The sequence below is a fragment of the Gadus morhua genome, chromosome 21 (assembly GCF_902167405.1).
Source record: "Gadus morhua chromosome 21, gadMor3.0, whole genome shotgun sequence".
NCBI lineage: Eukaryota > Metazoa > Chordata > Actinopteri > Gadiformes > Gadidae > Gadus > Gadus morhua.
The window spans coordinates 16,966,302-17,031,982 of NC_044068.1; the positions used below are offsets into that span (position 1 = coordinate 16,966,302).

General features: G+C 44.6%; 2 protein-coding genes and 1 pseudogene across 4 annotated transcripts; 2 read left to right on the plus strand and 1 right to left on the minus strand.

Annotated features, from left to right (window-relative positions):
- The first annotated feature begins 1,015 nt into the window (after window positions 1-1,015).
- Window positions 1,016-2,606, plus strand: LOC115534039 (probable G-protein coupled receptor 132 pseudogene; annotated as a pseudogene).
- Window positions 2,607-8,675: 6,069 nt separating this feature from the next.
- Window positions 8,676-46,928, minus strand: cdc42bpb (CDC42 binding protein kinase beta (DMPK-like)). 3 transcript variants are annotated; one of them, XM_030344621.1, is made up of 38 exons: window positions 46,124-46,928; window positions 41,617-41,708; window positions 39,831-39,914; window positions 39,351-39,446; window positions 38,953-39,101; window positions 36,749-36,842; window positions 36,318-36,518; window positions 32,358-32,606; window positions 31,659-31,899; window positions 31,256-31,369; window positions 30,437-30,570; window positions 29,754-29,996; window positions 29,361-29,471; window positions 28,737-28,990; window positions 28,033-28,138; window positions 27,698-27,822; window positions 27,138-27,243; window positions 25,046-25,194; window positions 24,629-24,726; window positions 24,282-24,361; window positions 23,843-23,920; window positions 23,478-23,540; window positions 23,155-23,260; window positions 22,417-22,553; window positions 22,078-22,217; window positions 21,807-21,888; window positions 21,419-21,635; window positions 20,883-20,945; window positions 20,089-20,330; window positions 19,245-19,599; window positions 18,057-18,154; window positions 17,879-17,963; window positions 17,541-17,658; window positions 17,089-17,206; window positions 14,826-14,990; window positions 14,310-14,412; window positions 13,934-13,998; window positions 8,676-9,726 (listed from the first exon to the last, which is right to left on the minus strand). In XM_030344621.1, exons 1-38 carry the CDS (start codon window positions 46,296-46,298, stop codon window positions 9,586-9,588), a joined length of 5,277 nt encoding a protein of 1,758 aa, XP_030200481.1. In that variant the 5' UTR covers window positions 46,299-46,928; the 3' UTR covers window positions 8,676-9,585. The 3 variants fall into 3 exon arrangements, with proteins under 3 accessions (XP_030200481.1, XP_030200479.1, XP_030200480.1); XM_030344619.1 differs by lacking the exon at window positions 14,826-14,990 and adding an exon at window positions 26,736-26,798 and having other exon boundaries at window positions 46,124-46,926; XM_030344620.1 differs by lacking the exon at window positions 14,826-14,990 and having other exon boundaries at window positions 46,124-46,926.
- Window positions 46,929-59,793: 12,865 nt separating this feature from the next.
- LOC115534395 (exocyst complex component 3-like protein) lies at window positions 59,794-65,259 on the plus strand (the record flags this gene model as incomplete). Its single annotated transcript, XM_030345368.1, is given in 7 exon segments — window positions 59,794-60,146; window positions 60,987-61,137; window positions 61,560-62,433; window positions 63,612-63,726; window positions 64,295-64,411; window positions 64,846-64,940; window positions 65,167-65,259. Coding segments are annotated over 7 exon segments (1,502 nt in total), but the record flags the coding sequence as incomplete, so codon positions are not given.
- Between the last annotated feature and the right edge of the window lie 422 nt (window positions 65,260-65,681).

A 65,681-nucleotide genomic window follows, 5' to 3' on the forward strand; every position in this document is an offset into this window, starting at 1 on the left:
AAGCTAAATAAGGCTTGGTTAAATAAATAAAATATATTGAGGTGAGGGCCACCACACCCACTGTCAATGATCAACCAACCGTGAATCCAGAAGCAAGAATATAGACATCTTTCAACAACATGACAGAATTGCTGCTGGTTTGATTAACACCCAATGTTAGTGTATTATTTGTGTTAATGATTCATATCTATCTATCTATCTATCTATCTATCTATCTATCTATCTATCTATCTATCTATCTATCTATATATATATATATATATATATATATATATATATATATATATATATATATATTCCAGTCTCTACATATTATGTACACACACACCAGACCAGGTCTAACCCCAAGTCCACCAAGCTGTTTTTGGTGGGTGTTGCACATTTTTGACATGCCCCAACTTGATTGAATACATGAGGGATGAGTCAAAGAATCATTGGTTGCCATCCAGGTCCTACCTGGGGCAGAATTGACTGGTGTTGTCGTTTCAGTATACAAGTCAGAAATACTTTAGACATAATATATTGTAAAAACACATCTGCTTAGCCTTAATACGCTTGCATAATGTTTAAGATACATTTTAACTGCAAGTTTCTCATAAGGGCAATAGATGAATTAGATGGTTTGTGTTTTCGAAACTCAATTTCAGACAGTATGCAACCTCCCACAACAGGGCTCCTGTAATGGGGTCATTAATGAGTGCCTCTCCCTTTGCGTTTTGTTCTCAGTCTATTAGGGACCTGAGGTCTGATATATTTACCAGCAGTCTATCACTACTCTGGCTGCACTCTATCAAGTTGTTTTTCTAGAAACATAGCGGCGGAGCACTTAGAATTTGATGTAGTTACTCCCAATTGTTTTTGGAAGCTTTGATTGTGCTTAGTTAATCGCGTCGGACAAAATCGTCTCATGAAAGATTATATTTAAAAGCTACATCATAATAATAAAAAAGCCACAATTGGTGGGCGTTTCATAATGTGAGTGCATGTGTTGTCATTCTGGGCGGCCCTAGTGGGAATCCAACCCAGTGTCTCTTAAACTACGCGGCTGGGACAAACAATCGAGGCTTGGCAGCGTGCAGTGGGTCGGCTCCCCCGGACGCACTGAAGGGTGTGAGATCTTCACCGCGGTCCACGCCTCCTTGTGTGTCCATGCAGACATGCAGGCGGAGGCGACCACCGCCGGGAACGCGACCACCGCCGGGAACGCGACGGCCTGCGATCCGCCGTACGACCAGGCCCGTGTCCCCATGGTAGTCCTCTACAGCGTCGTCTTCGTCGTGGGCTTCCCCGCCAACCTCCTCACCTTGTGGTTCACCTGGAGGCAGGTGCGGCGCAAGAACGTGCTGGGGGTCTACCTGTGCAGCCTGTCTGTGTGCGACCTGATCTACCTGTCGACGCTGCCCCTGTGGGCGCTCTACTTCGACGGCTGCCACAAGTGGGTCTGGGGCTCCCGCACCTGCCATGTCACCGGCTTTGTCTTCTACACCAACATGTACATCAGCATCCTGCTACTGTGCTGCGTCTCGTGCGACCGCTATGTGGCCGTGCGCTACGCCCTGGAGTCGCGTGGCCTGCGGCGCCCACGCGTTGCCGCGGGCATCACGGCGGCCATCGTGGCGATGGTGATGGCGGCGCACGTGCCCGTCTTCTTGATGCGCGAGGGCGACACGGATCACAAGCTGGATATGAGGTGCTTCGAGCCGGATCACACCCCCAGCCAATACGTCACGGCCTTCAACTACGCGCGCTTCTTCCTGGGATTCGTGGTGCCGCTGGCGCTGCTGACCGCCTCAAACTACGGCGTCCTGCGCGCGGTGCGCGCCAGCCACTCGCTTCAGCTCGGCCAGAAGAGGCGTGTGCGCTGGCTGGCGGTCGCCGTGGTGACGCTGTTCCTGGTGGGCTTCGCGCCGTACCACCTGGTCCTGCTGGTGCGCGCCGTCTTCTCCCACTACCTTGAGCACCATGAGCTTAATTATGCTTTCTCCAGGTGGATCTACGCGCCGTACTACGTGTCTCTGGGCTTCTCCACCCTCAACAGCGCCTGCAACCCCCTCCTCTACGTGCTGTCCAGCGGGGACGCGCGCGAGGAGCTGTCCCTTGCGCTGCGGGGTCAGAGCGAGGTCACAATGGGGACAGCCTGGGGGTGTAATGGAGAGGTGACAACACGTTCGATACTATATAGAAGTGGTTCGAGGACTCAGTGCGACGTCGGCTCGGGAACGAGGGGGGAGAGCGTTCAGTTGGCCTATATGTGAGACTACTTCTCTGAAACATCCAAATTATTCCTGGAGGCCTCCTAGAGCCGGACGCCACAAGCTACCGACGTGAGGGGCTTTTACAGGTAATATGTTTGACAGCTAGTGTGCAACAACATGTTCTGGTGAACCCCATAGGGAACGAACACTAGCGGCTCTCTGTTGACCAGGATAGTCTCCACTTGTAGGCTCTCAGTGTGTTGTCATGAGGAGACTCGGGGAGAGGAGAGAGAACCTTTTCGAAGGAGCAGTGAAATACTCATCGCTATTGAGAATAGCCTACCTGGTGTGTTGCCTTGTAATAAACAATTCCAAACTTTTTTTTAAATAAAATAAGCTTTGATTTGAGAAGGTTAGTGTATTTTTTTGTTCTCCCACCTCATCATGTCAGATCCATCTGCGGTATAGGCCTATAGTCTGCTGGGCAAAAGGCCTTAAGTACACACCGTTTAGCTAAAAAACGTTGTGAACCCACATTTGTATGCATTTCTGGCGTGGAGTCATCAACACGACTTAACACGAAAACATATGCCCGTTGGGAATGTCTTTTTTTATTAGGTGAACTGTGAAACAAATAGCCTATAGGCCTAATTATATCGTTTGGTATGGATTTGTCTATAAGGAAATAGGGCGATATGTTTATGTAACCTACATACGCTTTTGCGGTCAATCTTTCTATGTTATAGGCCTACCGTAAACTGTTCATTATCATTATTCAGATGGCGATTAAATATGGCTGTATTGTTCACTTCAACTAGGCGGATATGAGAGAAGATACAAAATAATTCCAAATAACACGTAGGCCTACTTATTTGTTGGATGTCAGTGGCGGCTCGTGATTATTTGTGGGTGGGACGTAGTCATGGACGGAGGGTCTGGAGGAACTCCCCCAGAACATTTTGAATGAGGTAGATGTGATGTGACTACCTAAAATCATTTAGATTGAGAGCCTATGTATCTATACTAACATACATTAATTTAATATTTTCCATGCACAAATGCATTTTGAACATTTCTGCCCTCGTCAAACAACAAACCCACATGTGTGCAAAGATCGTTCAATCACTGGACAAAAAGGTCTGGGGCGGGGTAAAGGGTAAAATATAAAAAATAAGTAGGCTAAACAATCATTGATATCTGATTGATCTGCGGACCGGTCGAACTCCTCTCATCCTGATTCTGAATGTTAGATGCATCTGCATTTTTATGTGTGTTTTCCAGGATACTTTTTACCGTGGTAAAGTTGGTTTTATATTGGACGTTGGATATTCGACACATTCGAAAGATCTATTTAGCACTGGCTATGATGTACGAATTTGTGTCTAACCAACTTAGATGTGTTATTACAAGGCCTGTCTATGTTAAAAAAATGTTTTACAAAAAAAAGATCTTTTGATTTTATATCATTTTTAATGTTGATAAATGCTTTAAAACGATTATGTACTATTACTGTTTACTTACCCTTTTCAAAACACAGAGGGTGAACTCAGCTAACTGCCCTACACATAACACAAAGCTTATTCTCTAAAAAAAACCACCCTTTCATCTTATATAATTTTTTAATGTTAAATGCTATAAATCTATTATGCGGCTTGACCTTTTGACCTACATGTCAAAACACGTGTGATGAACCCATCTAACTGCCCCACACATAACACAAAGCTTATTTTTTCCAAAAACCCACCTTTTGATTTTATACTATTTTTTTAATGTTAAAAAAGGCCATACATCTATTATGCGGCTTGACCTTTTGACCTACCCATATCAAAACACGTGTGATGAACCCATCTAACTGCCCCACACATAACACAAAGCTTCTTTTTTCCAAAAACCCACCTTTTGATTTTATACTATTTTTTTAATGTTAAAAAAGGCCATACATCTATTATGCGGCTTGACCTTTTGACCTACCCATATCAAAACACGTGTGATGAACCCATCTAACTATAAATCTATTATGCGGCTTGACCTTTTGACCTACCCATATCAAAACACATCTGGTGAACTCAGCTAACTGCCCCACACAGAACACAAAGCTTTGTGTTATGTGTTGGGCAGTTAGATGGGTTCATCACACGTGTAAGACGCTCTCAGGCGCAAACGTAGCCCCCGCTACGCCACAGGCCCCCACTACGCCAGTTGATCCAGTAACTTTACTTCGATTACTAAATTCAAGCATTATACTTTGATAAAAGCAACTCTTTCTATTAGGCTATCGTCATTACCGTAACATTCCAACAGACTATAGCCAAAGTTAGCTGACGTTACAGAGTATTTCGGAATCATTTCACTACAATTTGGCTGCAATAGGCTTCGCCTCTTGTTGTCGCCGTTGTGTAGGCCAAATTACCTCTATCCAGCCCTGCTCCGACTCAAGGTCTTCCCTGCAGTTAACCGTTATTTTTTTATTTCTGTATGCATCACGTATGACGGATGTATTATCTGCTCTAACGGAGCCGTCTTGGAAATAAAACAAACCAAACATTGTCATTGTTTGACCCGGAGATATTAGGTGCTCACTGCTCAATTTCAAATAGAACACTAACCGTCCGCGCCAAGTGTATTTGACTAAATCACCAATTGGCGACCTAAATACTACATTCTCATTGGACGTCGATTTGCAGCCACACACTGATTGGATGGCCGTTATAAACTTGCTATTTTCAAATTTTGGTTATAGCCTTGGATTTTCTTTAATAGTTAGTCGTTGGAGCTAGTAAAAGTAGCCATTTCAGTATTATTTATCTGTAATTTTTTGATTAATTCAACACTTTGGTTGTGATGATGGATGAAATAACCCATTCCATCAACTTACAAGTGGAATTAATGGAAATATACATAAATAAACTTCTAATGAAGTGAAATTAAAGTATACTAAAAATGAAGCATGTTAATAGTGTATTTCTAAGGCCCCGTCCACACGAAGCCGATTTCATGGCGAAACCGCAAAGGTATTGTACGGTTCGGCCTTCCGTCCACACGAAGCCGGCGAATCCGCTGACCGAAACCGCAAACTTCTGAAACCACCCTCGGAGGTGGTTTCAAATCTATCCGGCTTCGTTTTGGTGTCGTGTGGACGCCTGAAACCGACTGAAACCGCAAACCATGACGTCATCGCCCCACCCCTCGACCTCCTAGCCAATGGCTCTTAAGCCCGCGGAGTCTCAGAAATCACAACAAAAAAGATGATGGAGGACTACAAGCTTGTAATCGTTCTGCAGCATATCATCTCCCTTGTTGGGTTGCTAAGCCATTATTTATTGAGAATCTAGTTCGCCATCGTAGAAGAGCTGTTTGTTTGTGTTGTTAGTGGTTCGGGGGGCAGCCTTTATGCGCATGCTCGCCTCTTCTTCTTCTGGATTTGTGTACCAGAAGCAGCGCCCCTTATGGGCCTGGAATGTTTACTACAGCGTTTCTACAGATCTATCCGGTTTCGCTTGGCTTCGTCTTTACGGAGATACTTCGAAACCGGATAGATCGAAACCGTGACGGTTTCGCCCGTTTCGGCTTCGTGTGGACGGGGCCTAAGTGTACTTTTCAGAATCAAACTGAATGACAACTATAAGTTTTTGCAATTTAGTATACTTTTTCTAAGTACACTGAAATACAACTTAAAATTAACTTGCATTAAAGTGAAATGTAATGAAGTATACTTAAATACACTACTAATAAAGGGAAATTTAAGTATACTTTAATAAAGCATTTTAATAGTGTATTACAAAGGACTTGAAACGAAGTGTACTTTTCAGAAGTACACTAAAGTACCACTTTAAGTATGTGCAACTTAGTATACTTTTTCTAAGTACACTGAAATACAGCTTAAAATGTATTTGCATCAAAGTGCACTTCATGGAAGTACACTTAAATACACTTCTAATGAAGTGAAATTAAATTACACTTTAAAAAAGCATTTTAATAGTGTATTACAAAGGACTTGAAACAAAGTGTACTTTTAAGAAGTACACTAAAATACCACTTTAAGTATTTGAAACTTAGTATACTTTTGCTAAGTATACTGAAATACAGCTTAAAATTAACTTAAATTAAAGTGAACTTTACGGAAGTATACTTCAATACACTTCTAATGAAGTGAAATTAAATTACACTTTAAAAAAGTATTTTAATAGTGAATTCCAAAATACTTGAAAATGAGTGTACTTTTCAGAAGTACACTAAGGTACAAATTACAATACACTTACAATAAAGTACACTTTTTATAAGTACACTAAATTACCACTATAAGTATTTGCAATTTAGTACACTTTTTCTAAGTACACTTAGGTACAATTTAAATACATTTAAAATAAAGTATACTTTTTAAAAGTACAAAGCAATACCACTTTAAGTATTGCAGAATTAGTATACTTATTTTTAAGTACGTTAAAGTTGAATTTAATGACATCTATTGCGAAGTACACTTTTTAAAAGTATATGTTAAGTATACTTTAAATTAAGCACAAAAAGTAAAAGTATACTTATACTAACTTTTGTATAATTGAATTATACTTGTAATACACTAAAGTATACTACTTTTTCACCTGGGTATATGTATATATATATATATATATATATATATATGTGTATATATGTATATATATACATATACATATATATATACATATACATATATATATACACATATATATACATATACATATATATACATATACATATATATATATACATATATATACATATACATATACACATATACATATACATATACATATATATATATATACATATATATATATATATATATATATATACATATATATATATATATATACATATATATATATATATACATATATATATATATATATATATACATATATATATATATATATACATACATATATATATATATATATATACATATATATATATATATATATAGGCCTAGGCCTACATCATACATAGTTTATTTTTATGAAAGGCAATTTAAAAAAAAAGCAGTTTATGCCAACGGTGGGACATATTGGATTGGATATGTACAACATACATTTTAGTGAGAAGGTCCAATCAGAGCAAGAGATGATCTCCGACATTTTCAAATCAAACTGAACTGCGTCCTGTCTGAAGCGTTTCTCGTGATAATATAAACTCCGGCTTGTAACCAGGCGACAGCGTCCCCTTGTGGTTAAATCACACAGACTCTTGAAATACATTTAGTTTTTCTCAGTCGCTTTGGTACATTTCTCAGATCAGAATTGAAATTTGCAAAACAGTAAGTGCATTTCTCAAAACAATTCGTACAAATAGCAAAACACCATGGATTTCTTGCAAAAGCCAGTCCCCTGCTCAAAATCCATACCAATACACTAAATATCTGTGTTGATGAACATGTCAGTGCCATCAAAATGACAAGTCCTTGTGTCATTGTGTACGGATAAGACAGTCAAATTGCTTAGTCATGTTGTCAATATAACAGTGTATTGTGGAGGGATGTTCTGATGTAAACTATGGCTAAAGTTTTGAAGACAATTATTGTAAATTGTAAGTTACACCTTAGTGTAGGTGGGAGATTGATTGCAGGAGACTGGACAAGATTCACATTTACGATTTGACTGACTGTTCTGTAATTTGTTGACGGACCATGTCATTGCTAGAAATGTGAATATAGGACAATCTCCTTAGGGTAAACTGTACATGCATTGGTGTAGGAATAACAGTGCAGTCTTCCTACACCTCCTGACGTTCCTGTCTGTTGGGCCACAAATTCTCATTCTCACGCAGCCTCTCTTCCTCTTCCTTCTTCTCTCTGGCTGTTGACCCCGTCCAATTCCTTGTCCTTCCATTGTCAGACAATGTAACATTATGTTGTGCTCCAGCTATATATATATATATATATATATATATATACTTGCCAGTTTATGGTTCATGAGATGCACCTTTGAGCTATTTCAGTAAACTGGTAGATCGTTGGTTGATATAACACTTCCCGCATTTCACCTCTTTAGAGAAAGTCAAGATTCACCTGGTAGCAATTGACAAATTCAGGACAGATTTAGAAAAATAGTCCAATGGAAATGTATAGAAATATGCTGGACATATGACAACTTGTTCAACCATTTTGCATGTAAAGACTTATGCAATGAAGTAATACCTAACGGTTGTGGAGCTGAGACTAGGCTATACAATAGACACCCCTTGCAAAACATTTTGATCAACATGACATAAGCCATTGATAATGTAGGAAAGAGCAGAGAATCATACATAATCATTTGCATGAATGTACCAAAGCATTTGCAACTTGTTCAAAGAAATGAGAAACTGCTTTTTTTGACCTTTTTTTGAAGATTGAACAGGTAGTTGAGAATTTCAATTCTGATCTGAGAAATGTACCAAAGCGACTGAGAAAAACGGTAAAGTTCAAATTCAGGTGGGCTATATAGAAAGGCCTTAATAAACGGAACACAATCTTTACTTTAGTTTATTGGTTTTAATTCTTACTTCTATAACTGTTAAAGACGTTCATTTGAGGTCCAACAGAGTAATAATAATGCAACGTATTCATTTCAGAGGACGAAACCAAACCAAACAAGGGACATTAGGCCCCGCCCACTCACAACGGTCAAACTCGTTTAATAAAGTTAAACTTGAACATAAAACCCAGCTTTGCTTTATTTATGTAGTCATGGACAGAAGCACAGATATTTTATTTTCCGGTCATACTTGATGTGTTGCTTATTCAATAATTACAAAGATTTAAACGGTGATTCTGTAGTGTTTCAGACGCGTCTATTCAGGCTGGGGGAGGGGCTACAACAGTGTGCAAATACAAGAGTAGAATACAGTGGGAGGAGCGCCCCCTTCTGGTACAGAACGATAACGACTTGAACCACCTCATCCACACAATTTTTTTTCAAAGTTAAAGCGCAGACTCTTATTGTGGAATACAGAGTTTATAAAAGCAGCTCTAGTTAGGAAAAGCTAGCAGCGGGGTTAGCGCCTAGCGGCTCCTGGCGTATGGGGTTTTCATGGCTGACTGCGCCGCAGGGGAACACGGCTGTAGTGTTGATCAGAAAGCTTCACCTGGCAGAGGTTAGGTACACCACCGTTCCTATTGAAACGGAGCCTTAAAAACTCAAAAACAGCTAAATTAAAAAAATAGTAAACCCCACCCCCTTTCTGCAGGAGACTCCTCTCTGTAGATCTCGAAGAGGCATGGTCAGTGATGAGGAAAGGGGTGTGGTCACCAAAGAAGAGGGGCGTGGGCAGTGATGCAGGAAGGGGCAAATACAGGGCATGGCAGGTGAAGGAGTACGGGCAGTGGTCGGGGATGAGGGGCGTGGTTTTGGCCGTAAGTTTAGGGAGGGGGATGCAGTCAGGCGTCGAGGGCGGGGTCGAGGGCGGCCTCAAGGCCGTCCAGGGTCAGCTGACTGCGGTGGGAGGAGTTAGGGCTGGAGGGGCTGCTGGGGTTGGAGCTGTTAGACGGAGTGGAGTGTTTGGTGGAGTCGGAGTCCGGCTGGGCGAGAGACACAGGAGAGAGAGAGAGCGAGAGATTGAATTAAGGTTAAAGAATATCGGACAAATGTTTGAATAAGATTCATTTCAGTCGCATTTCATGTGTAGAGGAATTTAGATGTTAATGTACATGTTATTATATATACGTACAGTACATACATATATACGTACGTAAATATATAAATACATGTTAATATATATACATACACAATACACATACATATGTAAATGTATAAATATATATATATACACATATATTTGTATATAGATATTAGGGCTGTAACGATACGCGTATCAAACCGAAAATCGCGATACTCAAAGCCACGAACCTGTCTCGCGGTGTGAGAAGGCAGAAGCGCGATATGCCCTTTCTAACTCTTCGGTGAAATTGTCCGATTGAAATTTGCTAATAATTTGTCTAAATAATAGTCTGCTGACAGCGCCCCCTCCTATCGATGCCGTAAATATGTGACGAGGTGCCCTCTCTGTGATCACAGCTCTCCGTGGCTACGGAGGATTGCATTTCTCCACAGCCGTCGAAGTCCTCATATGCGATATGAACGACATTTATCCATTTGAATAAACCAACCAAACAGTTAAAGGGGCCCTATTATGCCTACCAGCAAAAAGCATCCTCCAACTGCAATCTTTGGTTATTTCTTTATTAATTTAGCTATACTTTAATAGTATTCTTTCGGTTCAAATCTGTTCAGTGTTCCAAATGATTTGTTATTAAATGTTACATTAAGATAATTGGTATACAAGTCTTTAAAAACACTTGTATAAAAGTGTTTTTTAAATTTAAAAGAATCGTGGGATGTATCGAACCGTGGGTCAAAAATCGTGATACAAACCGAATCGTGAATTTGTGTATCGTTACAGCCCTAATAGATATACACACACACACACACACATGTATATTTATACAACGGGGGGCCTGAATCCAGCAATCTGATTGGTTCCTAACTGTTGTATAATGAGCGCATACATAACTGCTATGACGCCCAATCATTTTGTGAAAGTATCACTCCACGCCTTGAAGTGGAAAGTGTCAAAGAATACAACCGTATTTTTACTAGTGTGTGTGTGTGTGGAGTCATTTTGCCATAATTTTAACAGTTGTATAAAAGCAATAGCACAGTTCACTGAAGCCTAAAATCGGCGAGTGAACTGCTCAATAGGATAAATTGCCGGCGAACCGCTCTAGCCGAGCCTTCTCTCGGAGGGACGCTAAAGTGTGTTGCATAGCGACCGTCGTGCATTTTGAAGGCAGCCAGGTAGGACTACTTTTTTGTATTCTTTAATAAAACGGCTACTTTGACTTTATTGGTTTCTTTTTAAATGTAGTGTGTCTATGACTTTCGTTTTGCCATAATGGTAACCGTTGTATAAAAGCAATAGATCACTTCAGTCAGTGGTATGTTCTCATTATACCACTGTGAAGGGGGTCGCCGGCCCTCCGCTGCGCATCGGGGCCGGACAACGCCCCTTAACAGTGGTATAATTAGCACATACCACAGCCTGTCGTGATCTATTGCTTAAATAAATGTACATATACACACACACACACACACACACACACACACACACACACACACACACACACACACACACACACATACATATCAGTCACTCCAGGGTTTCGCGGGCCTTTTTTGAGATTGTTGCGGCCTAAAATGCTTGATTGCGTGAGCTTTTCCAAAAAGTTGCGATGAAAGTTGCAGTGTTTTTAATGTTTTTGTTGCGATTACTGCTGCTAGAGCTAGAAGAAGTGAAAGTTGCGATAAAAGTTTTCCCAGAGTAATTTGTTAAATATTACGTCATTACTTAAAAAAAACATGATTTAAAAGAACAACAACACTGAAAAAATGGTCCTATGAATAATTGATTCTTGATTCTTTCCGCGATGGCAATTGACTTGGATGCAACAGCCTATGTCATAGTGATCTGCCTCGTCGTCTGACGTCCTGCTCTGTAGTCCTGTTCTGCAATTATGTTTCGCGGTGGAAAAATGATCATCAATTGGAGATTTCCGCTTATGTTCCACTACAATATTGCATGCAGTGCAAAATAATTCCCCCCCGCTTTCATGTAGAATACCAGAATACTGCTTTTACAATTTACAATTAGGGCATTTAGCAGAAGCTTTTATCCAAAGCGACTTACATCATTTAATACACACATTGACACACCGACGGCAGAGTCAACCATGCAAGGCGACAGCCAGCTCGTCAGGAGCAGTTACGGTAAAGTGCCTTGCTCAGGGACACATCAACACTCAGCTAGAAGGAGCTGGGGATTGAACTAACAACCTTTCGGTTACAAGACAACTGCTCTCCCTCCTGAGCTAAGCCGACCCCTTTTTCGCAATCTTTCGCAGTTATTTTGGTCTGCAAGTGTGAAACGTTTGACGCGCACATGCTGCATGAATGCTTGAATCGCTTGAAGTAGTAAACACGGAAGTAATGCTGCTATCCATTTGGATGGTACGCTGGTACAAACGACGAGCTTCAGCGAGAACGTGACGTATTTCCCTTGCTCCAGCCTTCCAGTTTGCCATTTGTGTTTCTGTCGAGCCACGAGGGGGAGTAGTAGCAGGCTAGTCATCATTAGCAACATAGCCTCTTTAGCAAACCAGCTTCAAAACAAAACTTTACATTGAATTGCACGCAAAGCAAGACCGTGCAATGCATATATTGGTGACCGGATTTAAGCAGCAATGAAATCAAGTGTGTAAGAGGTTTTAAAAACGACATTAAAACCACCAACGTGGTACAAATAGAAAGAAAATACATCTCATCCCCCATTAACTATGGGCGCAGCCATCTTCTTTGCGAGTTGTACAGCTCTGCTCGCACTACTTTGAAAGCGACGAGATACTACGACCAAAAGGGGGCGTGCCTCAGTGAAATGCCGCAGAAAGCTGGGAGATTTGCGACTTTACCACTTCGTAAATCCAAATGGATAGCAGCATAAGGCGGAAGGTAGTTGGTTGACTTCAGTTCAAGACGACGCTACTGATTGGTCAAAAGTGTGTGCATGTTTGTGTGTCACTGCACGAGAGTTCAATGTTGTCATTAGCTGTTACTTCTTTCTGACCAATCGCAGTTCAAGGCCCACCTGGGCTGTACCACTTTGGGAGGGGACGCTCAGTTACTCCCCTCTAGACAAAATCGACTTGGTTGCGACGTTGAGTGAGTGAGAGGTTGCGGGCGCACAGCTCAGCAACGGCGCTGCAAGGAACTTTTATAAGCCCAATATTGTTATCCCGCAGTAATCAGCCCGACAGCCCCGAAACGTTAACGGCCCGCTAGAAATTCTCCCGACTCTCCCGATTACCACTCTGCCACCGTGTGTGTGTGTGTGTAACCTGAAGCCTGGTAATGTGTATAGGCCTACGTACGGTACGAATATTCATACTGGTTTAAATAATAAATTATAGTGTTTCCCATCTTTGCTGAGCAAGAGTTTTGTTCCAAAGTTCAGTGACTGAAACAAATAAAAGCCTGGGCTAATGAAGTTTTACGCTAGACCTACCACTGTCATGCACCTACCCGATGTCAAGTGGACCGGGTTAAATTCACTGCGGGTATTAACGGCGTTAACGCAAACACTGCGGGTATTAACGGCGTTAACGCAAACTAATTTTAACGGTGTTAATTTTTTTATCACACGATTAACGCAATTTCTTTTTTTATTATTCTTTGGCTCAAAACAAAGAAGCAGTAGCCTGACTGCTATGTTCAAGGCAGTATGTTTGTTTGTTCATCGTTTAATTGCACCATAGGCTGAGTCCTAGTTTACCTTTGCACTTTGTAATTTTTTTTGTATCGTCCTGTTTTGATCAGTATATGCCAATGTTGTTATCAATAAAAAAACATTTGCACAAGGCAAGCCGATGCACTTCTCAATGTTGATAAGGGCATTAAAATTAGAAAAAAATAATGGGACAAAGAAATCAAGGGATATTTAGCATAGTATTAATCACATTAATACCATAACTATGGTATTAATGTGATTAAATATTTTAATCGCTTGACCACACACACACACACACACACACACACACACACACACACACACACACACACACACACACACACACACACACACACACACACACACACACACACACACACACACACACACACACACCAATGTGAATGAATGTAGAGCCAGAGGTTTATAAGATAGATCCTGGTGTTTACCTCTCGGTCCAGGTCTTGGTCCGGCTCTCCAAGGCTTCTGGACCCAGAGCCTCCAAACTCTGCCCCTGAGAGCACAGTTACAAACAACGTATTCACCAATAGTTTCTCACCTGAACCCACCCCAGTTATTCAGATGAATCCCATCCCACGCGCTGCCCTTCGCCCCACAGTAGTTAGTGTCTCATCTCTGAGGATCGGTTCATGCAGTTCAAGCATTGAATGACATTCAACGGGCAAACGGCACGATTGGTCTTTGCGTTTCAGGTTGACCAATCACTACCAATATCCGTGTACATAAACCAGCCCTCAAGGCGAACAGGGAGAGATCTGCCGTTGATGTGTAGAAGAGTCAGAGTAGCCGTTTGTGTGCATTTACCTGAAGCGGTGCGGCTGATGTGTGATTTGCTCCTCTGTTGCCGGGAGATGCTGGAGAGGGGGCGAGGCTTCTCCTTAACAACCTCATCCTGAGAGGGAATGCCCTACACACACACACACACACATTTATGAAGGGCATTTGAGATGTTTGCATAGTAACTATGGAAACAAGAGCATCTTATTGTTGCTAAGATGGTGGAAGCCAGTTACGGTGTGACACGGAGAGGAAGGGTTGGAGTCAAGACAGGTATTGGAGGAGGAGACAGGAAGGGGCAGGGTCGAGACAGGTAGTGACTGGCTTGACTTAGATAGGGCAAGTTCAGAGACAGGAAGTGGTAGGGAGGAGACAGGAAGGGGTAGGGAGGAGACAGGAAGGGGTAGGGAGGAGACAGGAAGTGGTAGGGAGGAGACAGGAAGGGGTAGGGAGGAGACAGGAAGGGGTAGGGAGGAGACAGGAAGGGGTAGGGAGGAGACGGGAAGGAACATGCTTAAAGAGAGGAAAGGGGGTGTGGCCTACCCATCCTAGAGAAGAGGAGGAGGAGGAGAGAGAGGAGGAGCAGAAGTCTGGGTTGAGGAGGGCACTGGACGGAGAGCTCAGGTGGTAAACGTGCTCAAAGTTGGTGGGTGGGGAGATGAGGGTGTGGCGGGAGGGGGAGGGGGAGGGGCTGATGACATCACTGCTCTGATGTCACATGACACAGGTGAGGAGGAGGAGAGAGGAAAAACAGAAGGTGAAGAGTTCTGTCAGAGTTTGTTTTGATTTGACACCAAAAGAAAAAAGGGAAAAAAACCAGAATGAATGCCCTGGGGCCTGTACCACGAAGCTCGCTTAGAGGGTTAGCGAGGTATGTTGAGCTCAAAGCCTGGGTTGGTTGTACCACGAAAGTCGATCTCTTTTAGCGTTGCTGTATCAGCATGGTGACTTATGCCGCGTTTCCACTGCAGGGTGCGGAACGGATCGGATCGCAAAGGTGCGGTAGGGAGGGGGCGGTATAGCCCAGCTCAGTTCCGAGGTCGCGTTTCCACTGCCAACAGTACCTTTGGTGGTAGGCCGGATGTCGATCGCCGCGGCAGCTACGTAAACATCGTAAACAACGTCTTCCACCCCAAGAATGCAGACGAACGTCTCCACCTCCTTGTTCGCCCAAGCAAGCTTTTCACGCGACATGTTAATTGTAAAGAATAATACCTCGAGGCTACTGTTTGTTTGTTTTTATCCCCGCGTCACCCGGAAGTGACGATTCTGTTGACCAATCAACGGAGGGGGGGTGTAGCTAGAATTTCACGGGACCCTTTCAGGCGTCTGGTCTTGCTTTGGGTACCGCAACGGAGGAGTCCCGAGAATGGGGCCGGAACGGGTACGGCAAAGTCCGGGTCACGCCCACTTTTTGCGGTGGAAACGCGACCCGACCCGCACCTTTGCGATCCGATCCTTTCCACACCCTGCAGTGGAAACGCGCCATTATGCTCGCAACCAAACCTGGTCGGGAGCAGTTTTTCGGCTTAGTCTAGCCGGGGATCGGCTACTTAAAATCGGCGTGCGCAGCTTCCTATCCCCTCCTCTGACAATGGCGTCACCATTTGTGGGTGTTCCCGTGGACCTCGGCGCACTTCTCGTACAGGCGTCTCTCCGGTGACAGAGGGTTTTACGGGACAGAACCGATCCCTTGGCATTGTCTGACGATATTCAGATTTCAGACTTTATTGTCATTGTGCAAACAACGAAATTGGGGTTCTTCATGAGAGATACAGATTCTCATCAGAGGGTGTTCGTTATTTGATCGTCCTTTTGGACCTTATGTAGACAATGCCTACTGTTGCGCATTATGTCTCCGTGACAGAGTGCTAGAGTGGAGGTAGCACGTCAGTCTTGAATTTCTGCTGAATTTCTGCGGGGGTTCGACTCCCAAGTGACGCAAATTTATGTGAAGCTTAAAAAGTCCCAATTCTCATGCATATGGAATACTTATTCACTAAGGCCCCGTTCACACGAGGCCGAAACGGGCGAAACCGTTATGGTTTCGAAGTATCTCCGTAAAGACGAAGCCAAGCGAAACCGGGTAGATCTGTAGAAACGCTGTAGTACACATTCCAGGCCCATACGGGGCGCTGCTTCTGGTACAGAAATCCAGAAGAAATGAAATAAGAAGAAGAGGCGAGCATGCGCATAAAGGCTGCCCTTATGCGCATGCTCGCATGGGATTTCTGAGACTCCGCGGGCTTCAGAGCCATTGGCTAGCTAGGAGGTCGAGGGGTGGGCCGATGACGTCACGAGGTTGGTTTCAGAAGTTTGCGGTTTCGGTCAGCGGATTCACCGGCTTCGTGTGTACGGAAGGCCGAACTGTACAAGACCTTTGCGGTTTCGCCATGATTATATTCATCATATTTTTGTGCTTATTTCGATTTAATCTAAAGTGAGCTTCGTGGTACCATTTAACTCTGAATGCGAGTTGCGGCTCTGTCGAGCCAGGTTTTCCCAAGAAAGCCTGGGTATGTTCAGCGAGGTTCGTGGTATACCCCCCTGGTGACTAATTATCACAATAGAAGGAGGAGTAGGTAGGAGAAGTAACTGAGGGAGAGAGGATGTGAAGAGTTACCAGATGGAGGGAAGATAGAGGAGTTAAAAGGGGGAGAGTAGGAGGGGGGTAAGGGGTTACCAGGGGGAGTGGAGGAGTTACTAGTGGGAAGGAGGAGGGGTGAGGAGTTACCAGGGGAGAGGAGGAGGAGGAGTATAAACAGGAGGAGGTGTTAGAGTGGTCTAAGGAGGAGTAAGGCAGTACCAGGGGGAGGTCCATGAGGACCTGCATGCCGTCCCCTGGCCCCATGTGGGCCACGTGGTTGAAGTTGGTGGGGTTGGAGATCATCCTGGACCGCAGCTCTGGGTCCCGCAGCATCTCCCTGGAACAGAGGACAGCACCGTGTTGATGACAGGCAGGGTGGGATAGCGCTTCTTAAGGGCTCTTTGTGGTTCCACGTGCAAGCAACGCAAGGGGGTTATGGAACCCTTACGTCCTTGCGGACCCTCCTTGCGTCCAGCAAGTGCGCCTCCCAAAAATCGTAACCTTCCGTCGAGGCGACGCCACAGCAAGGGCTGGGATTGGTCCGCTAGCTAAAACCCGACGCAGAACCAATACCGGTTCACGACAGCGTCGAAGCGTCGGCGTGGTCATTGCGTTGCGGGAACGTGGGACTGTAAAAAGGCCTTTAGACCACGGCCGTCCAGCCTCATCACCTCCTCTGCTGAAGTCGCTCCTCCTCAGGGACCTTGAAGAGGAACTTGCGTTTGCTGCGGGTTCGAACCATCAGCTTCTTACTGTTGTCCGACGTCTCTGGGATGGCCAGCTCTCCTTCTGCAGGAGTGGGACATTCATTCACATGTCAATCATAATTGTTTTTTACATTCAATGGCCAATTATGCTTTTTTTTCATTCCTTTTTATGGTTTGCTTGTCTAGTGATGTCTAGCTGAGGTGGTCTAGTTAAGGCGGTCTAGTTAAGGCGGTCCGGTTAAGGCGGTCCGGTTAAGGCGGTCCGGTTAAGGCGGTCCGGTTAAGGCGGTATTGACAGATACCTGAGCTGCTGTTGTTAAAGTAGATGAGCCGTGGCTGTTCAGAACCCAGCAGGTTCAATGTCCCCTCGATGTTCAGAGGCCGGATCTAGAGGGAGAGAGAGAAAGAGAGACATGGATAATGAACAACACGCATAATATGACATGCACGTCCGTGTTCAGCCTCGCGGCCGGGCTGTACCTTTCTGAGGGAGATGGTCTGCACCCATTCAGCAGTGTGGATATCGAACACGTCCACCCCATACTCACTGTACACACTCAGGTAGAGCGAGTTAGAGCCTGCAGAGAGAGGGAGAGACAGGATTTATATATAATAGCAGGTAGTATATAAAAATACATAATAGTACATAATAGTAGGAGTAGTATATAGCAGTAGTAGTAGTATATAGCAGTAGTATATAGCAGTAGTAGATAGCATCAGTAGTATATAGCAGTAGTATTATATAGCAGTAGTATAAGGTAGTAGTATATAGCAGTAGTATTATATAGCAGTAGTATATAGTAGTAGTGTTATATAGCAGTATTATATAGCAGTAGTATATAGTAGTAGTATATAGCAGTAGTAGTGTTATATAGCAGTAGTATACAGTAGTAGTATATAGCAGTAGTGTTATATAGCAGTAGTATATAGCAGTAGTGTTATATAGCAGTAGTATATAGCAGTAGTGTTATATAGCAGTAGTATATAGCAGTAGTGTTATATAGCAGTAGTATACAGCAGTAGTATATAGCAGTAGTGTTATATAAAAGTAGTATACAGCAGTAGTATATAGCAGTAGTAGTGTTATATAGCAGTAGTATATAGCAGTAGTGTTATATAGCAGTAGTATTATATAGCAGTAGTATACAGCAGTAGTATATAACAGTAGTGTTATATAGCAGTAGTATATAGCAGTAGTAGTGTTATATAGCAGTAGTATATAGCAGTAGTAGTGTTATATAGCAGTAGTATATAGCAGTAGTAGTGTTATATAGCAGTAGTATACAGCAGTAGTGTTATATAGCAGTAGTATACAGCAGTAGTATATAGCAGTAGTAGTATTATATAGCAGTAGTATACAGCAGTAGTATATAGCAGTAGTGTTATATAGCAGTAGTAGTGTTATATAGCAGTAGTATATAGCAGTAGTAGTAGTGTTATATAGCAGTAGTATACAGCAGTAGTGTTATATAGCAGTAGTAGTGTTATATAGCAGTAGTATATAGCAGTAGTAGTAGTGTTATATAGCAGTAGTATATAGCAGTAGTAGTGTTATATAGCAGTAGTATATAGCAGTAGTAGTGTTATATAGCAGTAGTATACAGCAGTAGTGTTATATAGCAGTAGTATTATATAGCAGTAGTATACAGCAGTAGTATATAGCCTTACTGCAGGCCAGGGGGGTGGCGGGCCACATGAGCTCCAGGCTGCGGGAGCGCCGGCCCTGGGGGTCCACGTAGATGCCCAGCTGGCTGAAGCACAGCAGCAGCTCGCTGGAGCCCACCTCCAGGGCGTGCAGTGCGTCCAGCGGCTGGTGGGCCAGGAAGGCCAGCGAGGGGTCCGAGGGGCTGACCAGGCTGACCGGGGACGACTCCCCCTGCAGGGCCAGCAGGGCGAAGCCCGAGGGGTAGCCCATGCACAGGCGCTCCCGCACCATGCCCAGCCACTGGGCCAGGCCCGGCGCCTGCACCTCCCACAGCTTGCGGAAGTGGGGCTTGACCCGCGTGATCTCGTAGCACATCACCTGGGACAGGACACACAGCACTCTGTTGGTCACCCTGCGAGGAGCTGGAGCCTGGGAGTCTTACAGCCTGACCACTGGCTGTGGTAGCCTGAACACACAGTCTCAGGTCGTAAGAGGTGGGTATGGTACACACAACGTATTGGGCCTCAATACCAGAGCCTATTTAATCACCACACAATCTGCTGTATAAAAGAGGTACTGAACGGAAAACCGTCTGCATGAAAGTGGCATCAACCACGCGAGATGTCGTTTAGAGGAGCCATCAAACACACAACCTTGCGTCACACAGTAGGAAATCACACACATTCTTCTGTCAAAAGGAGGTATCCAACCCACAACCTTCTGTCTAAAGGAGGTATCCAACCCACAACCGTCTGCCTAAAGGAGGTATCCAACCCACAACCGTCTGTCAGGGCATCGACCACATACCCGGCCAACATAAAGGCCTTCTTTCAGTAGAGAAGGGCTTGGGTGAGTGGGGGGGCTGACCTGGCGTTTGACGGCGGCCAGAAGGCAGGCGGGCCCCCCGGGCCGGAGCACCCCCGTGCAGAGGGCCTGGCAGCCCTTGGTCTCGGTCAGCTTGATGTCGAAGGAGCCCTCCACGCCGTCCAGCACGGCCCAGGGCTGGAGGTGCACCTGGCGGGTCCGCCCGCACAGCAGAGCCACCATCTTCTCCTTGGGGATCAGGTCGATCTGGTACACCTTCTTGGAGTCCGAGGCGCGCACGATCACTGGAGGGGCACGGTGGAGTCAGACAATCCTCAATCAACCAATCATATCGGTCCGTTCAAATATCAACCAATTATATACATCTATATGGTATAGTATCAACCAATCATATCGGTCCATTCAAATATCAACCAATCATATATATCTATATGGTATAGTATGAACCAATCATATCGGTCCATTAAAATATCAACCAATCATATACATCTATATGGTATAGTATCAACCAATCATATCGGTCCGGTCAAATATCAACCAATCATATATATCTATATGGTACAGTATCAACCAATCATATCGGTCCATTATATATATCAGCCAATCATATAAATCCATTATAAATATCAACCAATCATATCAATCCATTATAAATATCAACCAACATATCGATCCTTTATAAATATCAGCCAATCATATTGATCCGATATAAATATCAGCCAATTAAGCTAATAAAGGTTTCATTAAAGGGTGCACAGTGTACTGATTTTCTTCAAACTTTTTGAAAGGTCATTCACGGTGATCTTATCTTCAGTCTGTCTGTGTATTGGTCTCACCATCTCTGGTGATCTCCACCACATACAGGCCATCCTCCGTTCCCAAGGCGATACGCTCCCGGTCTGTAAAAGAGAGCGAGAGAGACCAAGATGAGAGAGTGACAAAGAGACACAGTGAGAGAGCAGAAGGCAAGAAATCAATTCATGTACGTAATAATGAATGCTGTTCATTCAAGCTAAGGAATCGGTTGCGTTTTCAATGTCTTTCAATTTAGCTCGGTTCTTTTCTAATGTCATGGCTGGATTTAGTACGCCTGTCACAACATCCTCCTTCACAAACATAGTTACCGTAGTGGCGTGTAAAATTGGCATTGGATATATTATCAAATAAGTGTAGCTACAAATCTGGCCAATCATAGAAGACTTGAATCTGAGTCATATGTCAGCAGACAGTTTTGACTATATTAATTAAAAGCCTTTACCTTAAGTTAGGGCTCTATATTAAACATGATATATTAGGTTAAGGGCTACCTATGATGGCGGCTGACAGCGTGGTCTGTATTAAGTTAAGGGCTCTACATTAAGTTAAGGGTTACCTATGATGGCGGCGGACAGCGTGGTCTTGATGGCGGGCAGCGAGGAGTCGTAGGCCTCCTGCAGGAAGTGGACCTGGCGGTTCTTCAGACGGTTCTTGGACAGGATGTTCTGCAGACTCTCCAGAACCCCCACCCACCTCCTCTTCTCGACCTCGCTGTCGGCCAGCACCAGCAGAGACCCCGACCGGCCCGCCCCACTCTGCTGGGACCAGCACACCTGGAAGCACACGGAGATACTACTATTACAATGATGCTACACAGGGACCATACTGCAGTACTACGATGAAACATACAATAGCAATAACAACATGACAGCATGGAGCATACTGAGAAAAAAAGGGGTAAGAAAGTAACAATTTGATATAAAGGATCATATTAATGATCATACCATGAAGATGCAGGGAACGTCCTTCCTCGTGGCGTGGATAACGTCTGACGCCAGCACAGAATTCACAGAGAACTCCTCATCTCTAATAAACAGACACAGAAACAGAGTTAGTAAGCAAACACAAACAATCCTGAAAGCCAAACCGACGGACATACTTTGTCTGTCGGCACTCAGACACCGATTGAAGAGACATGTGACGACAGACAGGCAGGCATGCAGCCAGCCAGCCGGCCAGGCAGCGAGTGAGTCAGCCAGGCAATCAGTCAGGTACCTGAGGTCCAGCACCAGAGAGGCAGCCACCCCAGGCTGGGTAGTTTTGCCCTCAGGGATTTCGTAGAGGAACAGCTTGCAGTCACACACCACCGCATACACCTTCTGCCAACCCCTCCTCACGCCTGTAGGCTTAGGGATCTGCGCGCATGCACACAGACACACAACCAGACACACGTTATACCATCACATTTTTTTTGTATCCAAGGCAACTTTGTAAATTCAGATATATGACATGAAGGAGCAGGTCGGGTTAATGGGGCATCTTGACTGACGGGACTGTTAACCGACGTCCGTGGGAGACATTGTAGAGTGAGAGTAAACCAGCGTGGCGGCTCACCCTGACGTAGCCTTTGTAGGCGGTGCCGATGCCTCTCTGGACATCAATACCCAGAGGCCTCTTGGCCTGCTCCGCCGGGATTGGACACACCAGGGGGGCGTGATCTTTACAGCTCACATGACAGATAAAGGAGCACACTGCGAAGGGAAGAGGGGAGGGGGGGGGGGGAGTGAGGAGAGCAAGATAGAGAAAAGGGAGTGTAAGTTGTATGCAGAGGGGAGGTGTATGTGACCACTCGTTCAGAATAGGGCTGCTAGATTATGGGAAGAATCATGATCACAATTATTTTGGTCAATATTTAAATCACATTTATTCAAACGATTATTTGTGAGTTTGAAAACATGATGTATTTATTAAGCATGTCCTCCCCAATAACACTTTGTAACTGAGAACTTTGAAATTTCGACTTAAATTTTCGACTTCCAAATACACAAATGGCCAAAAAGAAAAATGTTCAAATCTAAAATAATGTACGGATATATATCCAACTGTTCTGCACATTCTATTAAAAAAATTATAAAAAAACTGAGTACAGAGTGTGAATTGTGCAGTAGCGTGTATTGTACAGATTGTGTGTACTATATAGAGTGTCACTCACAGAGTATGTGTATTGAATGGAGTGTATACTGTATAGTGTGTGTGCTTTATATAGTTTCTTACAGAGTGGGTGTATTGTAGTGAGGGTGTTACTCCATGTGTCTTGTGTAATGTGTGTGTATTGTATAGAGTGTGCGTTACCTTCGCAGGCGTATCCCTGTCGAATGAAGCCCACCATCAGAGAGGTGCAGTGGGTGCATTGGGTAGGGCTGGAGAACGTCTTGATACTCAGCTGGTGGGCTTTGGGCTGCACACGCACACACACACACACAGTTTATATGTGTAGCTCTAGATTACACATGCAAATAATAAACTCATCTTAACCTAGTTATCGTTCAATTTATTAACCACAATATAAACAGTGTAGTTTGAATAAGCAATCTTATTTTGTTCCCTGCAACATAACACGGTTAAGTCAACACAATCAGATTTGTGTTGGCGGGTGTGTGAGGGAGTGTGTGTACCTTTGGCGTGTTGATAAGGGAGGGTTGGTAGACGGGTGAGGGGGTGGTGGGAGTGACTAGCTCCTATAACGGCCGACAGACAGGGAGTTAGATAACATGGTCAATCATGTAGCATATACACCGCCACTATTTGGAACAATCACATCCTACATTTCAGTTTTACGCCCACGTATGTGGTCGCTTATCATTACAGATTCCTATTATGTATTTTAATTGGTTTAACTTTCCTGTACTCCTGCTACGAAACCCACATTTTCCAATCTGGGATTAATAAAGTATGATCTTTCGAGAAAGAAAGTCGTAACGTTCCCTCACTAAAACCCTTTAGGTGTGTGTGAGTGAGCGAGAGAGCGTCCGTGACTCACCTGGTGCTCGGTGGTGGGGGAGGGGGTGGTGGGGGCGCTCTCGGGTTTCAGGGGGGTGGAGTCTATCTCTGAGCTGGTCTGATATACATACACAAACAACAGTATGTCAGGAGGACACCGTGGCAGCAGGTCACCGCTAGATGGCAGCCACACAAAACGACCACACCGACGGAGTCACTCAACATTGTAAAGTGTCTTTCTTTTACTAGTTCCAAGGAGCACCTTCATTATGACAAAGTTCACATTTATTTTACGTCTACAATACAATACATTTTTTTAAAATACATTTTTCTGAAAGTGTTTTCTGTTCTACTACTGTGCTGTACTTGCTACTGTAGCACCAGAATCCCACGTCAACAAGTCCTATCCTATGTTCACATGCACGCCGTAGTTCAAATGAGGCTGAAAGTGTGAAGGAGATGGAGAGAGATTCACTCACCCTGAAGGTGAGGTCGTGGGCGAGCGGGGACGTGTTGAAGTACTCAAATATAGAGTCGTGGAAGTCTGGAAGCTTCATACCTAGAGAGAGACAGCACGAGGGGGAGAGAGAGAGAGACAGAGAGAGATAACAAGTGGGAGGGTGAGAGCGAGAAAAAAGTTAATGTTATAGTTGCAGAATCCTTTTTTTCTGATTATAATGGTAGAACTAGGGTAACAATGAAATACATATTGTTATACTGCTATGACAACAGTTTGGTATTGGCGACTGGCCTTGGGCCAGTAGCTACATTGGATTGGTAATTAGAGGAGCTGAAGGAAAAGGAGGAGAAGGAAGAGAATGTGTACCTTTATCGGAGCGTGAGCGGCTCTCCTCCAGCTCCGTCTTCATGTTTTCCAGCTGCTCCACCATGTCCCTGCTCTTCTCCTCCCTTTCCCTCAGTTTACTGGACAGACAGAGACAAAGGGACGGACAGAGACCGACGGTGAGACGCAGAGATAGACAGTGAGGCCCATAGATCTCCTTGTCCTTAACGAATTTACCCACAAGCAAAACAAAGTGTAGCACAATGTGCACACTGATAATATAGGAAGATGCCGCTGGGGTTAAATCGATGTGTGGGGCAACAGATGCAAGTTTGTGTTGCGTATTTTCAGCCACAGAAAACAGGGTCACCGTGCAGCTCCAGTGCCCAGCCTGTTGACCCTGCACTGAACGCTGCACAGACTCGTCTCCACCGTCGCTGCTGTGGACCCCAGACTGACCTTTCATAGGAGATATTGGAGGCCTTGACTTTGCGGAGCTCGTCCTGGACCAGCTGCTTTGCCCGGATCTCAGCCTCCAGAGCCGACTGCAACTCCAGCCGGGCTGACATGTCCAGCTTCTGGCTGCGACGCACCTTCCACAGCGGGTCCTATACAAAACCAGACCGGAAGCAGTGAGAACCAGCCGGGACCAGTGGGAGCCAGTCAGGATTGGGTAGAAGCAGACCAGGAGTAAGAACCAGCCATAACCAGTTAGAACCGGTAAGAAACAGGTCAACACACAAGAGTTTTCCCAAACTGTGGCAGAGGACCCCACTTGCAAACGTTCACAAGGACATTGATATCGCATGCCGATGTTGATAGTGTTAGAACGATGCGTGTGGAATCAGAGGTACAACAATGCAAGAAGGTCAGAACCTCTTCAATACAGTGTCTCACACACGGCAGGTGGTACAGAAGCCCGAGTGATGGATGGTAGCCATGGTGATGTTAGAACACTCTGACCACAGGAGGAGGAGGCCGGAGGAAACAGGAAACAGCAAGCAGAAATACCTCTGCTTCCTATTTTATTGTTTAGGTCAGGCAATTGGAACAGCCAAGGATCTTTCAGCCAATCAGAACAGCCACCAGCATACCCTGTGATCGTTGATAAGAAGAGGCGAGGCACAATGGTCCCTTTAATTCGTTGTCTTCCTTAGTGGCCTTTGCTGCTGACTGATGCTCAGTATGTATTAAAGAATGACTGATGCTCAGTACGTACTGAAGACTGACTGACGCTCAATACGTATTAAGACTGACTGACGCTCGGTACGTATTAAAGACTGACTGATGCTCTGCATGCATTGAAGACTGACTGATGCTCAGCACGTATTAAAAACTGACGCTCAGTACGTATTAAAGACTGACTGATGCTCAGTATGTATTAAAGACTGACTGATGCTCAGTATGTATTAAAGACTGACTGATGCTCTGTACGTATTAAAGACTGACTGATGCTCAGTACGTATTGAAGACTGACTGATGCTCAGTACGTATTGAAGACTGACTGATGCTCAGTACGTATTGAAGACTGACTGATGCTCAGTACGTATTGAAGACTGACTGATGCTCAGTACGTATTGAAGACTGACTGATGCTCAGTATGCATTAAAGCGGGGTAGAATAGTATAGGGGTTAGGGAGTTTGACTCCCAAACGTTGGGGTCTACCTGTAGGCCCCCTAGAGCAAGATGCCCCATAACCCGACCTTCTCCTTAACAAGTCTGCCTTCACATACAATTTGGATAAAAGCGTCTGCAGAATGAGTTGAAAAACTTTTAAATTTTACTGATTCCATCTTAATCTATTTTACCAAAGAATAAGCTAAACTAACACTAATATATCTTGCAACGTAACTATGAAAACGAAAAATGAACTAACCTAAACCTAGACTTAACTATCCAAACCCTACATTGACTAAACCTATACTCAAAAGAAATTAGCAATCACTGGCCAACATAACTTAACTTTAAGTAGCTCAGTATCACACTGGGATATGACACAATGGCCGGTTGTCTGATCAGAATGATCAGACAATGATCACAACCACTTTGTGAATGACAGACAGCTCAGCCTATGAGCATGCAAGCAGAATCCAGTTCAGAGCAGTAACCTATATGGATTGCTTGGAGACCCGTGCCTGGCTCACTCACCCTTTTGTCCCCACCAATAGGAGGCAAGGGCCTCTTAGGGGGCGTGGCCACTCCAGATAGTTGCTGAGGAGGCATTTCAATTTCACAAAGCATGCAACACGTGTCAACACGCTACCTGAAATACTACCCGTCGAACCGAAAAGGTAGCCACATATTATACGACTGAGAGGAGTGTGTGTGTGTACATTAGTGTGTGTGTGTGTGTGTGTACATTGGTGTGTGTGTGTGTGTGTGTGTACATTGGTGTGTGTGTGTGTGTGTACATTGGTGTGTGTGTGTGTGTGTGTGTGTGTGTGTGTGTGTGTGTGTGTGTGTGTGTGTGTGTGTGTGTGTGTGTGTGTGTGTGTGTGTGTGTGTGTGTGTGTGTGTGTGTGTGTGTGTGTGTGTGTGTGTGTGTGTTACCAGGGTCCTGGATCCCAGGTTGGAGCTCCGTAGAGACTCCAGCTCCTCCGTCATCTTGGAGGCCAGCGCCTGGAGGTAGCCCCGGGCGTCCTTCTCATCGCTCACCCTGAACACAGGTTAACACGTTTAATAACACTAACCTAGCACACAGGTTAACACGTTTAATAACACTAACCTAGCACACAGGTTAACACGTTTAATAACACTAACCTAGCACACAGGTTAACATGGTTCATAACACTAACCTAGCACACAACAACATGTGTGAATATAGTATTCTTATCTCTCGCCCTGAGTACACAGGGCTACATGTATAATTAACACTAACCTAAATCAAAGCTATATACTGAATACAGAATGATAGAATGAATATAAAGGCATTGGTTGGTAATGCTTTGGTAGCCTGGTTTAGTAAGCTAGTGTGGTAAACTGTCGTATATTTTAACTGGTTTGGTCAACTTGTTTGGTAAACTGGTGTGGTGAACTGGTTTGTATTTAAACTGGTTTGGTACACTGAAGGTTAACTGGTGTGGTGCACTGGTCTGGTCAACTGGTCTCACCATTGGATTATCTCTGCTATCTGGGCCTCCCAGTGCGCCACACTGTCCTTCTTAGACGCCACCTCCTGGAGCTCATCCTCCAACTGGCGGTTCTGATCGGTCAGCTTATCCACGAAGCTGGCCAGCTGGTAGAGAGAGACCGAGAGACAGAGAGACGGAGAGAAAGAGAAAGAGTGATCCAAAGACAGAGAGAGGGAGGCAGAGAGGAGAAATATGGAAGAGAGCGAGAAACAGAGATAGGAAGGGAGATGGTATAATACTTCTGCTGTGTTTACTGCGGCGAAAACATTGCCGGCGTCAGCTTCAACATGATTGACAGGTCCTCCTTGTCGTACCTTGTCGGCCTCTGAGGTCAGCTTGAGGTTCTCCTCTGTCAGAATGCTGCGCTCCCTCTCGTACTTCTCCTTCACCGCCCCCAGCGCCTCCTCACTCTCTACTTGTCTACACACACACAAACAGAAACACAGTACATGTTGTCATTTTTAACCCATCATAGCTTAGCCTCACCTAGCTCATCCTAGCCTAGCATAGCCAGATCTAGCCATACCAAATCTTGCCTTGCAAGTACCCTAGACTAGCCAGACCAGTTTAGCAAGACCCAGCCTACCCTAGCCATACCTAGCCTAGCATATATAGATCAAGCCAAATCTAACCTAGTTTAGCCTAGCAAGTACCCTAGACTAGCCAGACCAGCTAAGCCAGACCTAGCCTAGCGTTTCCAGATCTACCCATAACTAATCTAGCTTAGCCTCGCAAGTACCCTAGACTAGCCAGACCAGCTAAGCCAGACCTAGCCATACCTAGCGTAGCATATCCAGATCTACCCATATCTAACCTAGCTCAGCCTAGCAAGTACCCTAGACGAGGAAGACCAGCTAAGCCAGACCTAGCCTACCGTAGCCATACCTAGCCTAGCATATCCAGATCTAGCCATACTGAACCTAGCTTAGCCTCGCAAGTACACTAGACTAGCCAGACCAGCTCAGCCAGACCCTAGCCAGACCCTAGCCTGCCCTCCCCAGACCGCAGCCAGACGTACCGGTCCCTCTTGGTCTTCTCCAGCTTGTCCTTGAGGACCATCAGCTCCTTGTGCATGGTCAGCTGCTGCCCCTCAGAGTCCTGCAGCTCCTTGCGGAGGCTCTTGAGCTCGGAGGTATGGGACGCCTCCCGCCTCAGCTGCTCCTCCTCGTAGAACAGGGCCTTCTTGTCCAGCTCAGACTTGACCCGGGTCAGCTCCTGCTGGGACTCGGGGCTGCCGGCGGTGCTCCGCCCTGTGCTACGGCCCTGCTTCACCTGAGGGGGGGGGGGGGGGGGGGGGGAACCACAGAGGTGTTAGCCACCGACCGGTGTTATTCCCTGGGTGGAATCTCCCCATGCGGACATTAAAAGACTGCATCGTATTTTATTGTATTGTCGTCATTGGGGCGCCCTGGGTCTATGCCGTTGCGTTTATTGTCGCGCATACTGAGAATAGTCTCGCAGAAGTGGCCAAATGTCATATGTGGACATTAGCTACATCTTCATAACGTGAAGGGGAAGGGACCAATTAACATTTATGTGAATGGCAGACAAAGAAGAAGATGTCCCTCCGTCACCCCGACGTGTGATCTCATCTTGAGAAGCAGTGGTTTGGCCTTCAGAAGGCAGACTAGACGCCACCCACCTTGAGCATCTCCAGCTCCGACTCCAGCTGCTTGGAGTACACCTCGCTGTGCTCCCTCAGCTTCTTCTCTTTAGACGCCTCCGCCCGCGCCTCCTCCAACTGGGACTCCAGCTGGGAACCACACAGAGAGCGTTAACACTGTCATACGCTGGAACCTAAAGCCTTACATACTGAATTATATTGAAACACAGAAAGTTGTATTTTACATTCTTATCAAGCCCAAACAATAACATTTTAACAAGTTCTGATAAACTATGACTTTTTAAACCAGCTCAGATTTAGACTTAACCAGTTCAGATCCACTTTAACATTACGAACCAACTCAGATCCACTAGGAGCCTGTAAACCAGTTCATAGTAAACCCCCTCAGGGACACCCTCTCCCCACACACACCTCCTTGCGGGCCTTCTCCGTCTTGCGGATCTCCTGCCGCATGGCGTCCATCTTCTGGCTGACGGCATCCATCTCCTCCTCCTTGTCGCGGAGCTGGCGCGAGAGCTTCTGCTTGGACGAGCGCAGCTCGGCCATGCGCTCCGACAGCTCAGAGAACTGCTGCAGGGCCAGCTTCCTCTGGGAGTGGGCCTCCTTCAGCTCCTTGGTCTGGGACCGCAGGCGCTCCAGGGCGTCAAGGAGCTGCTGCTCAGGGGAGGAGCAGGAGGAGGAGGAGGAGGAGAAGAGAAGGTTCACAAGAATGAGGAGAGAAGAGGGGGAAGGAGGAGGAGGAGGAGGAGGAGGAAGAGGAGAAGAGAAGGTTCACAAGAATGAGGAGAGAAGAGGGAGAAGGAGGAGGAGGAGGAGGAAGAGGAGAAGAGAAGGTTCACAAGAATGGAGGAGAGAAGAGGGAGAAGGAGGAGGAACGGGGAGGAGCAGGAGGAAGAGAGAGAAGGAAGAAGAAGAGGGAGGAGCAAGAGAGAGAGGAGAGATGGAGGAGGAGGAAAGAAAACAAGAGTTTGACAGGGAGAGAGACAAAGTGATGAGAAGGAAAGCAGGAGTGACATGCAGGGCTTGAATCCCTAACCGTTGGACATACCCCCCCGATAGTTTTTGTGACAGGGATCGAACCGCTGACCAGGTACCTTATGGATCTCATCTTTCTCCTGTCTCAGGGCTTTGACCTGCTTTTCCAGGGCTTTGAGTTTGGAGGCGGAGCTTTCGTAGTCCTGACGCAGAGTCACGGCGTCCTCCAGCTGCTGCTCCAGCCTATCAGAGTCTAGGATACAGTGAGAGCAGGAAGCGGGTTACAATCATCGACCATCATGTATAGATCATTGATCATCATCATACTGCATCATTATCAGGAGACAAACTATTATGACATTCAGGGTACATACGCTTTCTTTTTTGGCAGTTTTTGGCATTCATAACGCATGATTTTCTCCATTATAAAGCAAACTAGGCTTCTCCGAGACAGATTTGATTGTTTGGCCTTGTGTTCACAAAATAACCATTTCTAATCTCCCCGCCGATATAAATGGATGGGATCGTGACTGAAGGAGGCGTTTCCATGGTTACGAGCCGGAACTCTAACAGAGTGAGAGGTGCTTGCAGCATCTGCCCCCGGAAACACTGATTGGTCAAAAGGTTACCGGAGGACGTGGGAGGAAGTGACACGCCCCATTGACAGACTTCAGATGTGTTCAGAGGCGTGATGGAGAGACCACCGTGAATGGCCAAACATTCTCTATTATTTTTTATTGTCCTCAAATGGTATTTTACCGTCACGAAATTAAGATATCGAAAAAAATATATATTGTACTACATTTCTAACGATGGGAAAAATAATATTAATATTATTATATATTAAAATTCTCAACATTCGAAACCTCAGAGAAATTGAAGCTGGTATAAGTCAGTGTCCTGACCCTCAGTATGACAGTTAGGTACGTTCTACGCACCCGTCAGCTTCTTCTTCAGCCTCTCAATCTCCTCGTTGAGCTTCTTCATCTCCTTGTCTCGGCTCAGAGTCCCCCCGCTGCCCCCACCAGGGGCCTGCAGGGCCAGTGTGGACTCTACACACACACACACACCATTTAGTAGATATAATATGGGTGGATATTATGTCTACCATAGAAAACACAATGTGCTAACTGGAATGCACATGAATATGCATGTGCGTGCATGTCAGTCTGTAGGTTTCTCAGTGTTTGTGTATCGTGCATGCGTGTTGGTGTGTTTCTGCATATGTGCGTTTTTGCATATATGTGTGTTTTCACATGTATGTTTGTGCAGCTGTGTGTTTGTGCACCATCGTGGCTGAGCTCGCCTTCCCTCTATGAGTGTGTGTCTTTCGTTGCTCACCTTGTAGTTTGCGGTTCAGCTCCAGTTTCTCCTGCTCCAGTCGACGGATCCTCTTCTCAAAGACCTCCACGTCCTGCCCCGCCTCCCCCCCCTCCTCCCCCACCCTCACCCCTCCGGCCTCCCTCCCTCCGAGGCCGGCGCTGCCCCCGTCGGAGAAGCAGCTCTCTGTGGTGTAGGTGAAGCCTACGAAGGGCAAGTGCTGACCGGTGAAGCCCGTGTGAGACGTAGGGGGGGCGATTTCCTGGGAACACACACACACACACACACACACACACACACACACACACACACACACACACACACACACACACACACACACACACACACACACAGTAAATACAAGCAAGTAAGAATAACGTAACAACCTTTTGTCCCAGCGTGACTAGCATCTACTTGGTCCAGTGTGTTTCCCCTGCCTCCTCCCTCCCCTGCCTAGTCTCTCCCCGGCCTAGTCTCTCCCCGGTCTAGTCTCTCCCCGGTCTAGTCTCTCCCCGGTCTAGTCTCTCCCCGGTCTAGTCTCTCCCCGGTCTAGTCTCTCCCCGGTCTAGTGTCCCCCCGGTCTAGTGTCCCCCCGGTCTAGTGTCCCCCTGGTGTAGTGTCCCCCTGGTCTAGTCTCTCCTCTTCCTACTGTCCCCCTGGTCTAGTCTCCCCCTGGTCTAGTGTCTCCTGGGTCTACTGTCTCCTTGGACGTGGACTTACAGGGTTCTTGAGCACGTCGTCGTCCACGTCGAAGTTGGACGTGTCGGAGGGGGAGGAGACATCGGGGATGTAGGGTGCCTCCATGGAGCGGATGTGCTCCCAGTCGATGCCCTTGAAGAACGGGTGGTTCTTGAAGTCGGAGATGCCGTTGAGGCCCAGGCGGCGGTCCCGGGAGCAGAGGAGCTTCTGGATGAGGTCCTTGGCGTCTTCCGAGACGTCCGACACACTGGAGGGGAACTGGAAACGCTCCTGAAAACACAGACGGAGACGTTAGGATTCTGAGGAAACGTACAAACATGTGCAGACACAGAAACACATATACACAGAGACAGGAACACGTATATTGACAGATATTTATTAGTGCTGTCAAGCGATTAAAATATTTAATTGCGATTAATGTCATAGTTAACTTGCGATTAATCGCGAGCAATCGCGATTAATCGCAAATGTTTTTTCTATGCTAAATATCCCTTGATTTCATTTGCCTTGTGCAAATGTTTTTTTATTGATAACAACATTGGCATATACTGATCAAAACAGGACGATACAAAAAAAAAGCCTATAGTGCAATTAAACGATGAACATACAAACATACTGCCTTGAACATTGCAGTCAGGCTACTGACTACTAAAGATTATTATATATTTTTTTAATTAACGCCGTTAAAATCTGTTTGCGTTATTGCCGTTAATAACGCGTTTAACTGACAGCACTAATATGTATACAGGCAGGCACAAACGCTGTTAAGTAGAAGACAGTGAGGGGAAATTGGGGCAGTCAGAGCAGAGATCGGATGAGGACACCCCAAGGCGGACGGCCTCCTAACCCTTATACTTCAACCTTCATGCCCATGTAGCATGCTGTGTGTAGCACACCCATGTAGCTGATATGAGACACAGCCGGTCCTCTACCTCATACTACCATGTTAACCATGTAGCTTGCTGAATGTGGCACACCGATGAGGCACGCTGCATGGACAGAACATCCTCTTCCCCTCACAACCTTCACGACGGTGTAGCATGCTGAATGGAGAAAGACTAAATATATGCTAGCACGTCGGTGTAGCGGGCTGTATGTAGGACGCTCATGTTGCCTGCTATATGTAGGGATGGCCCGAATGCCATTTTTCAAGCTTCGAATACTCGTTGGTTTTTCCGAGCGAATATTCGAATACTCGTTCCAGAAAAAAAAATCAAAAACATTAATAATCCCTATATACTCCCTGGAACCGATTTTGACAGTATCTGCATATTTTGTTGAAGATTTAATAGCTTTTGAACGTTAATTAGTAGGCCTAAGTAGGTTGAAGTTCCTTAGTTTTTCCCCGTGAAAGCGAACAGCTGTTGCTCCGTTCCAAATCAGCTGTTCTGCCATCTCAGCCCTTACGGGAGCTTTTCAATTCATCCTGGAACGTGCATCTTTTCAGGGAATTTGTACAATAAATCCATAACAAATACAGAATATTGATTGTCTTATGTGTCCATATTATATCCATTATATTGACCGGGTATTCCCAAGACGCTCACGCTCTGCAGTAAGCCAGTCACAGTTGATTGGCGCGGCGCTGTACAGCGAACGTAAACAAACAACTAAGCTAAGGTTTTAAGTATTACTTTTCCTCCAGAGATCCCGCTAATGTTGTGTTATAAAGTAAAGGGAAACAAGATATCTATTCTTCCTCCACCTCTCTCGCTTCTCTGCTTGGTGTAGCTGACGCTTATAGTTTGCCTCCCTTGCTCTGGTAACGTCACGTACGTGAAAGAAAAAAAAAACGAAGCTCCGAATACTGATTTAAGCTTTGAATACTAATTTTCCGAACGAGTATTAGAATATTTGAATAATTCGGGCCAGCCCTAGCTGTATGTACCACAAAAAATAATAATAAAAGCACACTGAACAGATTCATGTAGTACCAGCCTGTAAGGATGCTGTGCTGGTTTACCTTTTTAACAAAAAAAAAAGCAATTCTAAATTTAAAATAATTGTACAACCAATCATACAGTAAACTCTTCTCTGGTCTTCTCATGCACCTCCTAGTTTACATCGTAACTTGGTGATTGTAACAACATGGTGATCGTCACGTCTAACCTCTGAAGCAACTGAAGCGCATTACTAAGGTGTTACCAGTGAGAACAATATTTGCGCGTTTCGGGCTGTAATCAAATTAAGTATAGTGGCAGTCTGAAATGAATTAATGTTCACTATGGACTTAATAAGGGCTTTAGCTACAAACTAACACATATCTGGTGCAGCCCAGTCCAGATGCAAGTGATATCACAAAATATCATTTAAACACAATATGTACAAATTTGGTAGAGAAATAAGGCATGCACAAGGTAGGTACTAAGGTGGTAATCTAAATAAGGCTATTTTGAATGTTTCATCATAATTATCTAGAAAACGATATTATGTAGCCTGCCAATGTAGCATGCTATTTGTAGCTTGGCGATGTAGTTTGACGATACAGCATGCTAAGCTATGCTATATGCAGCAGGCTCTATGTAGAACGCTATATGTAGCAAGTAGCATGCACATGCTATATAAATAAAGATGACGTGACAGGAAGAAAGAAAAAAATGGGCCTTGTACCACCGGGGGAGCTTTTTTCATAGATTGAAAGAGTTTTTAAATAGCAGCTCAACTAGGACGAGCTCCGTGGAGAGGCAGACTGTCCTGGAAACCTACACTCTACGAGAGCTAGCTCGAGTAAGGTATGTTATGGTGTATGAGTGGAGACAGTAAGGTGTGTTATGGTGCATTAGTGAGACAGTGAGGTGTGTTATGGTGTATGACTGAGACAGTAAGGTGTGTTATGGTGTATTAGTGAGACAGTAAGGTGTATTAGTGATACAGTGTGGTGTGTTAAGGTGTATGAGTGGAGACAGTAAAGTGTTTTATGGTGTATTAGTGAGACAGTAAGGTGTATGAGTGGAGGCAGTAAGGTGTGTTATGGTGTATGAGTGGAGACAGTAAGGTGTGTTATGGTGTATGACTGAGACAGTAAGGTGTGTTATGGTGTATGAGTGGAGACAGTAAGGTGTGTTATGGTGTATGACTGAGACAGTAAGGTGTGTTATGGTGTATGAGTGGAGACAGTAAGGTGTGTTATGGTGTATGACTGAGACAGTAAGGTGTGTTAAGGTGTATGAGTGGAGACAGTAAGGTGTTTTATGGTGTATTAGTGAGACAGTAAGGTGTATTAGTGAGACAGTAAGGTGTGTTATGCTGTATGACTGAGACAGTAAGGTGTGTTATGGTGTATTAGTGAGACAGTAAGGTGTATTAGTGAGACAGTAAGGGGTGTTATGGTGTATTAGTGAGACAGCAAGGTGTATTAGTGAGACAGTAAGGTGTATTAGTGAGACTGTAAGGTGCATTAGTGAGACAGTAAGGGGTGTTATTGTGCATTAGTGAGACAGTAAGGTGTATTAGTGAGACAGTAAGGGGTGTTATGGTGCATTAGTGAGACAGTAAGGTGTATTAGTGAGACAGTAAGGTGTGTTATGTGTATGAGTGGAGACAGTAAGGTGTATGAGTGGAGACAGTAAGGTGTATTAGTGATACAGTGTGGTGTGTTATGGTGCATTAGTGAGACAGTAAGGTGTATGAGTGGAGACAGTAAGGTGTATTAGTGATACAGTGTGGTGTGTTATGGTGCATTAGTGAGACAGTAAGGTGTATGAGTGGAGACAGTAAGGTGTATTAGTGATACAGTGTGGTGTGTTATGGTGTATTAGTGAGACAGTAAGGGGTGTTATGGTGTATTAGTGAGACAGTAAGGGGTGTTATGGTGTATTAGTGAGACAGTAAGGTGTATTAGTGAGATAGTAAGATGTGTTATGTAGTCTTAGTGGGGACGGTAAGAAGTCTTGTGGGTAATGTGTGTTCATATGCGTATGACTTAGTAAACAGATAATCACAGTATGTTTGCGAGGCACCGCGATCAGCAAGGGGGCTCACCTCATGGTTCATGATCTTTCCGTAGGTCTCCACCAGGGACTCTGCGTAGAAGGGGGTCTCTCCGTACAGCATCTCGTACATGCAGACCCCAAGGGACCACCAGTCACACTCCGGACCATAGCGCCCCATGCCGTCCTCCATGGCTTGCAAGATCTCAGGGGAAATGTAGTCTGGAGTCCCCACGGCGACTGAAGACTGGACCTGGAAGCAAAGAGCGGCCATTACAGTTGTAGTTCTATGATGATGGTTGAGAGAGACAGAAAAGAACAGGGTCACTTTGTTTGGACTGTGATGTTGTGTTCACCACAGTCACATCCCCCTTCACAGGGTACAGACTTTTTTTTTTCACGTGTGTTCATCATATGAACACACGTACACGCTTGTGTACGTGTGTTCATATGTGTGTGTTTTTGTCTGTGTGTGTGTGTTACCGTGCCGTCCTTCATCATCTTGAGACAGGAGCCAAAGTCTGCAAGGCGGATGTGGCCGTTGACATCCAACAGGACATTGTCTGGTTTGATGTCCCTGGAAAACATTGAATACAATATATAGAACTAAACATCATAGAGTATAGATTATATAGATGTCGTTATATAAGGATGACGGTTTATCTTTTGGAGTTAAATGAAGGAGGGGGTTAGTAGCTTCTAGTTATATCTAGGTATATAAAGAAAAGCTTAATACTTTCTCGTAATATTAAGTATAGTATTAAACTGCTGTAATTATATTAAGGAGAGGTATCGTTGAAGGAAGCTGGAAAACTGCCCAGTACAAAACTACATTTCCCAGAGGACATTCCCTCCAGGAAGAGGCCTCTTCCTGTATGGAAGCTGTAACAGGAAGTTGAAAGAGACACACCCAAATAGTCCTCCAGTTTCTGTTCAGTCCTACAACCCCTTGCTACAATGCAAAACCATGTTGCAAATTACAGGGATCGAAATTGCAAACGTTTTGGACGCATATTCTCCTGAAATTGAATCTGTGCAACCTAAAAGTATACAATTTGGAGCGTTTGTGCTAGCGGAAATATTTCCCCATCTGGTGCAATTTTTTAAAACATTATTAATATCGAAGTCCTTCCCTTGTACATTCGCTAATTAGTGCACTCAGGATGTGCAGTGTTCAGATTAATTTCTGCGTTGGATCATTTATTAATTAGTCTATTAAATAAGATGTGTTAAAATGAAGTAATGACAGAAACTGCTTGCGAATTTACCGGTTCTTCATCATTATTCCTCAACGCGAGAGGGGGCTGGCCCTACCATTGCACATTTATAGGGGTGTTTCCGGGGGAATGTACCATTTTAAAGGGGGTATTATTGATACTTTAAATATTCAGACTTACAATGTGCACTCTTGCTTACTATGGAAACATAATTTCCATAAATGGAAGCTGTTCTTTAGTTAAATATTTAAAGATGTCTGTAATTTTAAGGTCAGAAAAAGCCCAAGTCAGCCTACTTGCCAAATGTATCAGCAAATGTTAAGTGTTCAATTTTGATTGCTGGATTCCATTTATTAAGTATCCTTAATTCAAATCAATCTAAACCAGCACTACGGCTGTGGTGCTAAGCCCCCTTAAAAAAGTATCTACATAAAAAAACTACATAAATGACAGGTGCGCCTAACGTCTATGGTTGGGAGCGCCAGGGCTTGTAGCCCCAGTGCTACCAGTGCAGTGAGCGTTACGTAAGTGCCTGTCCATGTGGAGGCTATGCTAGTGCACTGCACTACAAAAACAAACCGCAGCAACTCACAATTTTTGGCATGACACAAAAAAAACTTGTGGATCTATGTTTTATGTTGTCACAAAGTCTCATGGTTTGATCTTTGAATCCAAAAGGCAGATGATGCGTTTTCCCCATGCAGATACAGCGGCCTGCCTTGGTATTTTTTTTATCTCAAAATCAAAACTTTTAAAGAGATGGACATCTTAATTGTAAACCAGTTACATTATTATTCTTGATTTTTGAAAAAAAACATGATATCTAAATTGAAACACTGGGTGCTGCACTTTGATGTTGTACTGCCGTTGTTTTGCCTTTACAGCCATTCATAGTTTGAAAAATGCAATGTGCATTTTAAGGGCCAACGGTAAATAATGTTGGGGATTATTTTGTACATCAAATTCCTCATCGACACGCACAATTGGCTGGACACACAAGCTAAAATCATATCAGATACTTTCTCGAGAGCACCAGATACTTTCTCGTGCTCACGAGAAACGTTAAAAACATTATATTTGCTCCCAATGACCCTTAGCGGGTTCCGTATTCTACCACTGTGTCCGCCATGTTTTTGTTCAAAGTTTGTTGTGACGTGTAACGTGGGTGGGAGAACACTACGTACATGTAAGAGGCGGGATTGAGCAGCTTTTAGGCTTGGAGAGCAGCGGTCGGCCTTATAAAATAGCGCTGGCAAGGCAATATCAAAATAATATATGGCGATATTGTCTCAACTACATATCTCTTTCAAAAATATACCGGTATAAATTTTACTACCGGTATATCGCCCAGCCCTACTGGACAGTCAAACCACTTTAAAGCTTTTATTCTCAGTTCCACTGTTGACGCAGATACTTCGGTTTTTCTTTGTAGTGAGGTGGAGCATACAGTGAGAAAGGTGGGACTCGAACCTGTGAACGTAGTTGTGCTGGTGGATGGAGTGGACGGCCAGGACCATCTCGGCCACGTAGAACCGAGCCATATCCTCCGGCAGACGGTCCTCAAACTTACTCAGCAGGGTCAAAAGGTCGCCGCCCACATAGTAGTCCATCACCAGATACTACAGAAACAGAAACACACTTCCTTAGGCTAAAGAGATTGAATACGATTGCTACGTCACTGTGTCACTCCTTAGACATTCATTTTTCTAAATACCTGAGAACAAGTGATGTTTGGTTTATGTTTACGGGCAACATCTTTATATTCCTGTACTACAGTAATTGTCGCAGGTTTAAGGAAATTCAAGAATATCCTAGTATTCCATTGGTTGCATTTACAGTAGTACTAATAGTAGTATCTGTGTACTGACCAGGTAGTTGTCGTCCTGGAATGCGTAGTGAAGTGCCGTGATCCATTGGCTGTCTCCGTTGACCAGAACGTTACGCTCCTCTCGGAAACAAGCCGTCTGAAAAGACAACACAAGGCCTCCATCATCACCAGCTGCATCACCACTCCAACCACCACCGATATCATCAACATCCAAAATGAAAAAAGCATACCATTTTAAACACATTTTTACTTGCCAACACAACATTGACAGCAGGTCCACATTTAATAGCTACAATTCCAGGACTCTTGACTCAGCATATGCATGTTATAAGGTTGTACCCTCATATGTAAGGGAATTTAAACATAGGTCTGTTCAACAAAGAAATGTAACCATTGGGACAAAGCGATAGTTTGTGCTATGGGTACAGTTGGTACCTGGCCGAGAAGACTACAAACAAGATGTGTGGGCGCCAGCACCAGGCAGCTTGTGCACCCGTGTGCATGCGAGTGCGTGCGTTACCTCGGCTCTCTTCAGCATCTCCCACTTGTTGAGGATCTTCATGGCGTAGACCCTCTCAGTCTCCTTCATCTTCACCACGGCAACCTGGAACACACATACATCATGAGGAAAAACTCTCAATCCCCACAAAAAACACTTGGTCAAAACACACAATCGCCTCCATCCCACTGCACACACACACACACACAACACCCTTCATTACTATAAAACTCTTCTTCACTAGTACACTCTTCATCGCCATAATGCAGTCTTCCTCAACATAACGTAATCAACAGATCACCTCATTCTCCACCCCACAATTCATCCTCACCACTACACTCTTGACCACCACAACACTCTTCATCACTAGAACACTTTATCACTCTTCTCCATGCGTGTAAGAACATAAAAGGGGCAGCTCTCTCTCTTTATATCACTCTGGTTCCTCACTGTTGCTGTTTAAACCATCACTGCTAACTTGCAGCATTGTTTGCCATTATATATGGCAGGTCTCTCTCCCCCTCTCTGGTCTCGCTCTCCTTTTATGGACAGAGGAACAGTCATTGAGCCTGACCTGCCTGACCTGCTTGAGACACACACACACACACACACACACACACACACACACACACACACACACACACACACACACACACACACACACACACACACACACACACACACACACACACACACACACACACACACACACACGTCAAGTGGAATCGTGCTAAAAGGACGGCTGAGAATTGGGTGTATATAATTGTTAGTTAGCTAAAGACTGGATAAACATGTTAGTTAGCTAAAGTCAGACAACAGAGTTGCGGTTAAACCAAGTGTGAGGGGTGTAGGTAAACGATTTACAGGTGAGATCAAAGAGCATCATGGTTTAATTATTGACAGATGGTTTCCTCCTGGTGAATCCACAATACTCTACACTATCCAAACCCTTTCAATACCCTCCCCCAGTCCAAACCTAACCTATCTTAAGTCTACTTGAGTGATGTAAAGGCCTGAGGAAGCTATCCCAAAGACGTTAGTAGAGCTATGTGTTAGCTAGCATTCACCCTAAGGCAGAGCTAAGAACACTAGTCCATAGCCTAATGTAAAACTCTGACAAAGCTAGCCCATAGCGGTAGCATTAGCCTACTGCCAAGCTAGCTAGACCTGTGCCAAATTAAGAGCTTCAAGCTGCCTAGTTTACAGTACAACCCAGTCTTCTATTATAAAGCAGGAGGTTGGATTATTTTAAGTGTATGTCAGCACCCCTACCAACACAACTCGGTGCTAGCTTCAATAGGCTTACTTTAATTAACAGCCGAATATGATTGGGTTATGTATTTAATGGTGTAATTTACATCATATTTCCTCTCAACAACCAATCATGACTGAACTAGTTTCTGAGAACCGACACAGCATAATGAAACTGGGAAGCCTTGTCCATTGTAAACAGGAAATGCAGGCCAAGCGTTATCTGGCTGCACTTCCTGAATAGTAGACAGGAAGAATAGAGACGGAAGAGAGGGAGAAGCGGAGGTTAAGAATACCTTTAATAGTAAACAAAAATGTGTTTTACATACCCTAACCGTAAACCAAAATGTCCAATACCGTAAGCTAGTAAATTCTACACGTTGTACTACCAACTAGTAAATAATGTGTGGTAACATCCACAAGTACTATGCCAGAGATAGAAAATAGACTAGCTTCTTGGCAACAACATTAATAAGCCTGAGCTCAGGGAGGCGATTGCCTGTGCCAACAGTGGCATTCAACCAATCACATTGCTCGGCCCGTTACTGGTTCTTACCTCTCCGAAAGCTCCTCGACCAATCACCTTGAGCATCTCAAAGTCGTCACGGTGGAGCCGCATCTCCTTCACGGTGGTGGTGAAGGGTTTCACTGTGGACGACACAGAGAATGAATTCAAACACAAACACAACACTCTTTACTACTGTGGGCCGTTCTGGTCACTGTGTGAAACCATTGATGAAGCTTGAATTATAAAGTTGACACTGAGCTATTTACAGAGCGAGACACTGAGACTGACTTGGATGTTGTGTTTCAATTGATCTTATAAAATTCTGAAAGAAAAATAAATGGAAGAATAGAATACAGATCTATCTGCATTAAGATTTCTGTGCCAACAAGTTACAAGTACACAATGTTATTGAGTAATAAATTAAATGCAAGTCGGCATGAGTTTAAAATTGTTATAGCTTAATGCTAAATAGAATATAGGAAAAAAAGGTTATTGGAAAACTTAGGCAATTTCAATGAGTTTACTTGAATATGTGACTTTGGTTTACAGTCATTATAGGTTATTTAATGATCCAAGTCATGGGACTTTTGTCAAAGCTTTGGAAAATGTACTACAAGTAAATAGTATGACAATCATTTTTGACTGAGCCAAGCAAATATCAGAAGAAATGTAAGATTGTTGATATTAAAAATACTCAAAGATTATACTTAAAAAATTATACTGAAAATTATTATAATTATAACACACATCCATCTTTAATAATGGCATGGGGCTGCCAACACATTGTGCCTGCCTTTCTCTTTCTCGCCTAACCGGTCTGTGGACATTTTATAAAACTAGTGGACCGGTCCGTCGTACAAAACCTGATGGGAATCACTTGACTATGTATCTGCCGTATCAACGTATACATAGCATGAAAGGGTGTAAATCATGCATGCTTTCAGTGTGCTGTGCCCTAACATCAGACCGACACACCAAGTCCTATGTGTGACTGGTTTATCAGGGCGAGGTGAACCCTATTTATTGTCCGACCCAGTGTCTGCATGCGTTTCTCGACTTCAGGCGTAGGAATGCTCCGATGTACGATATCAGCCATGTTTGATCGGGGGATGTGACAGGGAGAAAAAGAGGACATCATAGCACAGCCCTAATTTGGGTGTTTTGAGTGTGCTGGGAAGAATAAAGGCCCTGATGTAGATACAAGAGTCCCACACTAGAGCCCCGATGATTACGTCACGTTGGGACTGGCACTAAGCGGCAAGTTGACCATATATCCCTTTTTAAGCTGCTAATGCTAAATTGCTAACTTTAGCTCCACTCAGACCTCGACTCCTGCCGTGTCACAAGAGGGCGTGGCCTCGAGGGACACACTAATACAGGCTCTGTGCCCGCCTGTCGTGTCATGTGATCCGTGTATACAGTACATAATGTACTTCCGGCTGTGCCTGCCCCCCCTCCCCAACACATCTCATCCAGACGTCAGCTCCTACGGAGCTTTGCATGCACTGGTGAATGCCTGCAGTCATGGCCCAGCCGCTGGCTTGGGTAGACACAGAGCTGTGTCTGCCCTACCCATGAAGGAGAACATAAAAGCTAAATAAGGCTTGGTTAAATAAATAAAATATATTGAGGTGAGGGCCACCACACCCACTGTCAATGATCAACCAACCGTGAATCCAGAAGCAAGAATATAGTAATCTTTCAACAACACGACAGAATTGCTGCTGGTTTGATTAACCAGCATCATCACCCAATGTTAGTGTATTATTTGTGTTAATGATTCATATCTATCTATCTATCTATCTATCTATCTATCTATTTATCTATCTATCTATCTTCAAGTCTCTACATATTATGTACACACACACCAGACCAGGTCTCACTTCAAGTCCACCAAGCTGTTTTTGGTGGGTGTTGCACATTTTTGACATGCCCCAACTTGATTGGATATATGAGGGATGAGTCAAAGAATCATTGGTTGCCATCCAGGTCCTACCTGGGGCAGAATTGACTGGTGTTGTCGTTTCAGTATACAAGTCAGAAATACTTTAGACATAATATGGTAAAAACACATCTGCTTAGCCTTAATACGCTTGCATAATGTTTCAAGATACATTTTAACTGCAAGTTTCTCATAAGGGCAATAGATGAATTAGATGGTTTGTGTTTTCGAAACTCAATTTCAGACAGTATGCAACCTCCCACAACAGGGCTCCTGTAATGGGGTCATTAATGAGTGCCTCTCCCTTTGCGTTTTGTTCTCAGTCTATTAGGGACCTGAGGTCTGATATATTTACCAGCAGTCTATCACTACTCTGGCTGCACTCTATCAAGTTGTTTTTCTAGAAACATAGCGGCGGAGCACTTAGAATTTGATGTAGTTACTCCCAATTGTTTTTGGAAGCTTTGATTGTGCTTAGTTAATCGCGTCGGACAAAATCGTCTCATGAAAGATTATATTTAAAAGCTACATCATAATAATAAAAAAGCCACAATTGGTGGGCGTTTCATAATGTGAGTGCATGTGTTGTCATTCTGGGCGGCCCTAGTGGGAATCCAACCCCCAACCGGGCCTGTGTTAATTCCATGTTCTACGAGTCGAGCGAGCAGGACAACAACTCTCTGTGGTTGGGTTGAATGAACTCCCACATCTGAAGGTTGTTGTGTGTGTAATGCACGAACCAGGAAGAATAACTTTTAATAAGTGTTTTAAACAGAGAAAGAGTCGTTTATCAGGGTCTATAAGTAGCAACGCTTCCCATTTCTAATTTGATTTTGCACGGCAACAATGATGAATCAATCTCAATGACAATACCAAATGTAAACAAACTATTTCACATGGGATTTCTGTCAGGCTCAGCTGCAAAGCTATAATTGTACAACTGTTACCAAACACTAGGCCTGCGTCATCTTGAAGTTACTTGATTTCTTGTATTTAGTGCAATAATTGAGGTATGCCATTAAGCAAATTTGCAGTACTCCTCAGTCGACCTGCAGGCATGCTTTGAGCAATATGGCTCAACCCAACCTGCTCATTAAAGGCATGCAGATGAAAAATATCACTGCAAGTTACTTTGGCTGTAAGCTCCTGCTTAATGATTTAACAACAGCCTTAATGGCAGCTCCGAAGGGGGTTGAGTGGAAGTTACCATTAGGTTTCCAGTACACAACACATAGGGGACAATGGTTACATTAACATTCAATATTTTGACTACACAGGTCCAGAGTGACTATGTAGCATTAACATAATGCAGAAAACAAGATTCTAAAGGTCACTCCTAGCCATGTAATTCTCAGCCCCTAGATCCAGCGCAGCCAACGCTGTGTCATACACTGTGGATTAATAATCTCTTTGTGCTAGGCTACTAAGGCAAGCCTATATTCATCTGACCATAGCCTACATAATCTGTGGTGGAGCCACCCAGATGGTTTCAGAGCTGAGCTTGATAACTGCGTCTATAAATGGACTGAGTAAATGGACAGGATTTTCGAACCAGCATCTCCTACCCCCACCCCAGGAATTAGGATAGGCCTATTGTGGTGCCGTGACACACACACCATCCAGGGGAAACATGTTTCTTATGGTTTATAGTTGGAATATAGATGCGACACAATTAGTCAGAAGAGGGTTTTAACCAGTCCCTCGCCAACCCAGCAAGCAATACTGGGCCAGGTAAACCAGGTTACTCTACCGGAGAGTAACCTGGTCGTACCTGTGCTAGAGTAGGGTCACCTGTCCTACTGTAGTTCCACCTGTTCTACTCAAGTTAACCGGTGTTCATTCTTGTCCTTCTATAGCTAACTGGTGCTCATACCTGTCCTTCTGTAGTTAACTGGTGCTCATACCTGTCCTACATTAGAGTAACCTTACCTCACCTGTACAACTGTAGTTACAGACCTGGTGGTCTCACCTGTCCTACCGAGGTCACCTGGTGCTCGTACCTGCTGTAGATACCCGGTGCTCGTACCTCTACTACAGTAGAGCTACCTGACCGTACCTGTTTGACTGATGTTACCAACCTGGTGGTTTCACCTGTCTAACTGCAGAATCACCCAGCCAGTTTAAAATGACAAGCTGGGCTGGGTCAATAGGTAAATAACCGTGCAGTCCCTCTCTTTTCTGTGTCCATTTGGGTGCCAAGAAAGAGAGATTATGTTCTCTAGACCACCGTAGTATTCTACACCGACCATCAGCCAGTAAACATGCGCTGCCAACACTCCCACAGCACATCCTCCCTCCCGAGCTGTGTTGGTCAGGGCAGTGTAGTCATCCGGGAACCGGAAGTAGGACGCCGTGACACAATTACGATGGCATCGACTTTTATGGCCCATAGCGGCCTGATCCGAATAGCAGATATGTATTACAAGAGGTATAATCTCTAGACTAGTGGACATGGGGTTAATCTGTGTGTTTGCTGCGGCTTCCGTGCGCACAAGCATCTTATGTATCTGGCTGTAGACACAAGGCTTTGGGCACAGGATAACACCACCATCCCGGGGTTTGGGAGTATTAACGCCATGGCTGCTTATCAGCCATTTAAGGCCAACAACTTACCCCAGTCCAGAAAGTCCGTCACGTGTTTCTCCCTCTTGAGGGGCGAGTTGCAGCACTCGTTGTAGAGGCAGACGAGGACGTCCAGGAGGGTCTCCACGCTCAGACACGTCCCGTTGTGCCGAGGTCCGTCCAGGAGCAGCTGCTCCAGCTTCTTCAGGCGCACCTTGGCTGACATTTTCGGGCAATTTCTCACTTGTCTCGGCTGACAACCACTCCCTTCTTCGCGCAGCGAAACCCCTTCCCGACTCAGGGACCGGAGAATGTCAAGAACCCAGCCCCTTTTTTCCCTGAACGCTGCCTCAACTAGTTGTGGAGGTCGGCTCGGGATCCGACTCCCAACTTGCTATAAAGGCTAGCAGCACGGCTAGCTGGTGTTCACCTTAAATCATAATCCCGGCATGATGTCGAGCGCCTCTGAATCCGCCTAGTAGTCGGGTTTCTGTGTAGCCGCCGTTCGGAGTTATCCAGCCTCGAGGCTTTAGGAATCTAACATTTGCTTTAATCCCGGTAAATCTGTACTTTCCGTTTAGGGAATACGGGATGTCAGGCGAGTCCGCCGTCGAGTCTCTACTGGGCTGCTCGGCGACCGTCCGTTCCTCTTCTTATCAGCTCGGGAGCATTTCCACAACGTGTCGTCACGTCGTGGAATCGGAGGAGTACATCCACACTAAATCTAAACGTGCATGTATTCCAGGAAATGTGGCCCTTTTTGATGGCTTCCACATCGGTTGCCGGTGTGGCTCGGCAGGCAGCGGAATATGGCTGAGGTTCTCCCCAGCGAGCTCCCACTACCGCAAGCGTCCGCAATAAAGGATGACTTCCGGTCTCATTTCCAAAAGTAAAAGTCCAAAGTATTTTCCTAGTTTTCAGGGAAGTAATAAAAAATAATGTTTGTTTGCTATCTAAAATCTTGCCATCTATCTACATTTTAAAAAGTTAATGCATAAATATATGATATAATTCTTTAGCTCTGAAGATACATGATTATACACCAAGATGATCTCCTTGTCATATGGGGTGTACAGCACTTTTAACAAGATTCACATTATATACTTTTTGGTTTTATTTATAATATATAGGCTAACTGATATATAAACCAGATCAGTAAAAAGTTATCCAACCTATGCAATTTAATTAAACGTTTGAAACGTTTGGGGAGATATGATTTCATTACTTTATCACCGAAGCGACATTCATTAGGTCTCTCGATTGTTTGCTATCCTTGCTCCACGATGGTGGGACGTGATCCCCACTGACATCAGGAAAACAGAAACCCCACACACATTTTATGTCATAGACCGAAAACTCATCTGTTGGGACATGCAATCTTCCATCTTGGCCCAGGAAAAGTTAATATATAACTTCGTAATTTACTCCCAGGATTCTGCCATTTCTGGGTTGTATTTTCATGGTTGAATGCGCTCATTGAAATTCACTTTGGATAAACGTCCCAGCTTGATATCTTTTAAGAAGAAGCATCCATAATATTAAACAACAAGGATATCTTCCTACACTTTTTTCAAAGATTCAGTTTGAGACCAAACACAACAACCTGAGCAGCCCTCCAAACTAGATTAGAGGGCTACTAGATTAGAATGTTACATAAAGGTTTTATCTACAAATGTGTCATTGTTGAAACAAATTTGCTTCCACTGCTTCTACAAAAAAGATAGGGGAGAAAACCTGAACTGAACTTTTACTTTGAAATACCAATCACTGAAGGAATAGTAATTAGCACTAGCTCCAACTAACCTGACGCGCCTGTCTCTCCCTGGCTCTGGAATGAGAGGGTTGGCCAGGGAGTAGCTCCCGCCTCCCACACCGGAAACGCCTGGGATATAGGACGTCACGGCGTGATTGACAGGCACTAGGAACAGGGTGGTGTTGACCTCACCACCAGTATAATCAGCGGATCCGTGAAGAAATCTTTTGTCATCCGTCTCCATTGCAGTATAACGAGACACACAACAACACAACGTCATGTAACACCCTCCCCTAAATGTATGGAAAACCATTAATGTTATTGAAATGATCAAATCAAATTTGATTTAAAGATTTAATTTGGCAATTGGAATGATGTGTGAACTATGATTTGTAATCCAACAAATAAGAAAGACAATTATTAGAATATATTTTTTTGAATTGTTGTCACAACTTCACTCTGTCGGATTAGTTCCTGAGGAGGGTGGAGCCTGTGGGTGAAGCAAGCAGGGTTTGGTTTGGGAGTGGTTGGTTTGTTGTGGTGCAGCAGAAATATGAAGAACATGTTTACAAAAGTCAGACATAACAAGAGGTGTGTGTGTGTCTGTCTGTCTGTCTGTCTGTCTGTCTGTCTGTCTGTCTGTCTGTCTGTCTGTGTGTGTGTGTGTGTGTGTGTGTGTGTGTGTGTGTGTGTGTGTGTGTGTGTGTGTGTGTGTGTGTGTGTGTGTGTGTGTGTGTGTGTGTGTGTGTGTGTGTGTGTGTGTATGTGTGTGTGTGTGTGTGTGTGTGTGAGTGCGTGTAATATGCTGCCTATTCTGACATGGGCTCCGCTACAAAAAGGTAGAGGTAGGGAGGTAGAGGAGGTGGTGGAGGACGAGGTTGACGGGACAATGAGAAGTAGGGGGCGGTGGAGGAGAGGAGGTTGAGAGGGAGGAGGAGCAGCTGGTGGAGGAGGACGAGGTGGTGGTTGAAGAGGACGAGGAGGTGGAGAGTGAGGAAGAGGAGGAGGGGGGGTGGTGGTTGAAGAGGACGAGGAGGTGTTGGGAGGTGGAGGTTCAGGAGGAGGAGGGGGAGGTGGGTTTGTGAAGACATGATCTGCATTGACATGCCCACACTATGTCCGGATTGCAAAGAGTGTGTGGGTATGTGTTGATGTTGGGTGATATGGTCATATATATATTAGGGTGGGGTCTGCAGTATTATATAAGGGATGTATTGTATTAATCCCAGCCAGGAAATCGGAGTAAATAGATAGGGTGAGGCATATAGTGTTCGCCTGAATTATATATAGGTTGATGTCTATAGTGTTAACTGTATTATATTTAGGATGAGGTATGAGGAGAGAGAGAGAGAGAGAGAGAGAGAGAGAGAGAGAGAGAGAGAGAGAGAGAGAGAGAGAGAGAGAGAGAGAGAGAGAGAGAGAGAGAGAGAGAAAGAGAGAGAGAGAGAGAGAGAGAGAGAGAGAGAGAGAGAGAGAGAGAGAGAGAGAGAGAGAGAGAGAGAGAGAGAGAGAGAGAGAGAGAGAGAGAGAGAGAGCTGCCATACTAAAAAAAAACTGACAGTTGTCTTACAGTTTGGCTCAAAACCACAGACCAAACATTGCCGCCACCTAGTGGCGAAAGAAATTAAATGAAGTTTAACCATTTAATTAAATGTTTTTCTACCTTTGGTGCTTTTCTGAATCATGAATGTATTCCGTAACCCCAAACTGGCAAAGAATCTGCATGATTATTGGATAATGTGTGATCAACGTGTGATCGATGTGTGATGATGTGTGAAATAAAAGTTTTAAAGTATTGTCCTTTATAAATTTTCACTTGGATCTTGTACTATTTAGATTTATGGAATATTACATTTGAAATGATTAGTTATTATACAACTAGAGGAAAGATTCAAGCCTTTGGTTGCGGAGTACCAATAGTTGTGATGCTTCCATCAACCATACTCAATATCAGACCAATGCAGCAGTGGCGCCCCCTAGGGGTGGCCCGGCAGAGCGGCACCCTCATTCAATGGCTGGACGCCTCCCTCACCTCTGCTGCTGAGGCTTAATTTGCTTCATTCTTATATTTAACATTATATATTATTCATTTAAATCAATAATTTTCATTTTCCTAGGGTGTGGATTCCTTGTTGGACAAAATTAACTAATTCATAGCCATTCATAGCCCCAGGAAATGTAATGTTCCCTACAATCAGTCATTTAAATGAAAGCTGAATTTTTGTCTTTTTAAGGAAAAGGACAGCCTACTTGAAGAACAAGTAATAGCCTAACGCATGTATAATATAGATACATAACAAAGGATTGTTGTGGAACTCAAAAGGTTAACTGAACCGGTATTAGTCTATGCACATCAGGTAATAAGTCACATTAAGTGTAAAAGTAAATCATCAAATCAAAGTGTAAGTATAGTAAATCAAAGTATTTCAATAGGTGATTCCTTACCATAGTTTTACTTACTTACCACCGCTATTAAAAATGTCTGGGGGCGCCACTGCAATGAGGAAGTTAAACACATTAAAGATAAGAACCTTTCTGTAAGGTCAGGCATTAGTCATTAATGCTTAAAACCTATCCATTTGAGGGTGTTTTTGACAGTCGACTGGGTGAAATATTGTTAAAACGTATACTATGTTACTTACTTAATTTCTAAGTTGCTGTGCCTTGAGGTTGAAAACCACTTGTTGCCAGGGTTTTCCTCCCAGCCGAAAGGTTCATGGTTTGAACCCCCAATGTCAACACTCTACCTGTTTCATTCCTTACCATAGTTTTACTTACCTACCACCGCTATTAAAAATGTCTGGGGCGCCACTGCAATGAGGCAGTTAAACACATTAAAGATAAGAACCTTTCTGTAAGGTCATAGGCATTAGTCATTAACACTCAAAACTGGTTTCCAGAAATGGGAGGTTTGATCAAGTTAAATGAGAAGGAGGAAAGGTTGTTCGATATGAAGTAACCTGTATCCATTTGAGGGGGTTTTTGACAGTTGACTGTGTGAAATATTGTTAAAACGTATACTATCTTACTTACTTAATTCCTAAGTTGCTGTGCCTTGAATATCCGTTTGTGCTTTGGGTTAGAGGTTGAAAACCACTTGTTGCCAGGGTTTTCCTCCCAGCCGAAAGGTTAAACCCCCAATGTCAACAGTCTACCTGTTTCATTCTTGAGCAAGATGCCCCCATACCCTCTCTGCTCATGGATTGTGTGTATCTGAACTCACTGTAAGTCGTTTTCATAGAAGTCTCTGCCTAATAATTAAATACTAAATATTGTTATGTTTTCCAGATAGTTGCTTTAATGTGTTGGTTTATGCGCTACATTACATTTCAAGCCTCATATCTTAGAGGTCAGGGGTCATGAGTGAGTCATGCCAGTAGAGAACTGTTAACGCCTATTAGCTGAACCGATGACTGTATTGGCTTACTGGACGTGTTCTGCTTCCCAGGGTTGTCTGAACCACACAATACTCTTTGCTTCTGGTTCTCAGGCTGGTGCCCTTCCTCTGAGAATGTTAAACAGACCCTCTGTCTACACTTATTGTTCCGAACGGGGTCGCCCCATGTGCAGCTCAAACCTTAAACACAATGCTGAATGTTCCCTGACATCGGCAGCCGCATACAAAACGTAATAACAATCCTATTGCATATTGATCGTGCACTAATTATTATGCATTATCATGCATTATTGCTCACCATTTGTTTATTTGTAACAGTAAAGTCGAGTTCAGCCTATATGCAGGCAGGACCAGTGTGCGAAATACGGAGTCCAGGGGGGCTCGACCCCCCCGATTTACCAATGAAACCCCCTAAAAGCCTCAAAAGCAACATTTGAGGGGGTCTCAAATTTTGTCAAAAGAAAAAATGTATAGCCTATATATTTTATTATCACTAATGGTCACTTAAATGTTTTGAAGCTCACCATGTCCAGTATTCAGAATTCAAAACATTTATTCACAAATATGTTACTTTTTGCCAAGCTAGCAAGCGAAAGCTAAACCCGAGTGTATTGCTCACACACTTTGGGTCTATTCAAACTTAAGGTAAGAGGCTATCTTTTAAATTTAAAATAATGTTACACGATCGGTCATACTGCAGGCTTTCATTCGCAAGTGCACTGATTGCGTGCCAGTCTCCGATAGGCTATACCTTGCATTTATTCAGTTGTTGATTGCTCTTCTAAGTGCGCCATATTGGTGCCAATTATTGCTGTGTTTGCATTGTAATGCACAACTTTGCCTCTCCTTGTTACAAAACATTGTGCATCCAAACAACTTTAGCCAATGCAGCCTCCTATGTCAGTACTTACGTAGGAGGCTGCATTGCCTAAAGTGTTGCTTCACGAATAGGGTGGGAGGAATCCCGTCACCCACGACGACCGGGCTGGGAGAGCCCTGAATGACTGGAGAAGCAGGCTATTTAAGCCCTGCTTCTCCACCAGTTCCTCAGGTCCTCTGCATCTCCTTAATTGGCCCGGGCCAGCTTGCCATAATTTACATATTTATTTATTTTAAATAAAGCCCTTTAATGCTTATTTTTGGGACTTTTGGGAACTATATGTACTTATTAGTGGGGTTCTAAGAGGGTCTGTGCAGTGATAGAAGATAGAAGATACTCAGACTGGGGAGGGAATATTATAAAGAGGGGTGTACAGGTAGAGAGACAGGCTATAATATCTTATAATATAAATACATTTGTCTTTTAATACACTTTGCCTGATGTGTGTGCATTGTTACGGCCTCTTTGTATGCTTGAAACATTTTACGTAATTAGAATTTTTGCGATCGCCTTCTACCAGTACTAGAATCCTGCTGTTACTAAAGACTGGTCTAGAACTTTGGCAAGGGGACTTGAATCCAAATACAACCTTTTCCTCCTTTCTCAATTCTCTGCCTATGACCTAAAGGTCAGATGTCCTCTTCCTCTTAACATATTTAAGGATGCTCATCTCTGTATAAACATTATTAATTAACCCTTATCCTCATCCTCATCCTTCAACTTATCTGGGGTCGGGTCGCGGGGGCAGCAGATCAAGAAGGGTGCCAAAGCTGGCAAAGCTGGGTAAAGGCGTTGTACAGTGCTCCGTTCTCCTCTGTCAGAACTAATGGATTAATTTCAAAACCTTTCCCCTTACAACGAGGTGTGAGGCAGGGTTGTCCGGTCAGTCCCTTACTTTTCATTATGGCATTAGAACCATTAGCATGTGCAATTCGCTCTAATGGTGACATACACGGAGTAAATATTCATGGACATGATTTTGAATTAAATATGTATGCTGACGATATTCTTCTCACCCTGAGCAAGCCAACTACCTCCATACATGCAGTTCTTAATTTAATTAACTTATTTTGTAGCTTTTCAGGGTATAAGATAAATTGGAACAAGAGTGAGGCAATTCCACTTAACTCAAATACTTTTAAGCATGATCTAATGGATACCCCCTTTATCTGGAAAACAAATGTAATGAAATATTTAGGAATTAACATTGTCTCTCCTATTACAAAAATCTTCAGCCTTAACGGCCCTGGCATTTTCCAGTCCATTAAAGGGGACATCAGTAGATGGACGGCCATACCCCTTTCTCTATGGGGTAGAGCAGAAACATTGAAAATGAATGTTCTCCCAAGGCTCTCTCATATCATCTCCTCTCTTCCTTTTAAATTCCCACCAAAATGGTTTAAGGATATTAAATCACTTTTTACCCAGTTCCTTTGGAATAATAAAAAGCCCAGAATTGGGTACAACAAATTAATTATCCCGAGATCAATGGGAGGCTTGGGAGTTCCGGATATATTTCAGTATTATTTGTCTTTTAATGCAAAGTACCCCTTACCTCTCTGCAGGAGGACGTACCCTAAGGAATAATATCTGGCAGAGGGCGGGTATAATGTCAGTTGGACAGATATACAAAGACCATACCCTTCAATTTCAACAACTTAAAAATCAATATGGTCTTTTACATTCATCATTTCTTACCTATGGCCAACTGGCAGCGGTTATTTGTAAGAAATCTAAAGACGGAGCCACACCTGCTTCATGTCCGGAAGTAGACCAGCGTCTAAAACAAGCAAGTCTATCCTCAGGGGTGGTCTATAATATTTATGGTTTGTTATCTAAGACTGCCCCTAGTGCCTACTCTCCTGTCCAGCTGGCCTGGGAGCATGATTTGAATATTTCTTTGTCATCGTCTGAATGGAAATCTGTTTGGAATTCGGCTTTGTACTCCTCGAAATGTGTGAGACTACGAATCATACAATTCAAAATTCTTAATAGGGCATACATCACCCCTGTCACACAAGCCAAGATGGACAAAAAACATCAAGCTCTATGCTGGCGGAGTGTGGCAAGCGAGGCACATTATTACACCTGCTATGGGAATGCCCAGCTGTTAAAACACTCTGGTTGGATGTAATGTCAATTTTGTCAGAGTCTTTAGATGTAAACATTCCAGTTGGTCCCAACATATGCTTACTGGGCCTTAAGCCAGAAAATGTTGTGGGGAGGGCTGCTGTCCAGAGCTGGACATTGGGCTGTTTGGCCACAAAAAGACTCATCCTTCTAAATTGGAAGGAGCGCAAAACTGATTGCTTTAGTAAGGAAACATGGCTTAGGGAATATAAGGACTTGATGTGCATGGAGCGCGCAGCTTCTACGCAGAATTAATAGTCACTATCATATTTTTGTTCAAAGTAATGTCTATGTATCTTAAGGTGTCATCCTTGCACCCTTCCCCCATCCCTTGTTGTGTTCTGTCAAATGTCTGTTGTTATTGTTCTCGTACATGTCTGTAGATATTTGTGTCATTGTGTTTTTATGTTTAAAAAAAAAAAAAAAAAAAAAAAGAAGAAGGGTGCCAAAGACTTCCCTTTCCCGGGCCACATTGATCAGCTCTGACGTGGGGATCCCAAGGCATTCCCAGGCCAGTGTTGAGATATAATCTCTTCCCTGAGGTCTCCTCCCAACTGGACGTGCCTGGAACACCTCCAAAGGGAGGCGCTCAGTTGCATCCTTACCAGATGCCCGAACAACCTCTACTGACTCACTTCTAAGGAAAGGAGCAGCGGCTCTAATCCGAGGTTCCTCATGGACGGCTGAGCTTCTCACCCTTTTCCTAAGGGAGACGCCAGCCACTCTCCTGAGAGGACCCATCTTGGCCGCTTGTAGCCGCGATCTCGTCCTTTCGGACATCACCCATCCCTCATGACCATAGGTGAGATTAGGAACGTAATTGACACACACTCTCTGGTCCCCCTTTTTGAACAGAGGAACCACCACGCCGGTTTGCCACTCCTTTGGCACTGTACCAGACTCCCACGCAATGTTGAAAAGGCGTGTCAACCAAGACAGACCCTCAACACACAGAGCTTTCAGCATTTCTGGCTGGATCTCATCAATCCCTGGGGTTTGCCAATGTGGAGATGTTTGACCTCCTCCGTGACCTCCACTGGGGAAATTGACGGGTGACCTCCACCCATCAACCTCGAGCTCTGCCACCATCATAGAGGGTGTTAGTCGGATTCAGGAGTTCCTTAAAGTGTTCCTTCCAACATTTGACTACCTCCTCAGTTGAGGTCAACAGAGTCCCATCCCTGTACACAGCTTGGATGGTTCCCTGTTTCCCCCTCCTGGTGCGGGTTTCTTCAAGAAACACTCTGGTGCTGACCAAAAGTCCTTCTCCATCTCCTCTCTGAACTTCTACCACACCAGCTTATTAGCCTCAAACACGGCAGCAGCTGCAGCCCTTCGAGCCTGTCGATACCCTGTAACGGCCTCCTTCTTCCGTTGTACAGGTTCCCTGACCATCGTGTCCACCACAGGGTCCGAGGGTTAACGCCCCTTCTAAGGTGCCCCTTGAGGCACCTTAGACCTTGAGGCCACAGCTCACCGCCGCAGTTTCAGCAATGGAGGCTTTGAACACCGCCCACTCCGGCTCAATGCCCCCAACCTCAACAGGAATGCCAGAGAAGCTCAGCTGGAGGTGTGAGTTGAAGATCCCTAGGACAGGGGCCTCCTCCAGACATTCCCAATTCACCCGCACTACCTATTGCAGCTTACCAGGTCTGTCCAGAATCTCATTCCCTGATCCAACTCACCACCAGATGGTGGTCGGTCGACAGTTCTGCCCATCTCTTCACCCGAGTGTGCGGCCTCAGATTGGATGACACGATCACAAAATCGATCATCGATCTTCGGCCTAGGGTGCTCTGGTAACAGGTACACCTATGAGGACCCATATGTTCGAACATGGTGTTTGTTATGGACAATCCACGACAAGCGCAGAAGTCCAATAACAAACAACCGCTCGGGTTTAGATCAGGGAGGCCGTTCCTCCCCACCACGCCTCTCCAGGTGTCTCCATCGCTGCCCACGTGGGGTTGAAGTCTCCCAGCAGAACTACTGAGTCCCCTACTGTAGCCCCATACAGGACTCTATCCAGGGTCTCCGAGAAGGCTTAGTACTCTGAACTGCTTATCAGTGCATACGCACAAACAACAGTCAGAGTTTTCCCCCCCACCACCCTAGGCGTAGGGAGGCGACCCTCTCGTCAACCGGGGTAAACTCAAACACTGCGGAGCTCTGCCAGGGATTTATCCGCACACCCGCCCGGCGCCTCAAGCTCTTCAACTCCAGAGAAGAATAGAGTCAAACCCTTATCCAGGAGTACGGTGCAGTGCTGAGACTGTGCGTAGAGGTAAACCCCACCAGATCTAATTGGTAGTGCTCCACCTCCCTCACAAGCTCCGGTTCCTTGCCCCACAGTGAGGTGACGTTCAGCGTCCCCAGAGCCAGCTTCTGCCGCCCGGGTCTGGTCCGTTGAGACCCCTGACCTTCACCGCCACCCATGTAGCAGTGGGCCCGACCCCAGCGGGTCTTCCTGAAGGTGGTGAGCCCACAGATATCACGATATGGTGATGGTTCCAGGAAAGCTATTTTGATTAATGTTACCATTAAATCGCTTATAGACCCGAAGCTATGGCTCATACACACACAATCCTGGTCGACTATCATCTATGATGGCATATACTGTAGTTAGTCAGGTCAACTACATTTTCGATCAATCCGGAAACCAGCAAACAATAAGCAATTTTATGAAATGCAGTATCCTTTTCTCAAACTACTTAGGTTGTGCATGTCTGCCATCCTGTAGACATCGCCTCAAGAGTCACACGTCACAAGAGTGGCCCCCTCTCTGAAAACCCATACAAGGGACTTGGCTGTAGTCAAGTCTACAGGTAAACAGCTGAGCAAGCTCCCCTGAACAGTCTGGCCAGATTGGGCCGGATTGGTTGGGAAATCTGGCCCAATATAGGGCAATGCTGCCCCTGGCCTGACAGCGTTTATGAATCTCACTATGGTCACGCCAAGAGCCGCCCTCTCTCTGGCTGTGATTGGCCGGGTTGCATCCAACTCAACTGGACCCTTTAGAACTCTACGGTACCCTCGCTGTGAACATTCGAGAGCAAAATAATAAAAATCACAACCTAACCCTAACCATAGCAGCTAATATCAAGGTAGTAAAAGCGTGATAGTCGAATCAATCAGACCAGGCCTATTGAACTAGTGGCCCATAGGTTGAATACGGCCCTTCTTAATTTTTGTCTGGCCCCGTGAGGTTTCCTGCAAACCAAAACATCTATTATGTTCAAATAAACGTACAACTTTGATGTTTAGGGTCAATTTGACCCGAGCAATTTAAACATGCAAAAAAAAGTTCCTCTGTCAGCTGCTTTAGCTTAATTATCAGAATTCTCGCAGCTACATGTTTGCCCCACCCCCCATGCTGCGAGAATTATCAGTTAATATGCGAACTGTCAGTGAGTTCTCGTGGGAAATATGTCCTGCCTCTCCCATTGCTTCTTCAATGATCAGAGATCTCGTGGGAACTGTTTTCTCCTCACACCCCCCCACACACACACACGGATGGACACGCACGAACAGACAGACACACACACACACACACACACACACACACACACACACACACACACACACACACACACACACACACAAACACACACGGATGGACACAAACACAGACACAGACAACACACACACACACACACACACACACACACACACACACACACACACACACACACACACACACACACACACACACACACACACACACACACACACACACACACACACATTATTTATTTTTTTATAGAATAATACTGCTAGGGGTCCAAAAACAAAACCGATGTGTACAAAATGTGTACAGGACTTTTTGTTAATTTCATGTTTGCCATGTTTACCCCACAGAGTTAGTAAAAGTCATAAAAAAATCGAGCTGAAAAACGTATGTTAAGCATGTTTTAGAGACTGTTAACATTGACTCGGGTCAAATAAAAAAAATAAGTTGCCTGCAAATCAGGTTTGTGTGTGTAGCAGTGATACTAGCCGGTATCAGTACCCCGCAATCAGGAAATTGGCATCACTTATTCTGACAATGTTTGGCTCAACCTATAGTGAGTCTAGCTTTTCCTCATATGAAAGCCATCAAAATAAGTGGACGTTTCTCAATGACCAATGCAGGTTGGGGCAGCGGCGCGCTGAATGCGGGCAGCAGGCTAAGTGACGTGACTGACAACAAGTGAACACAACCAACCACACTGACGTTACAATATCAATAATAATAATAATAATAATAATACATTTAATTTAGAGGCGCCTTTCAAGTCACCCAAGTTCACCTTACAGAGCATATAGTCATCATAAATCGTTTTAAAAATAATAATAATAAATAAATAAATAAATAAATAAATAAATAAATAAACATAAGAAATAAATAAAACAAAAACAAGACAAAACAAAACAAACAAACAATCAAAACAGTGATCAGTTAGACGTTGTGTGCGAGTTTGAACAGGTGAGTTTTGAGTCGTGACTTGAAGGTTGTAATGGTGTCTGACTGTTTTATGTGTGGGGGGAGGGAGTTCCATAGCCTGGGTGCTGAACAGCTGAATGACCGGGCACCCATTGTAGTGAGTCGTGATGTGGGGATACATAGTAGTCCAGCAGAGGTTGAGCGGAGGGAGCGGGAGGGAGTGTATTCTTGGAGGAGGTCGCAGAGATAACTGGGGGCTAGGTTGTGGAGAGCTTTGTAGGTGAGGAGTAGGGTTTTGTATTGGATGCGGTAGTGTACTGGGAGCCAGTGAAGTATATAGGAATAGGCTTAGGGTGATGTAGAATAGGCCTACATCATGGGCCTACTTCGGACCAACACCTACAGCGACGATCAAGGCTATATTAAAAGGACTATTGCAGAACATAAACGCTATGTTACGCTCCTGACGTCAATTTGCTTACTCTCCTAACTGAAATATAGGACGTATGTTACATTATCACTGAATCTAATAAATATAAGGCAATATATTGTTTTTGACAAAAACATTTTTTTAAATAGGACAGTAGGCTAATACCACGGAGGAAAGAAATGACAAACAGCATGTGACTTAAACTCAATCTAATTCGTTTGTTTATGGGCTACATAAATAGCATAGCCTACTGTTCAGTAGGCGTACCCTAATTAAATAAGCTTACAATAAAGGAATTCGTGGAAAGCCGAAATTTTGCAGTCCACCGAAGGGGTGTTTGAAATCGTATGACATTAGATTATTCCTTGTCTGATGAGCACAGATTGAGAAATACTACCAAACACTTGTCATTTTAATAATGTATGAAGTATTTCTGTACCCCCCAAACTTTCGTTTTAGTCCCTTTCGGGGGAAGGTCCAAATGAAACCCATTTAGGGGTTCAGACCCCCCACCCCACCCCACCCCCGTAATTCGAACCCTCCTACGCCGTTGTTTTATGCTACTATGTGAATGGGCTGAATAGCACTTTGTTATTTCTACAGATGTTATCCGATCAAGTACTGTGTTCCCTCACAATCTACATAACACCATAAACTACATGCGACTTCACCGCCTGGAGAAAAATAAAAGGCATATGCGTGGGCGGGTGCGTCGGTGTGACGTAAGACCGGGACGATCGGAGCTCCGCTTACTAGCTCGAGTTTAGGAGATGTAGCGTTACGCTTATGTAGGCTATCCATCTATCTCACTCTATAATATAGCATACAAATGCAAAAAAAGACTTGAGTGAAGGGTAAAGGGGGAACACTAGATTGGTCGATTGCCAGGGAACTCGTGCCGCGGTTGATTGGCAGGCAGGCTGGTTGGTGGACAGCTCATCGCACCCAAGACCTGGAAATAACCAGCGGACCGAATGTGAAAGTAAGCAAAAAAGAACCTTGTGATGTCGCCACTAGATTGGTCAACCCTGCGCTTCATTATGGGCATGTGTTGTCTTCAGGTGAGCATTCAATGAAAACATCAAAAAGATAGAGATACTGATGTCTCGATCTCTTGTTTATAGGCTATATCGGAGGACGTAGAGGTAGGTGCCTTGCTTTTTTTTATGAATGGGTGGTTCCCTTAAATTAGTAATTTTTGGGGTACATCTTCATCGTTTAATTTAATATAGGCTACCTTCACACTTTAGTCCCTTTTGACAAAAGCGTGTGCTTAATACATGTTATGTAATGGGATAGATCATGGTCCCATAGGCCCACAGGATGGATCGTGTGGTCCCCACCCTTAATTCAAATTATATACGCACCTGAGTCAAATTCGTTAAAAACCTATGCAAAAATAAAACAAAAGCTTGAATTTAGCCCATTTTGTATCAAATACAAATAAGCTAAATGACTGGATAGGCCTATATGTAGGGTAAACAGTAAACGCACTTATCTTTTATGACCTGGTATTTTGTATGGACAGATTATATCCTTAGGCCTAAACTAACTGTGGTATGGCTAAAGGATTAATAATCCAGTGGGGATCTCATGTTTCCCTATGTCGGCATGATCAAAATAAACACGAATCAACTCAAGTGTGTATATTATATAAATGAACAATTAAGATAAATGAATAGCACTATTAGACATTATTTAAAGGGTGATATAACTGCGACATCAACAGTTAAATATTTGCTTTGTAAATTCTGGCTTTTGTATCGGCCTGAAGGGCTGTCTGCTATGCTTTGGCATCAACTATAACCATCCGCTCGTAAGAAGATACCCAAATGAAGAAGTGGAAAATGACAGACTAAAAGTAGTTAAATGGTTCTACTTTCCGCCCTGGTGTTTACTAGACAACTGCGGTGAGGATGGAGGGGACCCCGGAGAAGCCTAAAGCCCCCCATAAGAAATTCCGCATCAAACTGAAGCTCCCACAGTTAACGCAGTTGGCGCGTCCGAAGTTCAAACCAAAAGGCAGCACCGAGCAGAGCGACTCTCTACCCGGTAAGATAAACTAATAAATGATCACTTTCATAATTTTTCAAAGGTCCGTGATTCCAAACAATCATGCCCCTTTATATTTGTTACTTATCCCATGATAGGGAACAACCCAACCATAACCACACTCGCCAATTTTAGAAAGGCAACTCTCATTTCAGAGAAACGATATGCGATTTCCTGAGGCTAATAGTCTCAGTTAGAATCAATTCGTTTTTTTATTATCTCTAACTAAACATTTGATCAATGGTACAATTATAAACAATAATAATAATAATAATAATAATAATAATAATAATCATATTAATATTAACCAAAAATAATGCTACAAATAAATAGCTCTGCATTAAATGTCAGTTAATCCAAACTCTGAATCATCACACCTAATGGAGGTACTGTATTTGTGCGGATCTTTCTTGGTGCTGAAGGCGCTGACCTGTTAGTAAGCGCTTCAGAGACACCTTTGAGCTTCGGGGAGCTGTTGGATCAGAATTCCCTTGCGGAGGCGAGCCGATTGCTGATCAACCGCGAGGACCAGCACTTCAGACGGGTGTCGGCAGAACCAGACCCCAGGTCCCTGCAGCAGGCCCCAGGCTCTCATGGAGGCGCTGAGGAAGAGAAGGGGGAAGACGATGAAGATGTTCTACAGAAGGACCTTGAGGCTCTGATGTTTAATGTGTGGACGGTCGTCCACAGCACCATAACCCCCCCTAGCTCCAACTCCTCCTCCTCCTCCACCTCCTCCTCCTCCTCCACCTCCACTTCCTCCTCCTCCCAGGATGACCTGCGCCTCCTGCAGAGTGCAGTGAGCGTCATCCTCCAGCAGGAGGCGCAAGACAAATGCTGGGAGGAGCAGCAGAAGAACGGGGAGCGTGGTGGGGGTAGCGATGTGGGAGGAGGAGGAGGAGGAGGAGGAGGAGGAGGAGGAGGAGGAGGAGGAGGTGGGGCGAACCTTCCTGACTGGCGCCCGGTAGAGTGCCTTAAAACCCACAGGGAGCTGCTGGCCGCCATGGTGGAGTCTAGGCTGAACAGCGCCGGCCCGCCGGACGGCGTCGGGGCGACCACCCTTTCCAGCGAGGCCAAGAAGGAGCTGTGTGGCCTGGGGAAGAGGCTGCAGGAGGACCTGCTAGTGGTGGTCCGGAAGGTGTCCGTCTGCTACCCAGAGGAGCTGGGCGTCGCCGAGCTCTACGCCGGCCTGTACCACCGCGGCTTCGCCAGCCGGCTGACCGCGCTGGCGCGCACCCCGCTGGGGCTGGACGACTGCAGCTACCTGCTCTTCTGGGTCAATGACTACTACTCCAAGTGAGTCCTGTGGGCTGATGGGCCCCAAAGGCCCCGCTACGTGCTGTGTGAATAGTGGCTTGAGCTATACCGATAGTTGGGGCTAACATTTCCCCACAGTGGGGGAGGGGAGTTATAGTGAGCCAGAATAGAATGATATATAGAGAATGGGTGTGTTTAGGCACATTTTATTCTTGATAAACTTTCTAGTTTAGTCATTTTTTACTTGCAGCAGAAAGGTTACATTTGCAGACCTGTGGAGAAAAAAGCCCCATGTTAGTTCATTGATATGCACACGTTAGTTTGCATAAAACGTAAGGTCCAGTTTAGAACTATCTTAAAAAATCAAGCCATTCCTCTCTTTCTATTCGCATGAGGAAGTGGTTCATGCCTTTGTCCTCTCCCATCTTGATAGCTGCTGCGCCTTGTTTAGCGGAAACATACAGATTTCCCTTTGTGGCCTGCAGTTGCAGGTTTGAATTTGCAGCTGCAGCTGCAACTGCATTGCAGATGAAGGGCCCTTCAAACAGAAAGCTAATTTCTCATTGGTTGGCCTCTCTACATTAACTTACAGTACAACGTTCTGTCCACTGCTGATCTCTTATAACCCAGCTCTCGACCTCTCTGTTTGTTGATAATGCTAGTGTCTTTTCCCTCGCTCCAGCTCTAGATCCCTCATTTTGCTGATCTAATGCTACTGTCTATAACAGGGAGGAGATCCTCAGTTTTTGTTTGTTTGCTGCTATCTAGACTGTCCATTTGTACTTTGATCAATGCTGGTTTGATCAAAGTTTACTGTCTGACACAAACACAAACTAAATAAGTCAACTTTATTCCTCGTTGTCAGACCTGAAGTGCGTTGAACAGTTAGCCGTCTGGGAGAGCAGAGTGTGAACACCGGATATGCATTTTGATACGCATTTGGTCAACCAGTTTTTTCATGTTTAAAATGGATATGAAGGGAATCTCTTATCTTTTGGTTCATGTGCAGAATGAATACACTGACGTTTTTGTGTTTAAGGTGTTGTCATGACAACAAAGTATAGTGATACATTTTCTCGGTGTCATTACTGCATTACACACTCGGAATGTAAGAAATCACTTAACCGACAGCTGGTGAATGGAATGATTGCCGTAAACACAAGATGGTTGTGCTAGTGTGCGTGTAAACCCTGTCGTGCTCCTTCTACTTGGCCCAGGGCGATCTTGAAGCACGAGGAGCTGCAGTCTGTCTTCACCCACGCTGAACTGGGAGCTCTGGTCCCTCAGAAGGAGCTGAACCAGCTGGAGGACCAGTACCTCACCCATAAAGAGGTAAACACTCTAGTGTAGAAGCAAGGGTAGGTCAATATGGGAAGTTCTCTTTAGTGTGGGTAGTTTAACGAAAAATATGGGAAGTTCCCTTTAGAAACTTGCGCAATGCCATGGAACTTCCACGGCAGTTGCCAAAAAACTTTGCCACAAAATAGTAATTACAGTAGGTGCCGGCTACTTGGTTCAATCCCCAGTGTCCACTGTCTACCTGTATGCATCCTTGAGCAAGAAGCCCCCTAAGACCTACCTGCTCCTTAATTACCTTTATCTGAATCAACTGTAAGTTGGGTTGTGTTTAATGTGGATGAATCCATCTGCTTGATAACCTAATTGAGCAGCAGAACTAGCTACACGACTCACATTGATTAGAGTCAACATTAGCTTAGCCTACTTACATGCTTAGGCATGTCAAGGCAAGGCAAGGCAACTTTATTTATCTAGCACTTTTCATACACAAGGCAGACTCATTTGCTTAGCAAATGTTGTTGCTGCAACGGCACTCATTTCCAGGCGTCACCCTCTGCAGCCTGCTAGCATGCTAAGCTAACAGTATGTGTGGGGCTCCCAGGGTCAGGTGGGGGCATGGCTTGGTTCTGCCCTGGCCAGTGAGCAGAAGAGCTGGCAGAGAGGACCCGAGAAGATGGACCTCTACTGGTTCAGCCCTCTAGCTGTGGACACGCTACAGGTACCACCGCATGCTAGGGGGCTGTGTGTGTGTGTGTGTGTGTGTGTGTGTGTGTGTGTGTGTGTGTGTGTGTGTGTGTGTGTGTGTGTGTGTGTGTGTGTGTGTGTGTGTGTGTGTGTGTGTGTGTGTGTGTGTGTGTGTGTGTGTGTGTGTTCGTTCAAAAATTCAAAACAGCTTGAGCATGGAATGGCATGGGGAAAATGTAGGAGGCAGAACCAATCCCTCTTTCCCCCGCTTTATCTATCCATCTTTCTCTAGTAGCATGTGTTGAATCTCTCTCTCTCTCTCTCTCTCTCTCTCTCTCTCTCTCTCTCTCTCTCTCTCTCTCTCTCTCTCTCTCTCTCTCTCTCTCTCTCTCTCTCTCTCTCTCTCTCTCTCCTCTCTCTCTCTCTCTCTGTTTCTCTCTCTCTCTCCCCCCCCCTCTCTCTCTCTAGATAGTGGAGAGTGTTGTGTGTGAGGCTCGGTTGGTCCTCAGTGACCCGAGTAAAGCCCAGCGAATCACAGCCCAGCTGCAGCCCTTCTTCACCAGGTATCGTACCTGTGCTACATGATGTACTACACTATATCCACCGTACACTTGACAATACTATGCCGATAGTATATACTACACTATACCAGCTGTCGGTACGCGCGACAAAGTACACATAGCAGAGTGACACACACACAGCTTAATTACATGTTTGTATTTCGTTTTTGCTACGAACTCGACCCATCACAATGCATGGTCGGATCTAACTGTTCTACTTTGTATTCAGCTACAGGAAGGCTTTGGAGGACTTCACCCGGCGTAACCATGACAACGGCCCTGCGGTTGTGAAGGCCAACCTGGGCTGTATCCAACAGTTCAGGTCCAAGAACTCCCTGCTCCTCCTCCTCCCTGCTCCCAGCTCCTCATCCTAGCTCCTTTCCCCTACTCCACATCTTTACACCTTCAGCTCAGTTACAACTCCACATTACTCCTCGCTCCTCCTCCCTGCTCCTCCCCATTACTCCTCCTCCCTATACCTCATCCTTACTCCTCAAGTTCAGGTACAACTCCTAGCTGCTCCACCTACTTCTTTTACCTACACTTCCTCCTGTCTTCCCCCTGCTCTTCCACCTCCTTCTCCGTCCTCCGTACTCCTTCAGGTCAGATACAACTGCTCTCTCCTCCCCCTCTTTATCCCCACACTCCCATATTCTCCCCCCATCTCATCCTACCTCTTCTTATCTCTTCTATCTTCCTCTCCTCATCGTCACATTTTCTCCTGCTCCATCCCTTCCCCTTTCT

Excerpts from the sequence above, each read along its gene's own strand:
- cdc42bpb (XM_030344621.1), bottom strand. The coding sequence starts at position 46,298 with ATGTCAGCCAAGGTGCGCCTGAAGAAGCTGGAGCAGCTGCTCCTGGAC. Across the intron at positions 25,195-27,137 it reads ACCTGGGATCCAGGACCCTG|GACCCGCTGTGGAAGGTGCG; the intron begins GTAACACACACA and ends GGTTTTGTATAG. Across the intron at positions 23,541-23,842 it reads CCCCCACCACCGAGCACCAG|GAGCTAGTCACTCCCACCAC; the intron begins GTGAGTCACGGA and ends CGGCCGTTATAG.